The 72,089-nt window shown below is 43.7% G+C and overlaps 3 protein-coding genes across 7 annotated transcripts in view; 1 reads left to right on the top strand and 2 right to left on the bottom strand.

Annotated features, from left to right (window-relative positions):
- Window positions 1-3,218: 3,218 nt before the first annotated feature.
- On the bottom strand, window positions 3,219-17,651 carry LOC139543637 (LIM/homeobox protein Lhx6-like). Of its 2 annotated transcripts, none has more exons than XM_071349921.1 (9): window positions 17,118-17,651; window positions 16,267-16,341; window positions 15,774-15,956; window positions 14,040-14,161; window positions 5,916-6,136; window positions 5,270-5,370; window positions 4,854-4,949; window positions 4,510-4,699; window positions 3,219-4,194 (listed from the first exon to the last, which is right to left on the bottom strand). In XM_071349921.1, the coding sequence occupies exons 1-9, from the start codon at window positions 17,295-17,297 to the stop codon at window positions 4,112-4,114; spliced, it is 1,251 nt and encodes a 416-aa protein (XP_071206022.1). In that variant the 5' UTR covers window positions 17,298-17,651; the 3' UTR covers window positions 3,219-4,111. The 2 variants fall into 2 exon arrangements, with proteins under 2 accessions (XP_071206022.1, XP_071206023.1); XM_071349922.1 differs by having other exon boundaries at window positions 4,525-4,699; window positions 17,118-17,650.
- A 1,610-nt stretch (window positions 17,652-19,261) lies between these two features.
- Window positions 19,262-46,018, bottom strand: LOC139543638 (probable RNA-binding protein 18). 4 transcript variants are annotated; one of them, XM_071349925.1, is made up of 6 exons: window positions 45,949-46,018; window positions 43,898-44,320; window positions 31,242-31,368; window positions 30,410-30,496; window positions 25,492-25,580; window positions 19,262-20,688 (listed from the first exon to the last, which is right to left on the bottom strand). In XM_071349925.1, the coding sequence occupies exons 2-6, from the start codon at window positions 44,311-44,313 to the stop codon at window positions 20,529-20,531; spliced, it is 879 nt and encodes a 292-aa protein (XP_071206026.1). In that variant the 5' UTR covers window positions 44,314-44,320; window positions 45,949-46,018; the 3' UTR covers window positions 19,262-20,528. The 4 variants fall into 4 exon arrangements, with proteins under 4 accessions (XP_071206026.1, XP_071206025.1, XP_071206024.1 ...); XM_071349924.1 differs by lacking the exon at window positions 45,949-46,018 and adding an exon at window positions 45,297-45,543; XM_071349923.1 differs by lacking the exon at window positions 45,949-46,018 and adding an exon at window positions 45,197-45,541.
- A 2,974-nt stretch (window positions 46,019-48,992) lies between these two features.
- LOC139544618 (ribosome-recycling factor, mitochondrial-like) overlaps window positions 48,993-72,089 on the top strand; it is a 27,275-nt gene continuing 4,178 nt past the window's right edge. The window contains exons 1-5 of the mRNA XM_071351942.1: window positions 48,993-49,175; window positions 49,548-49,703; window positions 61,086-61,216; window positions 65,567-65,658; window positions 67,770-67,839. Coding sequence (XP_071208043.1) covers window positions 49,034-49,175; window positions 49,548-49,703; window positions 61,086-61,216; window positions 65,567-65,658; window positions 67,770-67,839 — 591 coding nt within the window. The 5' untranslated portion in view covers window positions 48,993-49,033. The remainder of the gene's footprint in view (window positions 49,176-49,547; window positions 49,704-61,085; window positions 61,217-65,566; window positions 65,659-67,769; window positions 67,840-72,089) is intronic.

Here is a 72,089-nt window from a genome sequence, read left to right on the forward strand (position 1 = left end):
ACAGTGCATGTCAGAGAAAAAACCAAGCCAAGAGGTCGAAGGAATTGTCCGTAGAGCTCCGAGACAGGGTTGTGTTGAGGCACAGATCTGGAGAAAGGTACCAAAACATTTCTGCAGCATTGAAGGTCCCCAAGAACACAGTGGCCTCCATCGTTCATAAATGGAAGAAGTTTGGAACCACCAAGACTCTTCCTAGAGCTGGCCCCCCGGCCAAACAGAGCAATCGGGGGAGAAGGGCCTTGGTCAGGGAGGTGACCAAGAACCCAATGGTCACACTGACAGAGCTCTAGAGTTCCTCTGTGGAGATGGGAGAACCTACCAGAAGGACAACCATCTCTGCAGCACCACCAATCAGGCCTTTATGGTAGGTGACCAGACGGAAGCCACTCCTCAGTAAAAGGCACATGACAGCCCACTTGGAGTTTTCCAAAAGGCACATAAAGACTCTCAGACCATGAGAAACAAGATCCTCTGGTCTGATGAAACCAAGATTGAACACTTTGGTCTGAATCCCAAGCGTCACGTCTGTAGAAAACCTGGCACCATCCCTATGGTGAAGCATGGTGGTGGCAGCATCATGCTGTGGGGAGGTTTTTCAGCGGCAGGGACTGGGAGACTAGTCAGGATCGAGGCAAAGATGAATGGAGCAAAGTACAGAATGATCCTTGATGAAAACTTGCTCCAGAGCGCTCAGGACCTCAGACTGGGGCAAAGGTTTACCTTCCAACAGGACAATGACCCTAAACACACAGCCAAGACAATGCAGGAGTGGCTTCGGAACAAGTCTCCAAATGTCCTTGAGTGGACCAGCCAGAGCCCAGACTTGAAACCTGATCGAACATCTCTGGGGAGATCTGAAAATAGCCGTGCAGCGACGCTCCCCATCCAACCTGACAGAGCTTGAGGATCTGCAGAGAAGAATGGGAGAAACTCTCCAAGTACAGGTGTGCCAAGCTTGTACCGTCTTACCCAAGAAGAATCGAGGCTGTAATCGCTGCAAAAGGTGCTTCAACAAAGTACTGAGTAAAGAATCTGAATACTTATGTAAATGTGATATTTCAGTTTTAATAAATTTGCCAAAAATTATAAGACAGTTTTTGCTTTGTCATGATGGGGTATTGTGTGTAGATTGATGAGGGAAAAAACGATTGAATACATTTTAGAATAAGGCTGTAACGTAACAAAATGTGAAAGAAGTCCTCTGATAACCAGGTGGTGAATCGCATCTCTGCATGTCTGGCAGACATATCAGTGTGGATGACGGATCACCACCTCAAGCTGAACCTCGGCAAGACGGAGCTGCTCTTCCTCCCGGGGAAGGACTGCCCGTTCCATGATCTCGCCATCACGGTTGACAACTCCATTGTGTCCTCCTCCCAGAGTGCTAAGAACCTTGGCGTGATCCTGGACAACACCCTGTCGTTCTCAACTAACATCAAGGCGGTGGCCCGTTCCTGTAGGTTCATGCTCTACAACATCCGCAGAGTACGACCCTGCCTCACACAGGAAGCGGCGCAGGTCCTAATCCAGGCACTTGTCATCTCCCGTCTGGATTACTGCAACTCGCTGTTGGCTGGGCTCCCTGCCTGTGCCATTAAACCCCTACAACTCATCCAGAACGCCGCAGCCCGTCTGGTGTTCAACTTTCCCAAGTTCTCTCACGTCACCCCGCTCCTCCGCTCTCTCCACTGGCTTCCAGTTGAAGCTCGCATCCGCTACAAGACCATGGTGCTTGCCTACGGAGCTGTGAGGGGAACGGCACCTCCGTACCTTCAGGCTCTGATCAGGCCCTACACCCAAACAAGGGCACTGCGTTCATCCACCTCTGGCCTGCTCGCCTCCCTACCTCTGAGGAAGTACAGTTCCCGCTCAGCCCAGTCAAAACTGTTCGCTGCTCTGGCACCCCAATGGTGGAACAAACTCCCTCACGACGCCAGGTCAGCGGAGTCAATCACCACCTTCCGGAGACACCTGAAACCCCACCTCTTTAAGGAATACCTAGGATAGGATAAAGTAATCCTTCTAATCCCCCCCCCTTAAAAGAGTTAGATGCACTATTGTAAAGTGGTTGTTCCACTGGATATCATAAGGTGAATGCACCAATTTGTAAGTCGCTCTGGATAAGAGCGTCTGCTAAATGACTTAAATGTAAATGTAAATGAAGTCGAGGGGTCTGAATACTTTCTGAATGCACTGTATATACAGTAGCATAATACATAGCGAGCATACAGAGATCAGTTATCCAGCCCCTCAGGATCACTTGATACCAACCACTGATTTTCCCAGATCTATTTCTAAATTGGCTCTAAATTGGCTCCAGTGTGTGTGGATTGTGCGTCCTTGCTTGTGGATTGTTTGGGATTAGGGGCTTAAAAGGGCTTCTTCCATCAAATTGTTAGGGTCTAACTGAAATTAATAAAAAATACAAATGTCACATTTTAAAGTCCATTTTATTGCATTTAGTACACAAAACATTTATGTGATGCACAGTCAATCAAATAAACTTTCGATTTCATTTCATTTTTTTAATAAAACAAGACAATTTTGACAATTTCCGGGGGGAAAAAAGTGCTCACAGGCTATTGTCTCAATAAATACGAGAACATTGAGGTCTTGTCTCCCTTAGTCCCTTTGTAAACACAGGATCCTATTCCTCACTGACTCCACTCCACAGCCAAGACACAAAGTTACAGTTTCACACAATCTCCCTCTCCCCAGGCTGACCAGCCACCAATGTCTATATACACATCATATCCCCAGTCCGCTGTACCACATCTCCATTTCACCCCGTAGAAGTGAAGCTCACAGACTAATTGTAGAAGACAGCAACAAAAACACTGACCTGACATGGATCCTGCACAGACATAAATGATAAATTAGTGACAATACACCTGGTTAGAAAAAGGGTAGGTGTTACATGTAATGTGACATGTATCGTCTTTTAGTCCTTCTTTACAAGTGGAGGAAGATTATCGGGTAACACATTTCAGACCTCCCTCTCTCCGTCTCATACTCAAATGTGATTGTTCAACGTTTAACAGAGGTATGTCAATGCCAAAAGCCTCACCAAGGCTGTTACTGTAAATCCTAATTTTACAATTTGGAGCGTCAAATGATTGAAATATCCATATTATAATAATACATTTATATTTATCATAATCTTTGCACATGAGGATATGGTGAAAATTTTAAAATCACCCCCCCCCCCCCCACCCCGAAAAAAATGTAATTCAATATTTTCACCAGTAAAAATGTAAAGTTACACCTTGCCACTATTTTTTTTAAATCATCCTAATAAATTTGAGTTTTTCGTTTTCTCTGTGAATTGTGGTGTTTCACCTCAGCTGCCTGGAAATTAGTCAGAATTCAAAACAACCGTATTAGGGTCGTTCTGTTTGCTTATCACGGATAAGATAAGGCACACAATCTACCCTCATCTGAGGCTTCTATCCTGTACAGAAGGCTGCTGATGACAATGTATTAACGAAGAGCTGATCACCACGTGATCTCAAATAATACCAATACTAACAGCTGTGACTTTAAAAAAAAGAAGTTTGAAGCAGATTCCACAACAAAACTCAGTTATTTCGCATTCCTTCATGGTATCATCATAGAGAGAAAGGAGGGAGGTTTCTTACCTCGGCATCCTCTGTCAAGCCCACAAGTCCAATCCCTTGCCGTTTTTTCCCCCTCATAAGTACATCTTCTGAAATTTGACAGCGCACATGAGGCTGTATTCCCGTTAGCCTGGTCCCGTCACCCCCCATCGGAGGATGGAGAGAGGAGTCCTTTCAGTCCAGCTCTGCACAAGGAGCTCATAGTCTGGTTCAATGTGTCTTGACCTTGAATAAGTCCCAGTGAGCAAAAGGAAGGGCTCACATCCTCCATGACAACAGTCAGACTGGCTGTATAATCATAATCCTGTTCGTGGGAAAAGAGTCGATGAGGCTCTCTCTCTTTCGCTCTCTGTCCGAGTGGTTAAGGGTGAGAGGTCAAGAGTAGAGAGCCTCTCAAATCTTGATCCTCTCCTTAAGTCATCTTGCTGATGGGAGGTCAGGATTCAAGGGTCAGAGGTCGGGGGAGGGGGGGTGGCAGCGGCAGCGTACATTAGTTAGCGGCTGAGGGGTAGCTGGGGCAGCGACATGGCTTGATGGGGGTTCAGGCTCTGTGTTGTTAGAACGGAGAATGGGTGGCCTGGTGGAACAGAAGAGAAGGACACACGTGAAATATTATAACTCAGTTCAGCACAGTATCACGATGGGGGAGCAGTAAAGGAACATACTCAAGCACAGTACAATGTGTTTTATTGTTAGAAAACTTGAACTATTGACACAGCGAAACACAGCCACTACTGAGTAGACAAGGACAAATCCCTCCTCTTTATCGCTCTTCATACCTTTTATCCTTCTTCCTTTATTTTCTCGGAGGAGACGTAAGGATGAAAGTACTGAAAAGAGAGTTGGTGAAGCAGAGTAGAGGGCTTTGTGAGGATGTAGTGAAGAGACTAACCAACATAACACTCACTGTCGATGTATCCGTGCAGGGCCACCATGCGCGCCCTCTCAGGACTGCCAAAGGGGGAGTAATGCAGGTCGTCAGGCAGCGATGGGGGCATCCGGGACTGGGGGTGGCCTTGTGGGGGTCCGCTGTGCTGGGGGGTATGCTTTTTGTGTCTTGCTCTGCAGTTTTGAAACCAAACCTATGAAAATGCAATGTTACCAGCTGTCATATATATATATAGCTATATTCTCATTGTTTTACCACCATGAGTCATGTGACACTTAGCATACACTCCAAAGCAACTTACAACTTATTTACATTATTGCTTAGAGACGGCGTGAACGGCCCCTCACCTGTATGACTCTCCTGCTTAGACCCGTCATGTCCGCCAGCTTCTGCAGGGTCTGTGCATCAGGGTTGTTGTCCTGCGCAAACTGAGCCTGCATCACCTGGGAATTGTACATGAGTTATTAGAACTATATGACCTCATCGTCTCAGCGATTTTGACTGTATATTAGAAAATAGTGTAGTATCAGCGTCCAGAAAATGTAATATCACCACAGAGCTAAACAACAACGAGCCCATTGAAATGAATGAGACACCAAAGCACATCTGACGATGTTGCCAACAACGACCATTAGAAAGTTACTAAGACAGAGAGATCATATTCCCCAGCCTATTTGTAAAATAATTCAAATGTATTATTGACTTGTTATTGGAAATAGACATGAGGAGACAGGGACATGTGGTTCCCTCCTCTGTGACTTACCTGCAGCTGCTCAGCAGTGAAGGAGGTGCGTGCTCTCTTGGCAGGCTTGGGTTGGCTGTCCTGCTCTGACGGCACTGCCCCCTCCAGAGTGATGCCACTGCCTGAGACACCAGGGCACAGAGACAGGGAGAAAGAAAGGGAGGATAGGGAAGAATGAGAGAAAGACAGAAAAAAAGAGAGGGGAAAAAGCTATATTTAGAGTTTTCCCAGTGAGAATTGTTATCACCACAGTTACATCACAGTGTTATACACTCTTATGTTCCAAAAGGGGTTTTCGGGCTGTCCCCATAGGAGAACCCTTTTTGGTTCCAGGTAGAATTATGTTGGGTTCCATGTAGAACCCTCTGTGTAAAGGATTCTACATGGAACACAAAAGGGTTCTATCTGGAACCAAAAAGGGTTCTACAAAGGGTTCTCCTACGGGGACAGCTGAAGAACCCTTTTAGGTTCTAGATAACACTTTTTTTTGTAGTGTAGTGTATCCTATAGTGTTGTGTAGCTGTATACTATATAAAAGTGTTCACATACAGTAGGTTATCATTTGGAAAGCAACTTTAGAGAGCAGGTTCTAGAGAGAACACTGAGATAGGACGTTCTAGACTAGTGAACCCACTCAGAGCAGGTTCTAGAGAGCCCAGTGACTCACCGCTCTCGGCAGCTCGTTTGAGGTTCTCCACCATGGTGTCGTAGTGGATCCTGCAGAGCACCTTCTCCTCCACCAGGCCAAACTCTTCCCCCGTGGACAGCTGCCTCTTGCAGGAGAAGCAGGCGAAGCACGCCAGGTGGTAGGCGTTGCCCCTGGCTCGACGCACCCAGTCGCTGGCGTAGATCTGGCGGCCGCACCGGGCACACTTTGTACCGAACTTACTGTGAGAGAGAGAGAGAGAGAGAGAGAGACAGAGAGAGCGAGAGAGAGCTGTGGCATCAATATTCTGCTATAGAGGAGGACAAAACAACTGAATTTTAAAAAACAGTCTATAACCAGACTTGTTATTATGTCAACTTTATGTACAAAATATGACCGTGTTCAAAGCTGAATTGAACTAGTCAAATCCATTAATTTAAATGGATGCACAGTGTGAAAAGCGCGATTCGGACATTCGTACTGGACCTTTAATAAATCAGGTTTCCCCACCTTCCAATGATTTGCAAATAATTAAATAAATGAAGTCTTCCATATATCAACCTTAAAACTTTTTTTACTTTCAACACTTGTTCCACACTGAACCAAAGCAGCTCTTTTGAGGGCACTAACATTACAGATGTGAAGCAGAGCCTGGCTGATTACATGTTCTGGTCTGATTTTAGGGCGAGAGAGAGAAGAGAGAGAAAGACAGAGAGAATCATGCTGATATATATTTTTTTAATAGATAGCCTACTGTAGATCACTTGAAATAATAAAAATTGTTCTGTCAATATTGCAGAATTTGGTTTTTTCTTGTTCAGTCCATCAGTTTACATTATGAGTTGAATGGAAGTGGAGAATTATTTAATTTCAAACTAATAGGTTCACTGAATTACTTGGCCTCGCTATCCAGGCTCCATTTTTGCCAAAGTAAATGTTCCTACCATCATGATTTTGACATGAAGCATATTTAGCCAATTTGATGTTTTACACCAATATCACAGCTGTTAGCCACGTAAGTATATGCAACGAGGGGCACATATGACAAACTAAAGTCCTATCAATGAAGTACTACATTTAGTTGATCGTTTCTGACTGCCTGACTGTCCTTGTCATAACCTTCATAAAAGAGGCTATTGAGAGATCAGGTGTTAGTTTGTTCGACCTGGACATGTCCAGCCTGTTTAGATCCAGACATTCGGGTTGACCCAGTCAGTGTTTCAGGGGCAGGGCGGGGCCGATGTGGACGGACAGAGAAAGGCTGTACTAATGGTCTGCAGATGGCCCCTAGCCTGACCATCTGTGGGTGTGTCCGCGCTTGCGTTCATGCGTGTATGACAAGGAGAGTCGAGTCAGTCTACTAAGAGGAAACGACCCCCGTCTCCAGAGCTCAGAGATCTCTCACATAAACACAGTGACATAAGCATGGTAACAACCCCAAAGGGCTAGAGATGAGGGGTGAAGGGCCAAGTATAAGGGGCTGGGGGAAGCCAATCACCAATCATAGCCGACCAGGCAGGGAGCAGCAGACTGATTTGGTAGAAGGCAGCATCTCCCCGGCTCAATGCCAGGTGTCCCAAATTGCACCCTATTTCCTACACAGCGGCCCTGTAGGCCCTGGTCAAAAGTAGTGCACTATATAGGCAATAGGGTGCCATTTGGGATATCCCAGTTCCAGAATGACGCCATGAGGTTGAGTCGGAGTTCTTATGTGCTTGGCTTCCACGCTCCACTGACTCTAGTGCTGAAAGAGAAGCACTCTGGGATACGTCCACAAAGAAATGACACAACGACGTACTAAGACAGGTCTGAGACTGACTGTACAGACCTGGCTGGCTGGATGTCTCAGCCTCTTCCCTGGGAAAAGGTACTACGGTACACACACACACACACACAGTACTACGGTATACACACACACGCACAGTCACACACACACACCTCTCCTTCCCCGGCCCGATCACCTAAAATGCTCTGTTCCAGCTACATCCATTTGAGTTCATAGATAGGACTACTGAATGATGAGGGTAAGGACCGGAGGTACAGTATACACGTCATTATGCAAGAATACACACTGCTCACAACAAAAGCCTATTCAAACTTTGTGAAACCATTCCAGAGTTTATTGTGTACTTTAAACCCGACTATCTATGGCGCTCTTTACTGAGAATACCGCGTGTTGATTAATGATGCATTGTGGAGGACAGTTCAGAAAGAATTGTGGTGGAACAGAACTGTAATCTACCATGACAGCTTGTCTGCCTCAGACTCTACGACACAACACAGAAGTGTGTGTGTGTCTGTGTGTTTTTTTTTTGCACGGCATGCACGCATGTGTGTGCATATCATCGTCTTTCTTCATCTTCACTAGCTTTGTAGTTAATTATGCCTTTGTATCAAAAAGCTGGTGTTTATTCTGGGTGTATGCCAATCCCCTATTACCTTTCGGAGGAACATTCTCTCCACAAAGCTTTCCTCCAGCCCTCCTCTCTGCTCCGCTCAGCTCCACATTCATCTACCCACAGCTGAAGAGAAGTATATTCATCCCCAAGATTATTGAGCTTGCACGTATTATTGAAGATGGGCAAATTTCTTATTGAAATGTCCATGTACATTTTCTTCTGCAGATACTATTCTGAAAGCGTTCCAACGTGCATTTCTTTTTTAGTCACCAGTCTGAAATGAAGACCAAAATTACCATTGTATGAGATGTAGGCATATTCTCTTATCCAAACAGGATACTTACCCTATTTCCTACTAGGTAAAAACACCTAATTTCCTCCTAAGTCAGTAAAGGACAGACACATCCTGATGTCCTGAGCCTCAGTGTGTTTGTTTACCTTCCTGACTTCTCCTGTCAGACAATCTGACATCTCAAGAGTCTTTTTCCTTCTACCAGGTCTGGTTTCACTCACGGCATGCTCCTCTCAGTTGCTACGGAGACCTCATCAGTGCCTGGCGGGAAGCAGGCTGGCAGCGGGGCGGGTTGATGAGGACGGCTGGATAGGCTACATACGGCAGCTTCTCGTCCCCCCCCCCAACCTCATACACACACACACGCACACACCTTCCGCCCCCTAGCACCACTGACCGCCCCAACCCCAACGCAGCGGCGAGGACGGCCACTCAGGTTACCGTGTCAGCATCCCAGGGTGCCCCTGATTGGCGGTGCTTTGCAACTTCCTGTGTGGCCTGCGGCTCACGGCAGCTCACGGCTCGCTGTGTTTCTGTTTCGGGGCCTGGCTGACAGAGAGGGTTTAGTTACTACAGCGCCTGCTCTGTCCCATACCCCTCTGCCCCTGCTCTCCACCACCCCCCTTAGGCAGAGTAAACCCACTCTGATTTCCTGCTATTACGCCCCATTACAACAGCTGTCAGTCCAGAGCCAGATGAGAGACTGACACAAATGAGAAATATCTCCTTGTTTTTCTCTCCAGAGCCAGAATGAGGAATGAGTGACGCCCAGCCCTGTCTGGTCCTCAGAACTCCCTCCCTAACCCTTCCTACAGGCCTAGCAAGTCAACTGGTGTTGAAACACCATTGAGGTGGAATGTCAAGCTGCACAGTGGAAAAGGGAGAGAGATTTCAATCCAACCCTCTCTGCAGCAGAGCAATGAATTCAGTTTGACGGTTTTATACACACCTGACCAGTCACTGGTTAAGATCGTTGTAAACAAACGAACTCAGCATATGGGGATGCTTCTGGTCCCAACCACAACAATGCCCCATCATTCATCACTATGGCTTCCATCCATGTCCATTTCACAATACAAAAATCCTCCATGTTTTATTTTAATTGCTGCCCCCACTGGAGGGAATAGAAGTATTTGGGGTTTCAGGGTAAATGGGGACGGGGCCAAGGGAGCCTTATGCTGATATGGGTCACATATAACATTATTATTGTGTAGCAGAATGCACACACAATTTACATGTTGTGAAAAACTTCACCTTAATGACTGACGGCTGGACAAGAGTAAATAACAAAGGTCTTTGTGTGGAAGTAGGCACAGTCAGTTTTACATAAGCAGGTTCCCATGGCAGGCACACACACACACGTGCTCGCACACTGACGCACACACACACAACACACCCGTCGTGGACAGAAAGATCAGGCATTTTCCCTAAGCGCCTTTTGGAACGGGAGGCTCAGAGACATAGTGATCCGTGTGTGTGTGTGTGTGTGTGTGTGTGTGTGTGTGTGTGTGTGTGTGTGTGTGTGTGTGTGTGTGTGTGTGTGTGTGTGTGTGTGTGTGTGTGTGTGTGTGTGTGTGTGTGTGTGTGTGTGTGTGTGTGGTGTATAGTGAATGCACGTGAATGCGTGTGTGCATGCGTGTGTGTTCCTGCGTGTGTCTATGTGTGTGGAGTGTGACATAAATCACATTCAGAAACACGTTGACCCGGACAACACTGGGTGCTGGGCTTGGGGCTTTAATTGCTGGTGATTATAAACCTCAGACCAGTGGCTCTGTATCAGGTTACCATCAGAAAAACACCAGGCAGGCAGACCCAGCTCACAGCTCACTCCTCCTCACAGCTCTGTTCTGTGCTGGTGTTGTTGAACCCTCACAGCAACAGTGCCAGTATGGACCCCATCCCATCCCGCCCCCCACACACATCACACACCCCTAAAGCAGGGTCACTCCCTTCACCTCTCTGACACAACCACACGCACCTGCACACACGCACACACCTCTCTTTCTGCAGGACCTGTTGCCATCCTCTGAGGGATTGGAGTCAGAGCAGGGAGATGCCACCGTGCCCACTGACTATGACTTTGCCTGTGGTGCTAAACTTTTCACACACATGCACGCACAAGCGAGCGCGCACACACAGACGCACACACTCGTGCACGCACGCATATACAGAGATGCCGCTGTGCCCACTGTGACTGTCGGGACAAAACCGTTCTCAGGCTCCCTCTCTAGTGCCAAGCTCCCTCTCAAGCTTGGAACCATTAAAGCCCTTTCACTATGTCCACAATAATACGTTAGACAGTCAATCACATTCTGCCTCTAGTTATGTTCCCAACATGCCACCATAGTCTTGTGGTAGCGTCTCAAATGGCACCCTATTCTCTATAGTGCACTACTTTTGACCAGGGCCCATGTGGCTCTAGTCAGTGCACCATTTAGGGGATTTGGTGCCATTTGGCACATAATATTGCGTCAGGAAAAATATATCTTTATGATGTGGAATTATTCCCGAATGAAATAAATAAAACTAGAAACGACCAGTTTAGAATGTTTGGGGGAATTGTGAAGGAGAAATGCTGGAGGTTCTGTGGGTTGCATTGTGTTCAGTGTTGCACTCCTCTTTCCAACAGCAGATGGGCGTATTTCTTACAATAATGGGATTTTAAAAACGTGGCAACGGTTAAGTTCAAACGCTTTTTTTGTTCAAGTTTTTGAATATCTTTTTGAACACCATAAAACTACACGACCCGCATCTCACGTGAGTGGACACTAGTTATGAAGGCGAAACGCTGGAGGTTCTGCGCGTTGTATTGTGGGGCGTATGGTGGACTCCTCTTTCCTACAACAGATGGTCATACTGTATGGCTTACCATATTAAACTTTACCAAAATGTTTCAATCATCTGGAAAACTTTCCATAAATATAAACCAATATGTACATTTGAATATTTCAACCTATCGGCCAGTAAATTAAATTACAGGCAATATTATTCTGCAATTATCTCCTTTTTAAATATACGTCCTTGCTCAGCTGTAAAGCAATTCCCTCTGCAGTTTATTATGAATGGGACAATATCACAATTCTGAGCCAGAAGATTTCAATATAATTAGTTATTAATGACCAACTCCATGTGATATTCTCAGGATGCATACAGTTTTTTAGTATTTTAACTCAGATGAACATTACCTCTAGCTATTAATAAGACGCTATAGTCAGATAGTGTTTCACATTTATCCTGCATTATGAGAGACCATCTCATGGCTCATTTGAGCTTTGCAATCATAGTAGCTCAGTATTGATCATTTTCTCTTGTAAACATATTACATAAGCATTATATTTAAAAGATATACCACGTTTACACTCCCTGCATGTATCTCTGATGGTGTTCATCTATTACTAAAGTCCAGTAAAACATTCTTGGTTGACATTGACTTCTTTTAGTTCTGTAGTCTAAGCCTTGATGCTGATCTGATAAGTACACTCCACGCCCGCATGCGTGGACACAAGTGCCGATGTTCCGATCTCAATAGATACATTGTGCTTCACAGGGACCGGGTCTCTCTGTTAAGGGCTTTAGATGAAACATCTTGTGAAGCATCACTTCAGATTATTAGCCTAACACAGAAAACAAACCTTCTGAGGCAGCAGCTCCTAAAACACAGTATCGACTTTAAAGGGCCAGTCACTTCACATTGACTGGAAATGGATGCGGAGGAGAGGAGGCCTGGCCAATTGAGAGCTTGCATTCAGGCTCTGTGTTGAGTGCTCTGCAATCATGACACGCTGGAGACGCGCATGCTGCATGAGACTTCACAGTTTAGCTTTAGCCGCGGAGTGTTATTCTTACTCTGCAGTGTGTGTGTGTGTGTGTGTGTGTGTGTGTGTGTGTGTGTGTGTGTGTGTGTGTGTGTGTGTGTGCGTGTGTGTGTGTGTGTGTGTGTGCGTGTGCGTGTGTGTGCGTGCGCGTGTGCGTATGTGCGCGCGTGCGTGCGTATGTATGTAATTACAGGTATTTTAAAATATTGTGTCAAATGTGTTATATGAATGGAGCTGGTAAAATATAAATATATATAAATATAGAATATTATAGAAAATATAACAGCATTGACAGCATTGAAAGCAATTGTGTTTGATGTATATTTTGTGTGTGTTAAATAATGTGGAAAAATATGAAACTATCAAGAAATATAATAGCATTGCATGCAAGCAATGATGAATGGTGTTATTGTGTTATTGTGTTATTGTGTGTAGGAACTGTGGAAGTAGTGTGTAACAACATGCTATATGATAATAGCCCAACAAATTGTAGTCTTGGGGTAGCACTGATTATAATCGTTATCAGTAAGTGTTACTGTGAATATCTTCTCATGTCTACACCTGTTGTGTTCAGCGCATGTCGCAAATACCATTTGATTTTGATTTGATTTCTGTTAGACAATCTCACGAAATCAGTCCAGAGATTAGTCTGGATTTATATTTGGTCATAACTCATACATGTTTTGGTATGTATTAGATTATATGACAATAGAATAGCAGATAGTATACTACAGTATCATACAAGCATTTCGCTACACCCCCCCCCCCCCCCTCCCAATAACACCTGCTAAATGTGTATGCGATTATATAATCAGATTGTCATTATTTGATCTCTCTTTGCTTTTTAAATCAAGAGACAAACTGAGCTGACGATCCATGGACGATGATTTAAAAAGTGTAAACCTGTACAAATTAAGTCGTGTTGTATGTCATAACATCATTATTATTGCTGTGGTATTGGCGTTGTTGTTATCAGGCCTTAGTGGCCTAGGGCTTTTGCAATCGCTTATTGTTTACTATAATTTTTTAAAATATGATTTAATACATTTGTTATTCAAAACTGCAAGGCAAAGAAGCATGGATATTGCGCTTTAAAAAAAAAATTACCAGCCAAGTCAGTTATGAACAAATTATTATTTACAATGACGGCCTGGGAACAGTGTCTTGTTCAGGGGCAGAACGACAGATTTTTACCTTGTCAACTCAGGGATTTGATCTAGCAACCTTGCGGTTACTGGCCCAACGCTCTAACCACTAGGCTACCTGCCGCCACATTGATGTCATCTTCATCATTAAATGCACGTATAATATCCCAGCAATTTATAATTCCTGCAAAACACGCCCCACTGCACGCCCCATAACAAAAGCCTATACCAGCAAAATTGCATTTATTTTATAACACCTCAATATTTAGGCCGACGATGTAGCCTCAACAACGGGATTCATAAAAAGTGGCTACGTGGCTAGAGTTAACTCCTATCCTTATTTTGCTTATATGCTTTTGAATACCTTTTTAAACACCGACACATACAATTATGCGCATGGCCACTATCACGCAAAAGGAGAGGCAGGTTTTCGTATGGCAGGCGGAAGCAAACATCAATAATATTTTGAAAACAAAGTCAAAAACTTACCCTACCTGAAATAATCCATTTTACAGAAGATCTCTTTGTTTTTGATGTAACAGCTGTTGTGTTGACGTAACGACGTCCGGCAGACAGAACACTCCAGACACCTCACGTGCCAGATCAAGTTATTTACCTGCAAAACAAAACAGTGTTAAAAAAAAGAAGATTAAATAAAAGTAATAATAATCATCATCATCGTAATAATAATTATAACAATATGTCTGTATATAGCCTATGTGAAATCAAATTGAATCGGGCAAATTACATTATTTCTCAAATAGTAGCCTAGGCGAAACGATTTAAATTAATGAACATGTCCAATAATAATAACAAAATAAACAACTGTAAAAATAGCATAATTCATGTAGGCTATTATGCACTTTGCAATTGATTTTGTTCCAATAAAAAAAACATCCATGACTTAGTAGATATTTTGGTGGAGCTACAAAGACAGTAGGACTTTTATAATAAATATGTTTCCCTCTATCCGGTAACTTTCAATTTGATTACGCATGTAAAAAATGTATACAACACGTATGGCCATTGGGCAATTTGACTTCAGCTAGACTGTGTATTCACTCATCAATTGTGCATACATACGCAGACCATGCAAAAGGTTTGAATATTGTTTGATTTTATTATTGCCTTTAATGTTACAATTATTCCTAAACCTTACAATTCGTTGAAGAATAATTCAAATGTAATGTAAATGTAATTAATATATCTTATAATTGTTTTGTTCCTCTCGATGTTTTCCCGTGTAGCGTAGGCCCAGCCTACCAAGTAAAGGAAACTAAAGAAATATGAACATTAAGCTAAACACAAATATTATATTATTACTTCGTTCTCCATATAAGAAAATGGGCCATGTGAAAAATAAAGGGGAATGTCCTTGCAGCACTAGGCATATAGATTATTAAACAGAAAATATATATTTAGCGAGCTTTGGTGGAGTGGACAATTGGGTCTGTTTTATGAGTGAACTTCAAATTTCTTCTTTATGATCAGCTAATATTACGGCACAAACCCCATACATCAAATAGCATTATGCTATAGGTTTTCTGAATAGATTTTTTTTTTAATAGAAGCAAAATGTTCAAATCAGTTAAAGATAAATAGCCTACAAAGAATCGATTTCAAAATGAATATAGTTATGCATTTAAAATGAACATGCATCGCTTCCTGATAAAATAGTTTCGACATGTATCGCTTCCATATAAAGACTTAAAAGAAATGGAGCACAGATAGCGGAATAATGATCCACTTAGTTGGGTAACACACACTTCCTGCAACTCTGCAAAACACTCCCAGCCAGTTGTCTTTACTCCGGAGCACGCAAAGCGAGGCTGGGCGTTGTTCTTGATGTGAATTTGAAAGACAGAAAAACCATAACACGATGTATGACCCTGGCCTATCTAGGCTACTGTCCTTTCTTTTGTTTTAGAAAAAAGTATTATGTTCAGAACAATGGAGCTTCAGAAGATCAACACTTTAGCCTACTAAATTATTTCAGGGTTTCATAATTCGGGGTATGATTTCAATTTATATTCCTATTAATATTTAAGGAAGATAATGAAGTCAACGTGGATATAGCTTGGGCTAAATACATCAAACATGTTAGTAAAGTTGTAAAAACAAAAACAAGTCAAAAGGATTTTCCATATCTGTTTTACATTCGCAGAAACATAAATCCTATGCTCGTGCGGTTTTAGCCTTTTCGTGACCAATAACGCGCGCACTCGCACCTTGAGAAGGTATCTGTCCAGGATCTCCAAACCACAGCTCGCGCACACGTTCTTCCCGGTGGACGGCACGGAGGAGGCGGTGGAGATAGGCGAGCAGATATACGGGGTAGAGGGGGGACTCGGGGAGGAGCGCGTGTCCTCCCTCTCCATGTTCGATCGGTGCGATTCTCCGTCCGAGTGAGACTGCACGAGAAACAAGTCAAGAATAAGGACATGGATTAAGCGTTAAGCGCATCTGGACCAAAATATTTGAAATGTTACAGCCTATAGGCTACTTCATGACCTAAGTCATGCTTAGCATAGAAAAGCATATTGAGGCTCGCTATCAGGGTCACCATATATGTTGCATAAATACTTGACAGGCAATAGACAACTAATAGCAATAACATGACATTTTACGCATGGCAATAATTTAAGCTTCAGATGCTATAAAAAATAAACAGCAATGCACACATTGCAAATAATGCATTAAAACGTTTACATAACTTCTCACCATGACGTGTGTGTATTTGGCTTCCACGCAGCGCGAGGCACCCGGTGTACTCTGCGGCGTTTCTGGAGAAATCACCTACAAGACAAGATTCAACGGCAAGTCGAAGTCAACTCGCGGCTAACGTACTATCCATCTCCAGCCATGAAATCCTTGAGAGACATTGCAGCCCTGTAGCTACATAAAGCGTTCAAACAATAACTCCCGATTTGAACCGTTGTGGACTATTTAGGGCCATGCAACAAAAGCTGCCGTTTTAATGAAGCTATTTCAATTTGGATTGATTTTTCTCTGCACTTAACCCATGGCTCTTTAAAGTAATCGTGTTTTCCTCGCAATCCAGGGAACCGAAAAAAAACTACCTGCAATTACAAATAGCTTGAAATGCTCACGATAAGAGGAGACCCGGAGTGTCAATTTCAACTGTCAATCAGAAAAGGCAACGGGCCACCCAAAGAATGGCAAATTTGATTTTTAATGGCACTAATTAAAATCGAATTCTTCTCTGGCGAATTGGCATGTTGAAGAGGGTGGACTGCAAATCACACTTCATAATAGACGCGATTGTCTCTTCATGGCGCGAGGCGCAGCTGATCTTTGTACACAACCAGTGATTCTTATGATATCAATTTAAGACACATAAAAACAGTTGCAGTTAAGAAAGCAACATGATGACAGCAGATAGATGACCAGTAGGATCCTAGTGTAGTCTATACAATGGTATCAACCAATAATATGTGGGTATCTTAGACATGCATGCTAAACCAGAAAGCAATCTTTCATATCCAAATGATTTTTACGCATATATTTTACGCATAGGCTATTATTGTAGGCTATTGTTTTCTTCACATTACCTGTTTTGAGGGAATTCCTTCGGATAAAAACTTATTTCCCTCTGGTAGAGGGGCCAAAACCTCATTTTTCCAATACATGAACGCACTTGGGATTCTGATAGAACGTAAGTCGAGTTCCCTTCCCTTCCCAAGCTCCGAGTTTGAACTGATTTCACTTTCATGCAAAAAAAAGATGAGCATCTATTGTATTCTCCGTGCCATGGATTTGCAGGGTTAATACACGTCTTGTTTTGAACCCACGGCGTGTTCTACTTCTACCCACGATCGATGCAACGGCCTCCCAGCACACATGCGATATAAAACATGAGAAACAGTTATGGTATCTATATGAGGAAGCTCGTGGGTGTTGCGGACGGACGACCAAGTGGAGGTTGCTCTTCAGAACGTCATATTTAGAACACTTAGAAAATGCTTCCTTCCCTTTTTTTCCCCCAGTTAGGGATGGAATTGCTGACTACAGGAAGTAGATGGGTTGGCAGGTTTGCTCGAGATCTGCGAGAACGCGAGACACAACTAGTGAGTGCAGGTTAGGGTACCGTCTCTCCAAGCGCAATTCGTCTGAAGTGAAAGTTTAGTTGCGCTCCAGGATTGGAGGGGGGAGGGTAAACTTGTTGTATTATGGCTGCGAATAGGGTACGGTTCATGGACACCAATTTTCTGACACAGCACCGCTATAATGGAGTTTTGGCACTTGGCAATTTCTGTTATGGGTCATAATAAATAACCTATTTCCAAATTAAAGTAAGTCTGATGTTGGATAATGTGGGTTCAAGTCAATACTTTATGATTTAGGTGTTGAATAGTTCCTTTTAATGTGTGTTTATTATTACATATTTACATGAGCCTATTATTTCTGCATTCCACACACAAACCATCATAGAAAACAAAGTCTCTCTGGAAATGATTTAACTGGCTATCTTTTTTGTTAAGTGATTCTAAAGAAGACAGTCATTAGAAACATAGCACTTCATCGAATCATGTTTTTACCATTTGCATAATTGCAACATAATTATGCACCATAAAGGTTTATTAAGGTTAAATTATTCATGCTATAAATGTATAATTTTGGATTCTTTCACTTAATCGAGACTATAGGCGATAAGATTTTAAACGAGACACACAAAATAAAGGTCGTTTATTTACAGTTACATTTTATTGTTAGGCCTCTAATGTCAATGTATTATTATTATTTGATACCTTGACTATTATAATAGATATTAATATTAGGGATTGTTTCTTATATCCGATTACTGAAGGATTAAAATCTCAACGGAAAAGTTTGATTCTACAAGAGGATCTATTGAAAATTTGACATAAAATAAACATGACATCTCATTCTCACCCCAAATATGGGCTTTCTAGGACCTTGAAGACAATATGCTTGTCTCATTGACTCATGATAATCCTAAAAAACGCATAGGCCTATCTATCACAGCATCAAAAATACCAACTAGCAGTAATTTATTTAATAATGATTGAAACGATGGATAATCAGGTCATCCTATGATTTCCAATATACAGACTACTATCTTGAGACCCGCGCGAGTAACTGGAACTTTGGCAGTAAATATGTCACGCGCGGATCTCCCCTTCAAAATGAGAACCATGTTGAATACTACCAAGAGTTTGTGATTTCCCGGAAGCTGTTTCAATCATATCAGTTTTTAGCTATGTCACTGTAAAAACATGTTCAATTCACAGGAAGATTGCTAAATAAATCATATTGAAAAATGTTGCAAAAGGTCAAATATTCTGAGGTAGGCCTACTCTTTTTCTTACCATTCTGGTTGCAGGCAGAGTAACCATGCACAACTCACGTGGGCATCGATCAGACGCCCACATTTCAGGTGCTTGCAACACATTTAATGGGAGCGGGGTGAAGAAGCTCAATGTGATATCAAGCTAATTTCTTGATTGAAGAACATTCTATTAGCGTATTTTTATTAGTCAGACTATGAGGACTGTTATTTTATAATCCTCATTGAAGATAGAGATATACCGTGCACAACATCGCTGAGGAGTGGTAAATAGATATAGAAATCTCCTGCTCTACTTGAACCAGATTCTTCTAAACATTTGGCAGATCTACAAATTATGGGATACATAAAATAGCCATGTAAAAACTTCAAAAACAACACGTGGACAACAATATAGGGCGGTATATTTACATTGAAATAAAAAAATACAAATATTATTTGTTTTCAAAGACAATTTTATGATTGAACAATGTCATCTACGAGTTGAGTTGCAATGTCGTTTACTGGGTGTCATAGCATAAATAAAAATAGTTATAATTGTCCAAAGTTGCTCAACATTCTCCACTTTTGATGGCCCTCAAATCACTCAAACATAGCCAAATATGTGTTATGAATAAAATACATTTAGCGTAACCTTCTTTGATCACAAGAAACACAGAATGGTGACAACCACTCAGTTTTAAAATACATGATTTTATGCCTTGCCTTCTTTTTTGTTACAGACCAACATGATAATGTTGGTCTGTAGCTAATGATAACAAGTGACTCAGAGCATGTGGGGAACATATTATACTGTATTAGTCCACTACATCAGGTCAAATTGGAATTATGAAGGGTAATAATGTCAAACTCCCAACACTGAACGGCAAAGACAGAAATGAAACATTACAATAACAATGTATTTGAAAAAAATCCAAACAGAAAAACAATAGTAAGATAAATGGAAGGTGTGATATTCTACACATCATACAATACATATAGCCATTGAAAATAGTTTTGGCTGAAGTTGTAGAAAAGTAGATTACAAAAAAAAAGAAAACCTTCCTTGAAAAAAAATTATAATTCCTCTTCCATGTAAGAATACACACAATAGGAAAAAATTTAAATGGCTTGTTGCACCATCTGTCCAAACCTGAAGTCATACAGTTTGGTGGCCTGACTCCCACTATAGCCTGGTCCCAGATCTTTTTGTGCTCTTGCCAACTCCATTGCAGTCATTGTCAATGAGTGACAAGGAGTTGGGATAATAGCACAAACAGATTGGCATCAGGCAACTCCCACAACACTACAGTGTAACAATAATTTAACAATCTGAGCATATTCCATATATACGTTTGCATCATGGTAATGTTAATTAGCACTTCAATTGTCTTGGAATCTGTTAACGTATTACAGGAGACCGCTGTAGAGGAAGTCACTGAGCCAGTCAGGTATTGGTAAGGTTGCAAAATTCCAGTAACTTTGTCAAAATTCCCAACTTTTCCAGAAATCCTGGTTGGACGATTCCAGATGTCCTGCTTATTCCCTTCTGATATTGGGAATCTCCGAACACTGGGAATCTTCAAACAAGGAATTCTGGAAAGCCTGGGAGTTCGGGGAAAGTTAACGGGGAAATTTTGCAAGCCTAGGTGTTGGATGTTCTGTCCCCTGTGTGTCATCTCCTGAACTTGCGGAAGGGTCTGCTGTAAGGCTGTTGGCGTTTCTTCTCCGGAGGCTTGTTGTACATGTAGGCTGAGGGGCCCTGGTACTCCTCGTCTGGGTTCTCCTCCATCATCTGAAGCTTGGCCTCGATCGCACGAATCTTCGCACTCGTACTTTGTATGGGAGGGAGAAGAAGAGAGAGTGAGTGGGTAGGAGAGAGCAAGAGAGGGAGAGAGTGCGACTGCGAGAGAGCTATAGAGTGAGTGACTGAGTGAGTGGGGAAGTAAACAAGGGAGAGCGAGAGGGGGGGGTGTGCAGCAGGAATAAAGAAAGAAAAAAAAGGAAACTCTTCCTTCTCTTCCTCCACACTGACTGGTCTATGGTTGGTGAGTTTGTGTTATTGAAGTTTATGGTAAATGAAATGAAATGCACTTTCCTGAGGACTCTCCCTTCAAGGACAATTTAGCTTTTTTACAAACAAATCTACATTTTTGATGAAAATGGCATGTTATAGAAGGTTCCAGACACTTTGGTTGTGCAATTTTCACTTGTTTTTGAGAAACTTACCCGCACCAAATATGTCCTTTTGAAATGCTCTCAGCAAGGTTCGTACAGACAGTGACAAGTCAAATTCAAGGACTTTTAAGTACTTTTTCAAGCACTAATATTTATTTTCAAGGACCATCAATTTGTAATAGTTCCTATTATGCAATTGTTTCTAGTCACCACCAGATGGCAGTATATTGCCACAACCAGATGAAAAAAAACAACTTACTATTCATCACTACCTCCCTTACAAGTTTTACTCAATATTACATTTCACTACTTATTTATTACATACATACATGAGTGGTAAGTCAGTACTGATGACGTTGACTGATTTCCTTATATGAACTGTAACTCAATATTTTAGTTCAATGTACATGATAACAATATTAAATTGTCTTTATATTTAAATGGTCTTTATATTTCACAAAATCTTAGGTCCCACAGGCTGTCCCAACACAATGACATGAAAGTGAATTCTAACAGTGTAAAAGGCCCCTAGTTGACTCTAAAATGTTGTATTCTAGACCCATTTGAAGAGAAACAAGTGATTCATGTGTTTGATAAGATTAAAGATTCTCTCAGGGGATCCTATTTACATTTTAAAGAACCCCACATGGGTCCGCGACCCCAAGTTTGGGAACCACTGTAATACTAACCTCTCTCCTTACTTGCTTCAATGCTTCCTCTCTCTGTGTATCTCCTTTGCGTCCTTCATTGCAGCCTCCATTCAACGTTAGCTTCTAACTTCATCCTTCTAGCCATAGCTCGCTACCAGATTATCAACAAGAGCACTTGAGCTACATAGCTAGCAAGACATCTGACTGAAATATCAGCGACTATTTACCAGATGTACACTCGTTCTCCGAGTCAGGGAGTTTTTGTTTAGGGGATGTCTGTTGACACAGCCGAGTTTCCCGTAGGACAGAGAGGTGAATGAATATGCTGCTAACAAGGCAAATCCGGGGGAGCAGGCGAACATAACGAGCATACATTAATAATTTGCAATTAGAACGCAGATCAAGAAGGCTTCTGAGCGTTGATCAACGCTGGGAATGCAATTATAAGTGCGTAAACTATAATTAACAAAATAAAAACGTGAGTAAATGCTATTTCACAAATAAAAAGGTGCGTAAATGGCGTTTACGTGCGTTTAGCCTCTACTACATCCCTGGTTGGGTCTGGCAAAACCCCTTCATAAACGTTAATATCCTGCCAGGCAGGATTTAATCTACATTTTAGCTATCGATGTGACGTTTGGTGGTGCCTAATCAGTCAGTTCTGTACCTGCCTGGCTGAGTGGCAGTGTGGGTGGAATATCTGAGTTTGCCTGGCAACCAGAGCGCGAAACACATGAGGAAATAGAACTCTGTAGTCTGCCTGGAAATTTATTTGTAAGACCAATGCATTTTTCATATTAACATATTTGAAGTACTAACTTGAGAAAATTCTTATTTTCAAGGTGTACTTGAATTTCAGAGTGCCAAAATAAGCACCTTGTGTGAACCCTGTCTCAGTACAGTGGTGGTCTTTAGATGTAGACCACATGAAATTGTGTCATTCCGAACTTTGTCCTCAATGTTATATTCCATTTATTTGCGACTCGAGCGATACCTCGCCGTCCATTCGAGCAGAAGGCTACACAGACAATTGAACAGGAGTAACAGCTCGAGTCGCAGAAAATGGAATTCAATGTTGCGGATAAAGTTTGGAATGACAATTTCATGTGTACAACATCTAAAAGACCTGCATGACTATAATGACAGCATTTCTAAAAGTATTTGGGTGTTTTGGAGTATTTGTTCATGTTTTTCAAAACCCACGTACTAGACAACAAGGATGACGAAGTGAATCGCTGGTTGGGGTAAGTTTCTAAAAAATAAGTGAAATCGCAAAAAGAAAGTGTCTGGAACCTTCTATAACATGGCATTTACATCAACAATTGAGATTTTGTTGTAAAATAGCAAAGTTCTCTTTTAAAGTCCATCTTAGACATGGTTGTTTCATCAATAAAATAAAAAGTGTTGCATTTGAGCTCACGAGGGCATTTGTTTTTATAAATGCTACTTTCCACTTTAAAAAAAATGTATAAACCCACCTCAACCACACTCCAGTACTCCTGCACACTGACTACGGTACTGACACTGACCTGTATATACTGGCATTCTCGTGTTTCTTTAACTCGCATCGTAGTTCTTGTGGGGTTTTATTCGTACTTAAATGTTTTATTCTATTTTTCTATTATTATCTACACTATATACACACACACAAAAGTATGTGGACACCCCTCAAATTAGTGAATTCGGCTTTTTCATATATATATATATATTTTTTTTTTAACCTTTATTTAACTAGGCAAGTCAGTTAAGAAGAAATTCTTATTTACAATGACGGCATACCCCGGCCAAACCCTAACGACGCTGGGCCAATTGTGCGTCGCCCTATGGGACTCCCAATCATGACCGGTTGTGATCCAGCCTAGAATCGAACCAGGGTCTGTAGTGACGCCTCTAGCACTGAGATGCAGTGCCGTAGACTGCTGCGCCCGTATTTCAGCCACACCCGTTGAAAACAAAACTAAAATGACAACAGTGGAGAGGCAAACTTGGCTGAGAGGACTGGCAGATGAGTTATAGGGTAATTAGGCTCCCTCAGCAAAGTATCTGACTAAAATAATATATTAGAGAATCTGAGTAATCCACCATTATAGCACTTTAAACATTTTTAGTACAACATGTTTACCAGGTGGCCAGAGCTTACTCATGGGCTAATATTTGCACTGAACATTATGATAGAGACATACATTTTATATTGAAAGCCCCAACAATTAGATACGGTACATTTGGAAAGTATTCAGACCCCTTGACTTTTCCCACATTTTGTTACGTTACAGCCTTATTCTAAAATGGATTAAATAAAAAATGTCCCTCATCAATCTACACACAATACCCCATAATGATAAAGTGAAAACAGTTTATTTTTGCAAATGTATAAAACATTTTATTTTAAAGTGGCCTCCATCATTCTTAAATGGAAGAAGTTTGGAACCACCAAGACACTCACTAGCCGCCTGGCCAAAGTGAGCAATTGGGTGGCCTTGGTCAGGGAGCTGACCAACAACCCGATGGTCACACTGACAGTTTCTGTCAGTGTGGCCAGACGGAAGCCACTCAGTAAAAGGCACATGACAGCCCAGTGTTTGCTAAATGACTCTCAGACCATGAGAAACAAGATTCTTTGGTCTGATGAAACCAAGATTGAACTCTTTGGCCTGAATGCCAAGCGTCATGTCTGGAAGAAACCTGGCATTGCTACGATGAAGCATGGTGGTGGCAGCATCATGCTGTGGGGATGTTTTTTAGCAACAGAGACTGGGAGACTAGTCAGGATTGAGGGAAAGATGAACGGAGCAAAGTACAGAGAGATCCTTGATGAAAACCTGCTCCAGAGTGCTCAGGACCAAGACAACACAGGAGTGGCTTCGGGACAAGTCTCAATGTCCTTGAGTGGCCCAGCCAGAACCCGATCGAACATCTCTGGAGAGACCTGAAAATAGCTTTGCAGCGACGCTCCCCATCCAACCTGACAGAGCTTGAGAGGATCTGCAGAGAAGAATGGGAGACACTCCCCAAATACAGGTGTGCCAAGCTTGTAGCGTCATACACAAGAAGACTCGAGGCTGTAATCGCTGCCAAAGGTGCTTCAACAAAGTACTGAGTAAAGGGTCAGGATACTTATATAAATGTGATATCAAATGTATTAAAAATAAAAAAATAAAAATGTCGAAACCTGTTTTTGCTTTGTCAATATGGGGTATTGTGTGTAGATTGATGAGGGAATATCACCGTATTGTTGGGAAAGAGCTCTCGGTAAGAAATTCACCTTGTGCACGTGGTGATTCAACTTTGAAACTTTCTCTATAAATATTTTCTTAACTCCATTTCTTGAACTGCATTGTTGGTTAAGGGCTTGTAAGTAAGCAGTTCACGGTAAGGTCTACACCGGATGCATTCGGCGCATATGACAAATGAAATTTGATTTGATTTGATCATCACTATCTTGTTTTGATGACGAAGGTGAGGAGCGTCGTGTAAAATACATTGCAGTACATATTTTGCTGGTCTATCGCACGTGCAATTATGGCCGATGGGAAAAACAGTGTCCGTAGTCGGTAGTAACTTCTTTGTTGTTATAATATCGCAAATGGACGTGGCAGTGTCACCATTAAGGATTCCAGCTTTTAAATACATTTAAGTTAGACTTTTAGGTGTTGATCATGAGTTCATGAGTCTAATATACACCCTAATCTGGTATATCATACTGTAATTCATAGGCTTCTAAAATAGTGTAGGGAGGGAGGGGGGAGGGTGAGTGAACTATGAAGGGAGAGTCAGAGAGGGAGGAGGGGCAGAGAGACAGATTGGACCAACCTGAGATTGGTTGGTAAGTCTAGTTCTGCACTGCAGGACGGCTCCAGGCTGGCAGGACCATTCTTATCCCCTCTGAAACCCTCAAACCTCTGAAAGAGAGAGACAAAGAGAGAGAGAGAGACAAAGAGAGAGACAGAGAGAGAGAGAGACAGAGAGAGAGACAGAGAGAGAGAGAGAGACAGAGAGAGAGAGAGAGACAGAGAGAGAGCGACAGAGAGAGAGAGAGAGAGACAGAGAGAGAGAGAGAGACAGAGAGAGAGCGACAGAGAGAGAGAGAGAGCGACAGAGAGAGAGAGAGAGCGACAGAGAGAGAGAGAGAGAGCGACAGAGAGAGAGAGAGCGACAGAGAGAGAGAGAGCGACAGAGAGAGAGAGAGCGACAGAGAGAGAGAGAGCGACAGAGAGAGAGAGCGACAGAGAGAGAGAGCGACAGAGAGAGAGCGACAGAGAGAGACAGAGAGATAGAGACAGAGAGAAACAGATAGAGAGAAAGAGAGAGAGAGAGAAAGAGACAGAGAGAAAGAGAGACAGAGAGAGGGAGAAAGAGAGACAGAGAGAGACACAGAGAGACACAGAGAGAGAGACAGAGAGACAAACAAACAGAGATACAAAAACAAAAGCAAGGAAAAGAACATCTGTGAGACATGTAAGTAAAGTAACATAGGACATGATGAGGTATAAGGAGAGTTTCTAGAGAATGAACTGCAACTTCCTCCCACATGGCTGGCTGCTGAGCAGAACATGAGCTGGTAACCACAGATGGAGCAGAGCTTTGGGGCCAGCTAGCTTACGGTAGGTTGCCTACAGTCGCACCATGGTTGGACCAGGTAACCAGAGCGGAGCCCGTTTAGATTACGGTTGCACCATGGAGGGACCAGGTCACTCCGTTTGTCTGCTGCTGCTTTTGGTCAAATCCCCTCACTGGCATTGTGATGCCCTTTTCTGAGGCATTGTGGGGAAGGTGAACGGCACAGCAATATAACTGTGCATTCATTCCTCTCAAAAACCGCCCCTCAGAACTTCCCCAACGTGAGTGATGCAATGTGAACCTGTAGAGAGAAGAACGAAAAAAACACATCAACATACAAGAAAAAAAGACTCATATTAGACTTACCAGGTCTAGTAATCAGTTAGGATCAATAGGATGCATTTTTAATAAGCGGGTTCAAAAAGCATCGTGTTGCTTTCTGAACCAATATGAATGGATGAATGACATTTTTTGGACATTCGTCAATTAGCCGACGCTCTTATCCTGAGAGACTTACAGTTGGTGCATCCATCTCAAAGGGATGCCTCAGGAGGTCGGCAATGAAGCACTTTATCTACCTCCCCAGAGTCAAGAGTAACTCGTGGCATTTCTATGTCTCCGTGTGCAGTTTGAAGGAAGTTGCTAACTAGCGTTTAGCGCAATTGCTAACTAGCGTCGAGACTGGAAGTCCATGGTAACTGCCAGCGTGCTAGCAGATACCATAGACTTCCAGTCATTGCGCTAACGCTAGTTAGCATTGGCTCGCTGACCTACCTCCAAACTTCCTTTAGACTGGACGCAGAGATAGAAAATGGGTATCCATGAGTTCATCGGACTCTGGGGAAGTAGAGAAAGGGCCTCACTGCCCGAATCCCAAAGCGTCCCTTTAAGATAGCTCGGTGAGACAACCACATATCAGTCATGAAAATGACTATTCCTCAACGCAACATGGAAATAAGTATTACAATGAAAGCAAACAAACGGGCCCCTTGCTTTCTCATGCCAGAGTACTTAACAACCCACTTGTCATAATAGATGCTGAGGTCATACATTTAGGACCATGATTAGGCGTCAAACAATGACCCTCAAATACTCCCTTCCCTCCATTTGACAAGGCGTTCTATAAGAATGTATCCTATACGTTCCGGATAGGCAAGCACCAAGGGTCTATTTACTGCACGCGTGACCCGTATCACATTTCCCTCCTTAGATCAGTGCCTCTTCCCTCCATTATCTCTAAGTTCACAGGTTCAAAAGGTCAGGCTCAGAGGCGAACGACTCTCAACGTTTCGGGGGGGGGGGGGGGAACATCTGTCCAGTGGTTGACGCATGTCTGATGACAAAGCTGGAGATCTCCAGACAGTCGGCCTGTCCATCCCCTCGGTTAAGCCATGGTGAATTTATATTACACAGAACATGGCAAAATCAAACCGCGTGCAAATCAACAGCACGAATCCTTGAATGACGTGACCGTTACTTAAAAATGATATAAAAAATTAAAAAAATGTCATCAAAATGATTGAATCCTATTGGCGTTAATGTCACTCGATACAGAACGGCTCAGTGAGTCAGACACGGGATGTGGAAATGGACTAGACGCACACGCGTGCGGACGGCCCAGTACGTCACTGGGGCCGAGCTCCCAGCCATCCAGGACCTCTAAACCAGTCGGCAGAAGGTCCTAGAAATCATCAAAGACTCCGGCCGCCCAAGTCATAGACTGTTCTCGCCGCTTCCGCACGGCAAGCGGTACCAATGCACCAAGTCTGGAACAAACAGGACCCTAAACAGCTTCTACCCCCAAGTCATAAGACTGCTAAATAGTTAGTTAAATAGTTAACCAATAGCCCGGACTATCTGTGTATTGACCCTTTATCCACTACCTCGTTTGATTCGTCACATGCGCTGCTGTTACTGTTGGTCTAGTCACTTTATCCCTTTCTTAGTGTCCAACAAACTTTCTCTACCCATAACCTTGTTCTGAACACCTCCAAAACAAACGTCATGTGGTTTGGTAAGAAGAATGCCCCTCTTCCCTGGGGTGTTATTACTACCTTTGAGGGTTTAGCGCTTGAGCTAGTCACCTCATCACCTCAGCTTGAGGTAGTCACCTTGAGGTAGTCACCTCATCACCTCAGCTTGAGGTAGTCACCTCATCACCTCAGCTTGAGGTAGTCACCTCATCACCTCAGCTTGAGGTAGTCACCTCATCACCTCAGCTTGAGGTAGTCACCTCATCACCTCAGCTTGAGGTAGTCAACTTGAGGTAGTCACCACATCACCTCAGCTTGAGGTAGTCAACTTGAGGTAGTCACCTCATCACCTCAGCTTGAGGTAGTCAACTTGAGGTAGTCACCTCATCACCTCAGCTTGAGGTAGTCAACTTGAGGTAGTCACCTCATCACCTCAGCTTGAGGTAGTCAACTTGAGGTAGTCACCTCATACAAGTACTTGGGAGTATGGCTAGACGGTACACTGTCCTTCTCTCAGCACATATCCAAGCTGCAGGCTAAAGTTAAATCTAGACTTGGTTTCCTCTATCGTAATCGCTCCTCTTTCACCCCATCTGCCAAACTAACCCTGATTCAGATGACCATCCTACCCATGCTAGATTACGGAGACATCATTTATAGATCAGCAAGTAAGGGTGCTCTCGAGTGGCTAGATGTTCTTTACCATTCGGCCATCAGATTTGCCACCAATGCTCCTTATAGGACATATCACTGCACTCTATACTCCTCTGTAAACTGGTCATCTCTGTATACCCGTCGCAAGACCCACTGGTTGATGCTTATTTATAAAACCCTCTTAGGCCTCATTCCCCCTATCTGAGATATCTACTGCAGCCCTCATCCTCCACATACAACACCCGTTCTGTCAGTCACATTCTGTTCAAGGTCTCCAAAGCACACACGTCCCTGGGTCGCTCGTCTTTTCAGTTCGCTGCAGCTAGCGACTGGAACGAGCTGCAACAAACAGTCAAACTGGACAGTTTTATCTCAATCTCTTCATTCAAAGACTCAATCATGGACACTCTTACTGACAGTTGTGGCTGCTTTGCGTGATGTATTGATGTCTCTACCTTCTTGCCCTTTGTGCTGTTGTCTGTGCCCAATAATGTTTATACCATGTTTTGTGCTGCTACCATGTTGTGTTGTCATGTGTTGTTGCCTTGCTATGCTGTCGTCTTTAGGTCTCTCTTTATGTAATCTCATCGTGATGTGTGTTTTGTCCTATATTTATATGTTATTTATCTTATTTTTTAATCCCAGCCCCCGTCCCCGCAGGAGGTCTTTTGCCTTTTGGTAGGTCGTCATTGTAAATAAGAATTTGTTCTTAACTGACTTGCCTAGTTAAATAAAGGTAAAAATCCCTATATGTATATATCTAGCTCAATTACCTCGTACCCCTGCACATCAACTCTGTACTGGTATCCCATGTATATAGGCAAGTTATCGTCACTCGTTGTGTATTTATCTATTTCTGTCTTTCTGCATTGTTGGGGAGTAAGCATTTCACGGTTATCCTACACCTATGGGTTTACGAAGCATGTGCCAAATAAAATGTGATTTGTTATTCTTGATCTGTCTTATGTGTGGGGAGCATGTCATGAACCTTGAGAGGGGTGGGGGGGGTGGGGGGGGTCTGGAACCAGTTGTCCGCTGCTTGTTATTGTCAAAGGAGGGCTGCACTGTTAACCTTGACCTGAACCTGGTGTCTCATTCCCCTCAGGGGAGAGTGGGGGGACAGGGGGTGTACAGGAGGGGCGGGATTCGGCCCCATACAGGATTTCCTTAGTCCATACGGCAGCTGCCTATTGTTAGGGACAGACCAGGGTTGCTGGAGTCCAAGAGATCTCCCCACTGCCTAGAGGGACTGACTGGAGCACTGTCCTCTCCAGTCCCACACTCCTGCCTTTCTGCTACTGTTCTACACTAGTACCATGTCCATTTGTGGCCTGTACACCATGCTGCCATTTTGTTGTACCCAACAACACTCACACACACACCACTGAGCAGACCACAGGCAAACACACTGCTGCATGCAGGACGCTTAGGTTAAGGCTGGCCTTTTTGCCCTAAGAGAGGGACACACAAGAATCACAGGCCATGCCGTCCGTCTGTGTGTGTGTGTGTGTAAAAGGCGAGAGGTTTAACCGGGTGACATTTACCTTTACCTGTGCGTGTGCCCAGCGCACCACCAGCTTCTTGGACAGGGCCAGCTTCCCATTCAGACAATGGATCGCCCTCTCAGCCTCCTGGAGACGGGAAAAAGGGGTTTGATCCTCATGAAAAAAAACAATTTCACCATGAAAAACGAGGCCAGTATCACTACATTGTAGTCATTTAGCAAACACTTATCAAAGAGCTCTTACACAAATCAATATTATTTATGATAAAGTGATAACTGTATCTGTTATCACTTTATCATGAAGTGATAACAGAGACAGTAACGACTGATGGATGGATCACCCAGTCCGTGGGGCTCTAGTGGCGTGTGTGTTTGCGTGTGTATGAGGCTAATAAATACACACTTCCTCTGAATAACACCCCAGGGACAGCCTCCCATCACACTTGAGACACTCACAGTGAATAAGAGATCTTTATCTCAGCTTTGGTGGAGCCCTGAAGAGCCCTATGAAGTTTGAGACAATATCTTCACGGGGAGAGATGGGAAACGGTTGGCTATACTGTATCTTTTGTCTATGCTGTGTATAGCTTTTGACTTGCCCTAGCTTTTGACTTTTGTGAGTTAATTGCCAATGCACATTTATACAATGCACTTATCTTTACCAATAAGCTGATAACTACTTCATTTGGGAAACATTTACTTACAACGACTGTGAAATGTGGTCGTCTCAACTAGCCGTCTTCAGATGAACGCACTATTAAGTCGCTCTGGATAAGAGCGTCTGCTAAATGACTCAAATGTAAATTCATATGAAGCAGAGACTATCTTTTCTTGGAATTGAAAGATGTGAAATGGCTAGTGGGGTGTCGTACCTCTTTGGTGTGGAAGTTAACAAAGCAGTATCCTCGGGGCTGGCCCTCCAACGGTCCGGACTTGTGGAACAAGAAGTCAAATTGTTTCACCTTCCCAAACTTCTCCAGAAGCTTCACCAGGTGATACCTGTAGAGGAAACACACACACTTATACTGAGACTCACTCCAGCGCGTTTGATCTGCTGTGACAACGTAAAATCAATGTATTTTGTCGTTTATGTATTTGATTTGCTTGGATAAACTCAGTCACGTATTACTTTGAAATAACATTTAGTGGACATGTGTAATCTCCAAACACATTTGATTAATATAAAGACTAAATTGAATTCCAGTAGAATAGGTTGAAACAAATCATTACGAAAATGTCTCTTTCAATACAGGCCGGGTCTTTCAACGCCAGACTTCCACCATCAACTAAGACGACTCATAACATAAATTAGCTAACATTCCTTTGTCACGGACAGTCCAACCTATTCATAAAACATCATATAGCATGACTATATTTGCCTTCCCTGTCACCTGCTCCTGATTAGAATGACCGGTCTCTTACACCTTTTTAGCCGCAGTAAATCTTTCATCCACACAATACAGAGGATACAGCGGCAGGACAATGAGAGAAAAAAAAGAAAAGAGGAAGCCTGAATTCAAGAAAAACATTCGCTACTGTACAGTGCATGGCTGCGTGCGGCTAGCTGCCGTAACTGCCTTGGCCTGTTAGCCTACAATAGTCGTGGGAAATTGAACACGTCCACCTTCCACTCAGAAGGTTATTAGCAGTCGGATTCATTGTCACTAACATCCAGGATCCATTAAAAAATATCTATTAATTGCTTGACCGTCTGACTCTTGAGGTGGTCTCGACTATAGCCTCATTGCCCTGTTAACAAGTGTTAAACTATGAAGAGTCCCTTACAGTAGTACACACTGTACTGGCCCGGCCTTGTACCAATCAATAGATTAATTTGTCATGACCATGGCTAACAGCTGTACCAGTGAATCAGAGGGAACTTGAGGTTATACCTCCCGACACAAGACTCAACATTTTGGCATAAGATTCAAGCCTACACTCATTCCACACACTGTGAAGTTCAAGTAGAAGTGATTACGAGAGATCTCTCACACGTCATCTACCGTATAACCGAGAGAGAAGTTGGGACAACAGTAAAGGAGATATATTTAGTCCACGCTGTAATGGGGGGGGGGCAGTCTGAACAAGAAGCAGCCAATTTCATATTTCCATGTCGACGGTCTGTATTGTTGGGCAGCCTAGCATGCAGTCTGTGCGTAGGAGAGTGCATTCTCTCTGTTGTCCGAGCCAACTATCACTGTCCGTGAACGCCAAAAGCCTATGCTGCATGCTACCATTTCAGGGCGTTATCAGAAAAACATCAACAGTGTAGACTGGGCATGACCAGATGAATAGAAATGCTACCTAGTCATAGAGTCACAATATACAGTACCAGTCAAAAGTTTGGACACACCTACTCATTTAAGGGTTTTTCATTTTTTAATAGGGAAGACATTAAAACTATGAAATAACACATATGGAATCATGTAGTAACCAAAAAAGTGTTAACATCAAAAATATATTTGAGATTCTTCAAGGTAGCCACCCTTGGCCTTGATGACAACTTTGCACCCTCTTGGCATTCTCTCAACCAGCTTCATGAGGTAGTCACCTGGAATGCATTTCAATTAACAGGTGGGCCTTGTTCAAAGTTAATTTGGGGAATTTCTTTCCTTCTTAATGCGCTTGAGCCAATCAGTTGTGTTGTGACAACGTAGGGGAGGTATACAGAAGATAGCCCTATTTGGTAAAAGACCAAGTCCATATTATGGCAAGAACAGCACAAATAAGCAAAGAGAAATGACAGTCAATCATTAAGACATGAAGGTCACAGACAATGCGGAACATTTCAAAAACTTTTAAAAGTTTCTTCACGTGCGGTCGCAAAAACCATCAAGCGCTATGATGAAACTGGCTCTCATGAGGACCGCCACAGGAAAGGAAGACCCGGAGTTACCTCTGCTGCAGAGGACAAGTTCATTGGAGTTACCAGCCTCAGAAATGCAGCCCAAATAAATGCTTCACAGAGTTCAAGTAACAGACACATCTCAACATCAACTGTTCAGAGGAGACTGCGTGAATTAGGCCTTCATGGTCGAATTGCTGCAAAGAAACCACTACTAAAGGACACCAATAATAAGAAGAGACTTGCTTGGGCCAAGAAACATGAGCAATGGACATTAGATTGGTGGAAATCTGTCCTTTGTTTCACAAAGACACAACCGCTGTGTCTTTGTGAGATCCAGAGTAGGTGAACAGATGATCTCCGCATGTGTGGTTCCCACCGTGAAGCATGGAGGAGGTGGTGTGATGGTGTGGGGGTGCTTTGCTGGTGACACTGTCTGATTTATTTAGAATTCAGAGCACACTTAACCAGCATGGCTCCCACAGCATTCTGCAGCGATATGCCATCCCATCTGGTTTGCGCTTAGTGAGACTATCATTTGTTTTTCAACAGAACAATGACCAACACACCTCCAAGCTGTGTAAGGGCTATTTGACCAAGAAGGAGTGTGATGGAGTGCTGCATCAGATGACCTGGCCTCCACAATCACCCGACCTCAACCCAATTGAGATGGTTTGGGATGAGTTGGATCGCAAAGTGAATGGAAAAGCAGCCAACAAGTGCCCAGCATGTGGGAACTCCTTCAAGACTGCTGGAAAAGCATTCCAGGTGAAGCTGGTTGAGAAAATGCCAAGAGTGTGCAAAGCGGTCATCAGGGCAAAGGGTGGCTACTTTGAAGAATCTCTTATATATTTTGATTGGTTTAACACTTTTTTGGTTACTACATGATTCCATATGTGTTTTGCTGTCTTCGCTATTATTCTACAATGAGGAACATATTAAAAAATTAAGAAAAACCCTTGAATGAGTGGGTGTGTCCAAACTTTTGACTGGTACTGTAACTTTTGGCTACATTCATTATCTCTTATGGAATTATAAAACGGGTAGTGGTTGTGTCATAGTCATCACAGGTATGTTGGAAGCATGACATGCAGCTACATTGGCTGACGTTGAATTCCACATAATGCAATAGAGCATCAGGTCAGGCAATAGTCTAGGTCTAACCGGTATTTAGCCACCGTGCTTCTACACCTGCAATGCTTGCTGTTTGGGGTTTTAGGCTGGGTTTCTGTACAGCACTTTGAGATATCAGCTGATGTAAGAAGGGCTATATAAATACATTTGATTTGATATTTATTGATCTCAAGCTTAGGTCAGATACAACACAAAATGTTTCCTATGGAAGACTAATCACTTAGTTTAAAGAAATATCTACATTATTTCACAATGTAAAACAATTAGAATGTGAATGTCCCTTGGTAGCCCATGTTACGTAAATAAATGTAAAAAACATGGGTGAGCCTTTATTTTTTTTCTCCCCGGAGTGACTGCCTGGGAATTGTGTTGTGTACAAGTAGCCTAACAGAGATGCTTGTTGCTTTCATACATTTGTCCAGCAGTTATTTTTAAATCGTGGAAAGGTATGTAGCCCAGGAGCAGGAGTTGTGGGAGTACTAGGGATCCCAGGTTACGTCCCAAATGGCACCCTATTCCCTATATAGTGCACTATTTTGACCAAAGCCCTATGGGGTCTGGTCAAAATTAGTGGACTACATAGGGTATAGGATGTTATTGTGGATACAGCCATGGACTGGATGTATTAATGTCTTTCCTTGGCCTCCCAGGAGCTTTCTCTACAAGCAGAATTTCTCACTTTCCCAGACTCCACCCTCTGCAGGCTGGAATGGAGTGTCTTCCTGCGACCTGCTGCTGGCACAGATTGAGGAATTGATAGTGGGCTGATACACCGGGAAGGACCACGGGAGTGGACGGGACCACGTCTGGCCTGTAACAGACCACAATGCACTTCTCCTGGGGGTTGTAAAACGTGCCGGCCGGCAGGAGGTTGAGGAGGGGAGCTAAGGGTTGGTGAGGGGAGGAGTGATCTCCTTGCTCGAGGGGGTTCTTCTGTGAAAGAATGAACCCGAGCCAAGCTGGACATCTGTTAAATAACCAGGCAGTGAAGCGAACCAGCACCTACAGTTCCTCCATCTATCTGAGGACTGAGTCAGGGAGGAACTGAATGCTCTCTGAATATGGCGACCACTCTCAAATTGGGCACCAGAGAGAGACAGAGAGAAAGTAAGAGACCAAGAGAAAGAGACCGTTTGCCTGGTCCGTTTGCCTGGTCCAACGTCTGACATGACCCAGAGGCCATGTTTTATGGTCTATGATCTCACATGAACATGAGGTAAAGGAGGCAGTCTTCCAAAGCAGGTCTTTCCTGGGAAAGGATAAGTTAAAGAGGGCAGTGAATTCTCCCAGCCAGGTCTTTCCTCCCATCCTTTTCTACCTTTCCTCTTCTACCTCCATGCGTTGGGTGGAGCCGTGTTATAGGGCTGTGATGGTCATGGAATTTTGGATGACGTTTATTGGTCAGACAAAAAACCGCGGTCACCGTAACAACCATTAGAATAGCAACAAAAACAATAATACACAGCCGAGAGCTGCTAAGTGACACGAGCCTACCAGACAAGCTAAACTACTTCTATGCTCGCTTCGAGGCAAATAACACTGAAACATGCACGAGAGCACCAGCTGTTTCGAAAGACTGTGATCACCCTCTCCGCAGCCGATGTGAGTAAGACCTTTAAACAGGTCAACATTCACAAGGCCGCGGGGCCAGACTGTTTTACCAGGACGTGTACGGCGAGCATGCGCTGACCAACTAGCAAGTGTCTTCACTGAAATGTTCAACCTCTCCCTGTCCGAGTCTGTAACACCAACATGTTTTAAGCAGACCACCATAGTGCCTGTGCCCATGAACACTAAGGTAACCTGCCTAAACAACTACTGACCCATAGCACTCACAACTGTAGCCATGAAGTGCTTCGAAAGGCTGGTCATGGCTCACATCAACACCATTATCCCAGAAACCCTAGACCCACTCCAATTTGCATACCACCCAAACAGATCCACAGATGATGCAATCCCTCTTGCACTTCACACTGCCCTTTCCCACTTGAACAAAAGCAACACCTATGTGAGAATGCTGTTCATTGACTACAGCGTTCAACACCATAGTGCCCTCAAAGCTCATCAATAAGCTAAGGACCCTGGGACTAAACACCTCCCTCTGCAACTGGATCCTGGACTTCCTGATGTGATCAAGACAAAGGACATGATTGCGAACTACAGGAAAGAGAGGACCGAGCACTCCCCCATTCTCATCGACGGGGCTGCAGTGGAGCAGGTTGAGAGCTTCAAGTTCCTTGGTGTCCACATCACCAACAAACTAACATGGTCCAAGCTAGAGGTTGACCGATTATGATTTTTCAACGCCGATACCAATTATTGGAGGACCCAAAAAAGCCGGTACCGATTAATCGGCCGATATTTATATATAAAAAAATATATATATATATTTATTTGTATAATGACAATTACAACAATACTGAATGAACAATGAACACTTTTATTTTAACTTAATATAATACATCAATAAAATCAATTTAGTCTCAAATAAATAATGAAACATGTTCAATTTGGTTTAAAAAATGCAAAAACAAAGTGTTGGAGAAGAAAGTAAAAGTGCAATATATGCCATGTAAAAAAGCTTACGTTTAAGTTCCTTGCTAAGAACATGAGAACATATGAAAGCTGGTGGTGCCTTTTAACATGAGTCTTCAAAATTCCCAGGTAAGAAGTTTTAGGTTGTAGTTATTATAGGACTATTTCTCTCTATACCATTTCTATTTCATATACCTTTGACTATTGGATGTTCTAATAGGTACTTTAGTATTGCCAGCTTGAAGCATTGCAAAGAGCTGCTGGCAAAACGCACGAAAGTGCTGTTTGAATGAATGCTTACGAGCCTGCTGGTGCCTACCATCGCTCAGTCAGACTGCTCTATCAAATCATAGACTTAATTATAACATAATAACACACAGAAATACGAGCCTTAGGTCATTAATATGGTCGAATCCGAAAACTATCATCTCGAAAACAAAACATTTATTCTTTCAGTGAAATACGGAACCGTTCCGTATTTTATCCAACGGGTGGCATCCATAAGTCTAAATATTGCTGTTACATTGCACAACCTGCAATCTTATGTCATAATTACGTAAAATTCTGGCAAATTAGTTCGCAACGAGCCAGGCAGCCCAAACTGTTGCATATACCCTGACTCTGCGTGCAATGAACGCAAGAGAAGTGACACTATTTCCCTAGTTTAATATTGCCTGCTAACATGAATTTCTTTTAACTAAATATGCAGGTTTAAAAATATATACTTCTGTGTATTGATTTTAAGAAAGGCATTGATGTTTATGGTTAGGTACATTCGTGCAACGATTGTGCTTTTTTCCGCAAATGCGCGTTGTTAAATCATCCCCCGTTTGGCGAAGTTGGCTGTCTCTGTTAGGAAGAAATAGTCTTCACACAGTTCGCAACGAGCCAGGCGGCCCAAACTGCTGCATATACCCTGACTCTGTTGCACAGAATGCAAGAGAAGTGACACAATTTCCCTAGTTAAAATAAATTCATGTTAGCAGGCAATATTAACTAAATATGCAGGTTTAAAAATATATACTTGTGTATTGATTTTAAGAAAGGCGTTGATGTTTATGGTTAGGTACACATTGGTGCATTTTTTTCGCGAATGCGCTTGTTAAATCACCCGTTTGGCGAAGTAGGCTGTGATTCACTGATAAATTAACAGGCACCACATCGATTATATGCAACGCAGGACAAGCTAGATAAACTAGTAATATTATCAACCATGTGTAGTTAACTAGTGATTATGTTAAGATTGATTGTTTTTTTATAACATACGTTTAATGCTAGCTAGCACCTTACCTTGGCTCCTTGCTGCACTCGCATAACAGGTAGTCAGCCTGCCATGCAGTCTCCTCGTGGAGTGCAATGTAATCGGCCATGATCGGTGTCCAAAAATGCCGATTACCGATTGTTATTGAAACCGGCCATTCTGATTAATCGGTTGACCTCTAGTCCAAGCACACCAAGACAGTCGTGAAGAGGGCACGACGAAACCTATTCCCTCTCAGGAGACTGAAAAGATGTGGCATGGGTCCTCAGATCCTCAAAAGGTTAGCATCACTGCCTGGTATGGCAACTGCTCAGCCTCCGACCGCAAGGCACTACAGAGGGTAGTGTGTACGGCCCAGTACATCACTGGGGCCAAGCTTCCTGCCATCCAGGACCTCTCTACCAGGCGGTGTCAGAAGATTGTTATTTTACTGCTGCTCTTTGATTACTTGTTACTTTTATTTCTTATCCGTATTTCTTTTTAAACTGCATTGTTGGTTAGGGGATCGTAAGTAAGCATTTCACTGTAAGGTCTACACCTGTTGTATTCAGCACATGCGACTAATAAAATGTGATTTTTAAGATGCACATTTTCTCCTCTCCTGACTGCATGTGCTGCTGCAGAGAGGGGACATTGCCTAGGCAGATATTCCCAAACTGGGGTACGCATACCCACGTCGGGGGTACAGCCCAAAAAATGTTCCTTCACATTTTCAAACAGTCCATTTATATTTTCCAATGGGGCTATACATTTGGGTAAGGTTTTTTTCTTGCCTGAGTAGCCTCGTTTCACTGACAATTTTTTTTTTTAACCATCTAGTGTTCAGCGAAATAACAACACAATGTCAAATACAGGTAGCCTAGTGAAATAATTAACATCCAATCACATTAACCGTTACTCTCTCGCGGGAATTCCACTAACGGTCCGTATGTAGCCAAACGTAGCTGCTGCTCATGTTGGTGTCGGTACTGATGGCGCAAAAGTCATGACAGGGAGGCATAGTGGAGTGGTAACGCGTGTGCAAGCAGCTGCTCCCGACGCCACTTGGGTACACTGCAGCATCCACCGAGAGGCTCTTGCTGCCAAGGGAACGCCTGACAGCTTGAAAGACGTTTTGGACACTACAGTGAAATTGGTTAACTTTGTTAAAGCAAGGCCCCTGAACTCTCGTGTATTTTCTGCACTATGCAATGATATGGGCAGCGACCATGTAACGCTTTTACAACATACAGAGGTGCGCTGGTTATCAAGGGGCAAAGTATTGACACGTTCTTTTTTTAAATTGAGAGACGAGCTTAAAGTTCTCTTTACTGACTATAATTTTCACTTGTCTGACCACATGCATGATGACCAGTTTCTCACACGACTGGCCTATCTGGGTGATGTTTTTTCCTCGCTTGAATGATCTGAATCTAGGATTACAGTGACTCTCTGCAACTATATTCAATGTGCGGGACAAAATTGAGGCTATGATTAAGAAGTTGGAGCTCTTCTCTGTCTGCATTAACAAGGACAACCCACAGGTCTTTCCATCATTGTATGATTTTTTTGTGTGCAAATTAACAATGTCAAATGTGATATATAGCGAAGCACCTGAGTGAGTTGGGTACGCAATTACAAACAACGGATTCGTTATCCCTTTCTTGCCCTAACCTCCAGTCCACTTATCGATATCTGAACAAGAGAGCCTCATCGAAATTGCAACAAGCGGTTCTGTGAAAGTTGAATTTAAAATCAGAAGCCACTGCCAGATTTCTGGAATGGGCTGCGCTCAGAGTATCCTGCCTTGGCAAATCGTGCTGTTAAGACACTGATGCCCTTTGCAACCACGTACCTATGTGAGAGTGGATTTTCAGCCCTCACTAGCAAGAAATTAAATACAGGCACAGACTGTGTGTGTAAAATGATTTAAGACTGAGGCTCTCTCCAATACAACCCAACATTGCAGAGTTATGTGCATCCTTTCAAGCACACCCTTCTCATTAACCTGTGGTGCGTTACTCACAATTTGATGAACAAATAAGGTTTTATATGTAAGATGGTTAAATAAAGAGCAAAATTATTGATTATTATTATTAGATTATTATTTGTGCCCTGGTCCTATAAGAGCTCTTTGTCACCTCCCACGAGCCGGGTTGTGACAAAAACTCACACTCATTATGTTTAATAAATATGTTGTATAGTGTGTGTATGGCAGGCTTACAATGATGGCAAAAAACAACATTTGAGAGTGCGCTGACCCTGGTGCTAGAGAGGGTACGCAGCTGGAGGTTGAATGTTTGAAGGGGTACGGGACTATAAAAAGTTTGGGAACCACTGAAACAGAACATTTGTTTGCTACAACACCTTGCTTGTCTCAGCAAGGAGCAACAAAGTCTCATCATGTTGTTAAGTCCATGTTACTGTAGAGTCTGTTACAGCAGAAACGGACTCAACCGCACAAATGCCCAGCCAATTCCTTCTTCGGTCAGCTGTTTTATCCACATTTGTTATTTTAACGGTTATTTTATTTTCATGACGGTCTTCATCCATAATTGTCAGTTACACAGTTATACGGTAACATCTACAAAATAGCTTCCAACACTCTACTCAGCAAACTGGATGCAGTTTATCACAGTGCCATTCGTTTTGTTACTAAAGCACCTTATACGACCCACCACTGCGACCTGTATGCCCTAGTCGGCTGGCCCTCGCTACATGTTCGTCGTCAGACCCACTGGCTCCAGGTCATCTACAAGGCTATGCTAGGTAAAGTGCCGCCTTATCTCAGTTCACTGGTCACGATGGCTACACCCACCCGCAGCACACGCTCCAGCAGGTGTATCTCACTGATCATCCCTAAAGCTAAAACCTCATTTGGACGCCTTTCCTTCCAGTTCTCTGCTGCCTGCGACTGGAACGAATTGCAAAAATCTCTGAAGTTGGAGACTTTTATCTCCCTCAACAACTTTAAAAATCTGCTATCCGAGCAGCTAACCGATCGCTGCAGCTGTACATAGTCCATCTGTAAACTACCCACCCAATTTACCTACCTCACCCCCCATACTGCTTTTATTTATTTACTTTTCTGCTCTTTTGCACACCAGTATCTCTTCTTGCACATGATCATCTGATGATTTATCACTCCAGTGTTAATCTGCTAAATTGTAATTATTCGATTTATTGCCTACCTCATGCCTTTTGCACACATTGTATATAGATTCTCTTTTTTTTCTACCATGTTATTGACTTGTTTATTGTTTACTCCATGTGTAACTCTGTGTTGTCTGTTCACACTGCTATGCTTTATCTTGGCCAGGTCGCAGTTGCAAATGAGAACTTGTTCTCAACTAGCCTACCTGGTTAAATAAAGGTGAAATAAAATTTTTAAAAAAATAAAAAAAATTGTGCCAACTCTAGCCACGTGTGTGTGGTGTGTGTGTGTGTGTGTGTGTGTGTGTGTGTGTGTGTGTGTGTGTGTGTGTGTGTGTGTGTGTGTGTGTGTGTGTGTGTGTGTGTGTGTGTGTGTGTGTGTGGGAGATGTGCCTGGGCAGGCGGGTCGAGCAGGCGGGTTGGGGTGTTGCCTCCTTCGCTAAAGACACACTCTTGAAACACAGTCAGGCTGGTGTTTGTCTAACGACAGCCTGTGCCTGAGACTGGTGCACAACATGTTTCGTAAGGTATCACATCTGCTGCTATAAGAGCTCAGCTGCCTCTTCAAAAACAAATGTGCCAAAGTGTTGATTCTGCTCCCTGAGATATGGGGAAGGTAGCAAAAGCATTCCCAGATGAAATGCAGCCTATATCATTCAAAGAATCATTCACAGAATCCAGACGGTGACCTCGGAATTATGCATTTTTCAACAAGCTAAACTCCGATGATCTCCCAACTTCAGTTGAGCTTTTCTACCACTCTTAGTTTCTCCAAGAGAAGGAAAAAAACGGGGAATTTAGCAATCGCTCAGCATTGTCCCGAGACTGAATTCTTCCAGAGATCTGGAGGGCATGAGATCATGACTGATGATGGTGCTGAGGATCTGACATCATTAAGACCTGTGGATTAATTAGCATGGAAAATAACGAGACAATAAAGGATTCTTGGCTGAGAGAGACAGAAAGAAAACACAGAGAGAGCGTTAGAGGGACGAGAGAAAGAGAGCGCGAGAGGGACGAGAGAAAGAGAGCGCTAGAGGGACGAGAGAAAGAGAGCGCTAGAGGGACGAGAGAAAGAGAGCGCGAGAGGGACGAGAGAAAGAGAGCGCGAGAGGGACGAGAGAAAGAGAGCGCGAGAGGGACGAGAGAAAGAGAGCGCTAGAGGGACGAGAGAAAGAGAGCGCTAGAGGGACGAGAGAAAGAGAGCGCGAGAGGGACGAGAGAAAGAGAGCGCGAGAGGGACGAGAGAAAGAGAGCGCGAGAGGGACGAGAGAAAGAGAGCGCGAGAGGGACGAGAGAAAGAGAGCGCGAGAGGGACGAGAGACAGGGAGAAAGTAGCCTAGTAGCAGTTGTAGAAACCGTGTGGTCGTGTTAAAAGAGTGTACAACGTTTCCCGCCAGGTTTCAGAGTGCAACTGTAGTGCCAGATGCCCTGGGGGAATCTTCCAGTTTGGACTTCTCCTTAGAGAAATGTGTAATCAATGGCTCCTGATGGTGCAGCAAGCAGTGAGTCTAAGACTTTGTCCCAAATGGCCCCCTAGTCCCTATATAATGCAATACTTTTTTACCAGGACCCATCTCCTCTTCAACACCACAATCAATCTCTCTGACAGAGACTACACATTAGCGGAAAAACTAAGAAATTACAGCAGAGATTTTTACCTCACATCTCCATTACTCACTTATTTGATCTCCTGGCTCGCTGTAAAAAGAAAAAGAACAAAGTGACTATAGCTGAATACTGACCCTCACTCAGAAAACAAGAACAGAACTCTCTACAGTGCTGCCTGCCTGCATGTCACTTTACAGAGAGGAGGGCCCTGAAGTAGGTCGTGCTACAACAAACACTTGGAGCACGTGAACTAATTCATCTTACCAATCACCAGCCTGTGGGCATATTTTGTTGTTTTCCTTATACCCTATGTAGTGCACTACTTTTGACCAGAGCCCTATGGGAATAGGGTGCCATTTGGGATGCACTCCAGGTTATTTAAAGGAAAACAGAGGGTAGAGGGGAAGGAAATGCCTGTCTAGACACCAGCCCCAGCAAGCTGTACATTTTCCAGGAGCCCACCAGCCAATCCCAACCTGTGCTGCCCTCCACCCCACTCCTTCTTCTGAAGCAAAAAGAGCAGCCAGCAAGCTACAGGTTGACAGAGTAAACACGCCAGGTGAGTGAGAAATGATGGCAGCCCTTCAGCAGAACAGGTCGCCATGCCCGAGTGCCTCTCTTTCACACGCCCAACGCTGTCTGCTCATTCTCCTGCCCTCACAGACACACGGCTAATCAATCATACGGGCCAGTCACGGCGGTTGCTCCGCTGGGCTGCTGCTGCATTGCCTCCCAGTCAGGGGCGGAGAGAGTAAAAGTTGCCCATAACAATTAGCCTCGTACAACCGGCCTGATCTCGCAAGCTCACATAAATGATTTGTATCTGTGTAGCAGGCTGGTGAGATTAGGCTGGTTGTACGAGGCTACCTTACCACTGGTTCAGGGTTAAATACATGTTTAATCTACCTGATGGTTAAGGCAAGGATTTGAGAGTAAGGTGATCTGATCCTAGAGCTGTGGTTAGGGGCAAATTCTACCTCGAGGTTCATGGACCAAGAGGATTCACTCACTCTGTGATTTTAGGATCGATGTTCCCGATCCACAGGCGATGGCCTTCGTGTGACGAGCTTTCTGAAATGATAGAGGCATTCTCCACGGTCTCCACGGCCAGCTGTGCTGTCGTGGGTTTCTTGCTTTCTGAAATGATAGTGACATCATCGTCTGCCGTCTCCACTGCAGAAGGTGTAGGTTTCTTGCTTTCGGAAACGATAGTGACATCATTGTCTGCCGTCTCCACTGCAGAAGGTGTAGGTTTCTTGCTTTCTGAAACTACGGTGACATCCTGGTCCTCCACGGCTGATGGTGTGGGTTCCTTCCCTTCTGAAATGGTAGGAGGACTCTCCGCTGTCTCTACTGCAGACCGAATAGGTTTCTCGCGTTCTGTAACAATGGGGGAACTCTCCGCCGTCTCCACTGCAGACTCCATGGGTCTCCTGAGAGAGAAAGAGAGAGATAGGCTTTGGGAGTGTGCCCGTCTGCAAAATAATGTGGCCCACAACTTGATTAAATACTGCTAAACCCTTATGAAAATGAAAACATCAAGTAGCCTAGCTAGCTAATCACAGGTCCTATTTTTGTGATCATACATTTCACTGCGTTCACTGTTCAGACAGAAACATTAACTAGCCATCAGACTGTTAAATAGTCACCACTAGCCAGCCTCAGCCCAGTACCCTTCCCTGAACTTTAGTCACTGTTACTAGCCTGCTACCACCTGGTACTCAACCCTGCTGCCCTATGTACATAGTCATTGAACACTGGTCACTTTAATAATGTTTACATACTGAATGCTAGTAACAGCTCATGTTATATAACTGTTGTTGTACACCTTTTCAATTCATATACGTTACTGTCCATAATGTCTATACACACCATGATATGCATCTATATTTATATCCCAGACTATGACATGCATTGCTCGTTCTAATATTTCTGGACTTCTTCTTTTGGGGAATTTGCGTGTATTGTATTGTAGGTATTACTGCACTGTTGGAGCTAGGAACATAAGCATTTCGCTACACCCGCAAAATATGTGTACGCGACCAATACAATTTGATTTAGCTAGCTAGTTTACGTTAACAGCAATCCAGTTAACTATCATTGGCAATGGATCTAGTTAGATGACTAAAGATAAACCACGAGGAAATAAATATATATATATGAATTGTTTGTTTTATGTTTCTGTTCACTTTGCAACATGGATTTGTCAATGCCAAGAGCCCTCGACACGGACGGGTGTCAAGCTTTGCTAACGAAGTAAGCTAGCTATTATGCTAAAACTAAGTGTCTGTATCAAACGTTTAATTTACCTTGTTCGGTAGAAACTTTGTCTGACGGTGAACGGCTCAACGTTAAGGGATTACTATATCAACAAAACGTCAATAGAATTCTATAATTTAGTTAAAATACCTTAGTACACAAAGCTCCGGTGAGCTAGCTACTAGCCGCAAGATAGCAAAAACAAAGGCGCCTTTGAATGACGTCTTACACAATCTCGCCCAAAAAGAGCACACACATTGATGACACCCAAAACATATTATTTGAATTAATATGAGGAATAACGCAAGCGTCGGCTCCAGGTATTGCTGCTTTCAAGACAACTGAGTATTCGTGAAAAGAAAGAGGTCAAATCATGACGTCAGTTTTCTTTTAGTCGGAACTAAGAAACTCTGAAATGTCCGACTTGCTAACTGGTTGTAGTCATACACGTGCCGCGTTCAACGAATCAGCAAGTCGGATATTTCCGAGTTTCCTATGTCCGACTAGCATCAGATGGCCGTTCAAAACGATTTTCCTCAGTCGGAGTTTGTTTTTTTCCCGAGTTCCCAGCTGTCACCCACTAAAGTCGGAAGTCAGGGATTTCTGATTTCCCAGTTATTTTGAACGCCGCATTTTTTCCAACGCTCTTCACAGCCTTGCGCAACAAAAAAAACATTTTACAAGATATAGCTAAGTAGTAACATTAAAATACAACGAAGTTGTGCATGAATACAGTAGTTACAGTGTAAAGATCAAATCCCAAATATACTCTCGTATCGATCCAATATGTCTTTAAGCTTACTCGAATGCATGTCCAACGACCTTCCTTCCATATATGACAGATACATTCCACAAACTTTTTTAACGTTAGCTAGCTAGTAGTAGCTATCATGCTAAGCTAGTTAGCTTTCGTGTCAGCGTGTCACATGCATGATTGATATTGATATGATCGATATGCAGTCAACTATCTAATACCCCTTGACTTATAAAGTCTGGTAAAATGCTACAGTTGAATCTATAATCCTTACTTGCTACATCATGTTTTGGAATAACACATTAATGATATACTGTAACATACCCATTGATTCTTGAAGAATACAATTTATAAATGACTCATGACCTTAGTTCAACTGTCATAACCCATCAGAACCCAAAATATAGGCCTAAGTTTTACTCCAATGTTTGTTAACAAGGTAACTATAAACAAACACTATAGCCTCTGAACATGCTTAAAACTATATATTTAATATCATGGGTGATCAGTCTTTGCATCCATAGCTCTGTCAATGAATTTAGCTTTTTAGCGAAACATGGTCGGAGGAGACGCTTTGTAATTGTTTCAATTAAGAATTGTAGCTTTTTAACAACATAGGCCAGCAATATTCAGTGATGTCGTACAATGTGGGCATGCCAGCTGAACTCGCAGTTTATGAAGAAATATCAAACAGAGATACAGTATCCCACTGAACACCTGTGCTACAGTTTTTCTGCTTCACTTCACGTGTAAAGACAGCCATCATCCCTCCTCTATCGCTTCCAGTGGACTCAGACACACTACCAATTGTTACATATACCCTAGAGGTAACACAAAAGAGTCATGCTTTTCGTTTTTGATCTTCCTATAGCCTTACCACCAGGCACCAGCCGTGTCTTTCAGTGAGCCTGCCTGCTGCTGGCTTTACAAGGGACTGATAAAATCAGCCAACCTGGGTTTATTTAGAGAAGAAAGCACTTGTATGGTCTCTGCCTTCTGTCCCAGATATTATTGATACAGTAGAGAGCTGCTGACTGTAACAACACAGAGGTTGTAGGGGAGACTGTGGGCTGTTCTGGATTTTTTGTTCATTCTTTTTACCTTTATTTAACAAGAAAAGTCAGTTAAGAACAAAATACGTATTTACAATGACTGCCTACACCGGCCAATCCCGGATGATGCTGGGCCAATTGTGCACTGCCCTATGGTACTTCCAATCACGGCCGGTTGTAATACAGCCTGGATTCTTACTAGGGCGTCTGTAGTGATACCTCTAGCACGGAGATGCAGTGCCTTAGACTGCTGCGCCACTCGGGAGTCCTAACATACAGCAGCAACATACAGTCTGTAGATAGACATAAGTATCACCCTGCCTGCCTAGATCCCCCTGCCGTCTTGTGATGTACACTCAGTGGCCAGTCTATTAGGTAAACCCATCTAGTACTGGGTCAGGCCCCCTGTAGCCATGAAGGGATGCACCTGGTCAGCAACAATGTTCTGATATGCTGTGGCATTCAAACGTTGATCAATTCTATAAAGGGACCTATCATGTGCCAGGAAAACATTCTCCACACCGTTACCCCACCGCCACCAGCCTGTACCGTTGACACCAGGCAGGATGGGGCCATGGATTCATGCTGCTTATGCCAAATCCTGTCTCTGCCATCAGCATGACGCAACAGGAACCAGGATTCGTCAGACCAGGCAATGTTTTTCCACTCCTCAAATGTTCAGTGTTGGTAATCGCGTACCCACTGGAGCCACTTCTTCTTGTTTTTAGCTGATCAGAGTCGAACCCGGTGTGGTCATCTGCTGCAAAAGCCAATCTATGACAAGGACCGACGAGTTGTGCGTTCCGAGATGCCGTTCTGCACGCTCCTGTGGTACTGTACCGTTATTTGCCTGTTTGTGGCCCACCTGTTAGCTTGCACAATTCTTGCCATTCTTCATCGACCTCTCTCATCAGCTACCTGTTTTCGCCCACAGGACTGCCGCTGACTGGATGTTTTTTGTTTGTCGCACCATTCTCGGTAAAACCTAGACACTTGTGCGTAAAAAGCCAAGGAGTCCAACCGTTTCTGAGATACTGGAACCGGCTCGCCTGGCACCAACGATCATACCATGCTCAAAGCCGCTTAGGTCACTGGTTTTGCCCATTCTAACGTTCAATTGAACAGTAACTGAATGCCTCGATGCCTGTCTGCCTGCTTTATATAGCAAGCCAAGAGCGAACCATTTTCGTGTACTAATAAACTGGCCACTGAGTGTATATCAGTATCCCATCTCTCTATACACATACAGCAAGGTGGTATTATGACTAGGAGCCAAGCCTGAAGCTTCACACTTCACACGTGCCAAATGGCACCTTATTCCCTATATAGTGTACTACCTTTGAACAGGGCTGATAGAGCTTTGGTCAAAAGTAGTGTACTTTGTGGGGAATAGGGTGCCATTTAATTGGCACATAAACATACTGTTGAGGCGATTTACGAGGATGACGTTGACATTGTCTATCCGCCTGGTGTGATAGTATATCGTAGTGCCCCATTTCTCTTAATGGTGTGTAAGGAGTGTGAATTCATCACACACAATAGAGGATGTCATCCAGGGTATGACACATGGCTGGTTGTCAGTTGTCAAAGATGATCTTATTTGAAAATATATTGCTCCATTATCTTTTCTACATACTTTATATCTGGGTTTAGTTGTTTAAGTTTACACTGCAAACTTTTAATCACACACATTTTCAACATTTAAAAAAAAATATTTATATGATTAAGCAGCAGCTGTGTGCTTAACACTTGAGGCAGCAACATACAGTATGTAGATAGACATAAATATCGCCCCCTGCTGGCTATTATTACAGCTTGCCATCCATGGCACTGTAATATCACTACACTAATATGAAAGGAAAATTAGATAGATAGATGTTGGTATTTTATTTCAGTACTTTAGTATTTTTATTTTGCGTTATTATGCTTGTGTGTTATCATTAAGATCAGACTGTAATAATATCTGCATAAGTCTCAAGAATGTTTTTGTTACGCTTCTCTGTATCTCTGTCATTTGTGTGTCTGTGTGTGACAGCGATGGCATTGAGTCAGCTGGGCCTACTGTGGCCGGCGTTGTGCCGATGCCTGGTCCCTTTGTTGAAGTCTTCCTGTCAGCTGGTGGTCAGCTCCAGAGTCCCACTGCTGCTCCCAAATACATGTCATCAAAACATCGCCCCACTGCCGCCACCTGCGTTCGCCTGTATGCCACCAAGATGAGTAAAGGTGAGTGGAGGGCCGGTTGCCTCTCAACTGCTTTGTACCTATTTGATTTTGTCTTGTGTTGCCCTCAAAACACCCTCAAAGGTTCAGGAAATATAGGGGTAGGAATCACGACTCCATCCATCCATCTCTATTCTGCTTGTGTACTGAAGTGGTGGACGGAACGTTCAAGAGCTTTTTTAGTCTTTTTGAGAAGGTTGAAGAAAACCCCACTTCACTGTGTTTTCTCATTTTGCTTTTATTTGTAATAACTCTGATTGACTAGACTAGACTACCAGCATGCAGGTCTCCTTCCTCTCCTCCATCCTCCTTCTGTTCTTCCCCCTTTGAAGTCTCTCTTGTAGTGAAGGCCGCTGCTTTTCTTTTTTCCCTCAGCGAAGGCAGCGAAGGGCCAGGCAGCCAAAGTGAACATCAACTCCTCGCTGGCGGAGGATATCATCAGTCTGGAGGAAGTGAAGGAGGAGATGGCCGCCGTCCTCACCGCCCTGAAAGAGGACTTCAGCCGCAACCTGAGCATCAAAACCTCTCCAGGTACATAGGGGCCATAGACTAAGGTAGGGGCTCGCACTCTCGGTCACTCCCTGATTCAATGGAAAGGGATAGTCTCTCATGACGACTGTTGAGGAGCTGGCCACTGCACTCAGTTCTGGGTGCTGAGATTATAGAGAGGATACTTTTCAGTTCTATTTTAATGTATGTGTATACCAGCCGCCGATTGTTCAGAAAGGGATGCAGAGCCCTGCACGCCTGAAGTTTGAGCTGTGTCCATCTTTGTAAGCATAACAAGTCCACTGTTGGTTCTCATTTAATGATTGGTCAAAAGATGAGGAAAAGTGCATCTCCATGTTTTTACTTTCTCCCTGAGGGGTGAGAGTGAACCCTGCCCTTTACCTTGACCCCTGTTGACCTTGACATCCAGGTCACAGCCTTTCCCCTCCCCTGTTCCCCCTCTCCCCTTGGGGCAGTTCAACCCTGAGAGGGGGGCTAAAGGGGAGGGCCCGAAGGGGAGGAAGCTCATCCCCACCCCCCTCATCCCTCCCTATCTTCCTTACCCTCTCCCTCCATTCCCCCCTCCTTACCCTCTCCCCTTCCTCTCACGCTCTCCCTCCGTCACCCTGTGCCCCTCTGTCCAGATGCACAGTAATCCATGGAAGCTGCAGGATTTAGAGCTGACAGGGAATCTTGACTGGAGAGATGCTGGAATGGGGGAAATCATGAGATAATTTTGTTCTTGTGTGTGCTTGATAATAGTCTCATCTGGGTCTCGTTATGTGGTGTGTTTGTTGTAAAGGGGAGAGGAAAGTCACCTTAGCTGAAGGAAGGCCTGTTGTAGAGGGCGGATTAATGTGGTGAACCGTCGTCTGGGTAGGACTGAATCGGTCATGGAATTAAGAATGACCGTAATTGGCTAGCCAAATGACCGATCTCCGTAATAACCGTTAGAATAGCATATATATATATTTAAATAAACATACAGTACCAGTCAAAAGTAATTGGCTAGCCAATTACGGTCCTTCTTCAGGTTTTTCAGGTTTTTCGAAATGTTTGCTAATTCTGCTAATTTCGTGAATGACTGTAATGTTTGCTAATTTTGCTAATTTCGTAACTGAAGAATGACCGTAATTGGCTATCCAAATGACCGATCTCCGTAATAACCGTTAGAATAGCATATATATATATATATATATATATATATATATATATATATATATATATATATATATATATATATTTAAATAAACATACAGTACCAGTCAAAAGTTTGGACACACCTACTCATATATTTCAGTATATTTCCATTTTTTTTGGTTTGTGAAATTAGCAAACATTTCTAAAAACCTGTTTTCGCTTTGTCATTATGGGGTATTGTGTGAAGATTGATGAGGGGGGAAATAATTGTATAAATTTTAAAATGAGGCTGTAACGTAATACAATGTGGAAAAGGTGAAGGGGTCTGAAAACTTTCAGAATGCACTGTATATATACAGTACCAATCAAAAGTTTGGACACACCTACTCATTCCAGGGTTTTTCTTTATTTTTACAATTTTCTACATTGTATAATAATAGTAAATACATCATAACTATGAAATAACACATATGGAATCATGTAGTAACCAAAAAAGTGTTAAACAAATCAAAAATATATTTTAGATTCTTCGAAGTAGCCACCCTTTGCCTTGATGACAGGTTTGCACACTCTTGGAATTCTCTCAACCAGCTTCATGAGGTTGTTTTCTTATTGAACCTTTATTGAACTAGGCAAGTCAGTCAATGACGGCCTACCGGGGAACGGTGGGTTAACTGCCTTGTTCAGGGGCAGAACAACAGATTTTTACCTTGTCAGCTCAGGGATTCGATCCAGCAACCTTTTGGCAACCTTGCGGTTACTGGCCCACCGCTCTAACCACTAGGCTACCTGCTCCCCGGCAGTTTCAGTTACCTAGGATGCATTTCAATTAACAGGTGTGCCTTCTTCAAAGTGAAATAGTGGAATTTCTTTCCTTCTTAATGCGTTTGAGCCAATCAATTGTGTTGTGACAAGGTAGGGGTGGTATACAGAAGATAGCCCTATTTGGTAAAATACCTAGTCCATATTATGGCAGGAACAGCTCAAATAAGCAAGGAGAAACGACTGTCCATCATTACTTTAAGACATGAAGATCAGTCAATGCAGAACATTTCAAGAACTTTGAAAGTTTCTCCAAGTGCAGTCGCAAAAACCATCAAGCGCTATGATGAAACTGGCCCTCATGAGGACTGCCACAGGAAAGGAAGACCCAAAGTTACCTTGGCTGCAGAGGGTAAGTTCATTAGAGTTACCATCCTCAGAAATTGCATCCCAAATAAATGCTTCACAGAGTTCAAGTAACAGACACATCTCAACATCAACTGTTCAGAGGAGACTGCGTGAATCAGGCCTTCATGGTCGAATTTCTGCAAAGAAACCATTACTAAAGGTCACCAATAAGAAGAAGAGACTTGCTTAGGCCAAGAAACACGAGCAATGGACATTAGACCGGTGGATATCTGTCCTTTGGTCTGATGAGTCCAAATTTGAGATTTTTGGTTCCAACCATGTCTTTGTGTGACGCAGAGTAAATCAAATCAAATAACATTTTATTAGTCACATGCACTGAATACAACAGCTGTAGACCTTAGAGTGAAATGCTTACTAACGAGCCCCTAATCAACAATGCAGTTAAAAAAATATATGGATAAGAATAAGAAATAAAAGTAACAAGCAATTAAAGAGCAGCAGTGAAATAACAATAGCGAGACTATATACAGGGGGGTACCGATACAGAGTCAATGTGCAGGGGCACTGGTTATTTGAGGTAATATGTACATGTAGGTAGAGTTATTAAAGTGACTATGCATAGATGGTAACAACAGAGAGTAGCAGTGGTGTAAAAGAGGGGGGGGGGGGCAATGCAAATAGTCTGGGTAGCCATTTGATTAGATGTTCAGGAGTCTTATGGCTTGGGGGTAGAAGCTGTTTAGAAGCCTCTTGGACCTATACTTGGCACTCCGGTAACGCTTGCCATGCGGTAGCAGAGAGAACAGTCTATGACTAAGGTGGCTGGAGTCTTTAACACATTTTAGGGCCGTTCTGACACCGCCTGGTATAGAGGTCCTGGATGGCAGGAAGCTTGGCCCTAGTGATGTACTAGGCCGTTCGCACTACCCTCTGTAGTGCCTTGCGGTCGGAGGCTGAGCAGTTGCCATACCAGGCAGTGATGCAACCAGTCAGGATGCTCTCGATGGTCCAGCTGTAGAACCTTTTGAGGATCTGAGGACCCATGCCAAATATTTTCAGTCTTTTGAGGGGGAATAGGTTTCGTCGTGCCCTCTTCACGACTGTCTTGGTGTGCTTGCACCATGTTAGTTTGTTGGTGATGTGGACACCAAGGAACTTGAAGCTCTCAACCTGCTCCACTGCATCCTTGTTAATTAGAATGGGGGCGTGCTCGGTCCTCTTTTTCCTGTAGTGCACAGTCATGTCCTTTGTCTTGATCACGTTGAGGGAGAGGTTGTTGTTCTGGCACCACACGGCCAGGTCTCTGACCTCCTCCCTATAGGCTATCTCGTCGTTGTTGGTGATCAGGCCTACCACTGTTGTGTCATTGGCAAACTTAATGATGGTGTTGGAGTCGTACCTGGCCGTGCAGTCATGGGTGAACAGGGAATACAGGAAGGGACTGAGCACACACCCCTGATGGGCCACTGTGTTGAGGATCAACGTGGCAGATGTGTTGTTACCTACCCTTACCACCTGGGGGCGGCCTGTCAGGAGGTCCAGGATCCAGTTGCAGAGGGAGGTGTTTAGTCCCAGGGTCCTTAGCTTATTGATGAGCTTTGAGGGCACTATGGTTTTGAATGCTGAGCTGTAGTCAATGAATAGCATTCTCACGTAGGTGTTCCTTTTGTCCAAGTGGGAAAGGGCAGTGTGGAGTGCAATAGAGATTGCATCATCTCTGGATCTGTTGGGGCGGTATGCAAATTGGAGTGGGTCTAGGGTTTCTGTGATAATGGTGTTGATGTGAGCCATGACCAGCCTTTCAAAGCACTTCATGGCTACAGACGTGAGTGCTTTGGATCGGTAGTCATTTAGGCAGGTTACCTTAGTGTTCATGGGCACAGGTACTATGGTGGTCTGCTTAAAACATGTTGGTATTACAAGACTCGGACAGGGAGAGGTTGAAAATCTCAGTGAAGACACTTGTTAGTTGGTCAGCGCATGCTCACAGTACACGTCCTGGTAATCCGTCTGGCCCCGCGGCCTTGTGAATGTTGACCTGTTTAAAGGTCTTACTCACATCGGCTGCGGAGAGCGTGATCACACAGTCTTCCAGGAACAGCTGGTGCTCTCATGCATGCTTCAGTGTTATTTGCCTTGAAGTGAGAATAGAAGTAGTTTAGCTCATATGGTAGGCTTGTGTCACTGGGCAGCTCTCGGCTGTGCTTCTCTTTGTAGTCTGTAATGGTTTGCAAGCCATGCCACATACGAGGAGCATCAGAGCCGGTGTAGTACGATTCGATCTTAGTTCTGTATTGGCGCTTTGCCTGTTTGATGGTTCGTCGGAGGGCATAGCGGGATTTCTTATAAGCTTCTGGGTTAGAGTCCCGCTCCTTGGGGACCCGCCAGCTAACCCTAACCCTAACCCTCCTTGGTATAACCAGCCAGCTCTATGTTGATAGTGTCGTCGTTCAGCCACGACTCCGTGAAGTACAAGATATTACAGTTTTGAATGTCCTGTTGGTAGTTTAATCTTCCGCGTAGGTCATCTATTTTATTCTCCAAAGATTGCATGTTTGCTAGCAGAATGGAAGGAAGTGGAGATTTATTAGATCGCCTACGAATTCTCAGAAGGCAGCCCCTCCTCTAATCCCTTTTTCTCTGCCTCCTCTTCACGCAAATCACGGGGATCTGAGCCTGTTCCCGAGAAAGCAGTATATCATTCGCGTCGGGCTCGTCAGACTTGCTAAAGGAAAAAAAGGATTCTGCCAGTCTGCGGTGAGGAATCGCAGTCCTGATGTCCAGAAGTTATTTTCGGTCATAAGAGACGGTAGCAGCAACATTATGTACAATATAAGTGAAAAAATAAGTTATAAACTACGCAAATAAACTAACAAAAAAACACAATCGGTTGGGCACACGGAAAAGCGCCATTGTTCACTCAGTAGGTGAATGGATGATCTCTGCATGTGAGGTGCCCCCTGTGCATGAAGGAGGAGGTGTGATGGTGTGGGGGTGCTTAGATAGTGACACTGTCTGTGATTTATTTAGAATTTAAGGCACACTTAACCAGCATGACTACCATAGCATTCTGCAGCGATACGCCATCCCATCTGGTTTGGCTTAGTGGGACTATAATTAGTTTTTCAACAGGACAATGACCAACACACCTCCAAGCTGTGTAAGGGCTATTTGACCAAGAAGGAGAGTGATGGAGTGCTGCATCAGATGACCTGGCCTCCACAATCATCCGACCTCAACCCAATTGAGATGATTTGGGATGAGTTGGATAGCAGAGTGAAGGAAAAGCAGCCAACAAGTGCTCAGCATATGTGGGAACTCCTTCAAGACTGTTGGAAAAGCATTCTATGTGAAGCTGCTTGAGAGAATACCAAGAGTGTGCAAAACTGTCATCAAGGCAAAGGGTGGCTACTTTGAAGTATCTAAAATCTCAAATATATTTTGATTTGTTTAACACTTTTTTGGTTACTACATGATTCCATGTGTGTTATTTCTTAGTTTTGATGTCTTCACTATTATTCTATCATTTAGAAAATAGTAAAAATAAGAAAAACCCTTGAATGAGTAGCTGTCTTTTGACTGTAACTGTATATATACAGTGCATTCTGAAAGTATTCAGACCCCTTCACTTTTTTCACATTGTGTTACGTTACAGTCGTATTCTAAAATTGATAAAATGACTTTCCCCCTCATCAATCTACACGCATAATGACAAAGCGAAAACAGGTTTTTAGAAATTTTTGCTAATTTCACACACAAAAAAAAATGAAATATACTGAAATATATTTACATAAGTATTCAGACCCTTTGCAATGAGACTCAAAATTGAGCTCAGGTGCATCCAGTTTTCATTGATCATCCTTGAGATGTTTCTACAACTTGATTGTAGGAAAGGCACACACCTGTTTATATAAGGTCCCACAGTTGACAGTGCATGTCAGAGCCAAGAGGTCGAAGGAATTGTCTGTAGAGCTCCGAGACAGGATTGTGTCGAGGCACAGATCTGGGGAAGGGTACCAAAACATTTCTGCAGCATTGAAGGTCCCCAAGAACACAGTGGCCTCCATCATTCTTAAATGGAAGAAGTTTGCAACCACCAAATCTCTTCCTAGAGCTGGCCGCCCGGCCAAACTGAGCAACCGGGGGAGAAGGGAGATGACTAAGAACCCGATGGTCACTCTGACAGAGCTCCAGAGTTCCACTGTGGAGATGGGAGAACCTTCCAGAAGGACAACCATCTCTGCAGCACTCCACCAATCAGGCCTTTATGGTAGAGTGACCAGACGGAAGCCACTCCTCAGTAAAAGGCACATGACAGCCCGCTTGGAGTTTGCCAAAAGGCACCTAAAGACTATCAGACCATGATGATTCTCTGGTCTGATGAAACCAAGATTGAACTCTTTTGCCTGAATGCCAAACGTCACATCTGGAGGAAATCTGGCACCATCCCTACGGTGAAGCATGGTGGTGGCAGCATCATGCTGTGGGGATGTTTTTCAGCACCAGGGACTGGGAGACTAGTCAGGATCGAGGGAAAGATGAACGGAGCAAAGTACAGAGAGATCATTGAACCTGCTCCAGAGCGCTCAGGACCTCAGACTGGGGTGAAGTTTCTTCTTCCAACAGGACAACGACCCTTCAGGACAAGTCTCTGAATGTCCTTGAGAAACTCCCCAAATACAGGTGTGCCAAGTTGTAGCGTCATACCCAAAAAGACTCGAGGCTGTAATATCTGCCAAATGTGCTTCAACAAAGTACTGAGTAGAAGGTCTGAATACTTATGTAAATGTGATGATTCTAAAAACCTGTTTTTGCTTTGTCATTATGGGGTATTGTGTGTAGAATGATGAGTGGGGAAAAAGCAATTTAAACAATTTTAGAATAAGCCTCTAACGTAACAAAATGTGGGAAAAAAATCATGGGGTCTGAATATTTTCTGAATGCACTGTATATACAGTATATATATAAAAAATGTTGGACACATTTTCTCCTTTCATCCGGTCCTGACTGCATGTTCTGCCATAGAAATATAATGAATACAATGGGCGTCCCCATTCAAGTCAATGATGGCATAATGGGTGGACTGGCGGCCATTACGAGTGTACCCATAGTCCCAGTCGGTATTAAATAGAATGTTGCGGTCCCATCCGCCTGTGGGGAATCAACCCATGGTTACCTTGGTTACCCCATTGGCTCACAGCAAAAACTTGATCATTTTCAAACGCAATTTTCTTGTTGTCTGCTTGTTTTAGTCAATTACAAAACTACATTCCAGAAAAGTACATGTGTAAAGAATAGTTTTCTACTTTTCTTTTTGTTTGTCCAGGCGAAACAGTCTGTGAATAGTTGGTAGCTCACTTCTAAATTCTCAAACTACCGTAAACTTAAATTAATCGCAGTCTCAAATAGCCGCCTGTCTCTAATAGCCAGGCATCGGCACACATTTTCAGCAAATAAATGCCTGTTTCAAATAAACGCCAGGTCTAAATTCATTGTTTACAAGTGACCTTCATTGAGTACCATCCAGCTTGTGCAAAAAATGATGGATTTGTATTGTAATGTTTATACTGGTCACAATAAACAGTCTGGTAGTCTTTACAACATTTTATTGAGCAAAAGCTGTGCGCATTAAGGAAATAGACGCCTGGCTCAAATAGAAGCCTGTCTCTAAAAAACAACGTTTGTGTTCTCCAATTGAAGCAAAATAAGTGCCCGGGCAATTCATTTGAGTTTTGCGGTAAATGCTTAGCTACTGCAATTCCAACCCAAAAAACGTCTTAGCTTTGTTTTACGCTAGCTAACAGCTAAATGTTTCTTTTTGACTTAAATTGTAATTCTATTTCCGAGGCTCCACGTGGTGTCATGTAAAATATGAATGTTTTTTCCAACAACCAATGAGCAAATCCGCCGTAAAGCCAGCTGCATATTGAACGTTGAGATGTCTGAAAGGCCAGTCTCTTTGACAATGACAAGGAGTGGAATGTTAGCTAAAGAGACTGGTACTCAGACTACTTCCATTCTATTCATCGTTTGATATAACACTTTGCTTATTTCAGCAAGGGGCAACAAAGTTTCATCACATTATTAATGGTCCTTGTTATTGCAGAAACGGACTCAACCGAACAACTCCCCGGCCGTCCCGTCTTCAGTCAGCTGTTAGTTCTCAAAAAATAAAACCGCACGCGCGCGCACACACACACACACACACACACACACACACACACACACACACACACACACACACACACACACACACACACACACACACACACACGCACACACACACACACACGCACACACACACACACACACACACACACACACACACACACACACAGGGGACTCTGCCACTCTGTCAGTTCCTCTGCTAGAAGAAGACTAACCTCTCTTTTCCATGGGAACGCTGGGCTAACGTCAGGCTATCCAGTCCTCGCTGGACAGCTCTGTGTATACTGGCTCAGATTAATACACTGTGAAAGGAGAGCCATTTATATAACAGATCAGGAGCCCAGTCACCCAGAGATGGGTTAGCATAGGCTTCCATAGTTCAAAACGATTAGTTCATGTCATGTCATCCTCATGTTCCCAAGACGCCCTCCAGTCTAGGGCACCCACCCACTAAACATCACCAGTATAAAGTCACACAAGAACCAACTCAAAGTCTGCTTTCTGATAGGACTTTATCATGAGGAAGCCAGGGTCGTGTTCAGTTCTAGGGAGAAAACGTTTTGAAACGGGGGGGGTTAGCTACTACCTGAATATTTTCCTATGATAATACATTTTTGTATTCCGATGCAAAATGTTTTTCTACGGTGTGCCCTACTGAACACGACCCAGAATATGTACGTTTAGTTTTTTGAGAAGCCTATATTGTTGACTACTTGTCTGCCTTTCGCCATTGTGGGTCAGCTGCCTGTGCCCTGACCAGGAAGAGCCCATTTGGCTAATGGCTTCCCGGTCGATCCACATCCCTCCTCATGCCGTTTAGGAAATGCCTGTGTGCCCTCTGGAAGTGTAAGCAGATGTGCAGAGCAGGCAGTCAGGCACACGTCCATAGAGGCCCAGGTAGTTTCTCTCGTCCACCTGCCGGCTCTAGCAATTAGCCTGGGGAAGAGGCAAGGGCCCAGGTAGCACAGGCTGGCTCTTAGTTAGGCTGACACTGAGTATAAAATCAAGTTTATTTAAAGTACTGCGTATTATCACACATTCCTATTACTTTCAGGTAATACATACAGGCACTGAGTACTTGCCTTGGGTTGAAATAAGGAACCAGAGTCACAGACATGGCTTACAGGAAGTCTTTCCTACCAGACAACATCTCAGACAAGACCAGCTCTTACTGTCGTGGCACGCACTCACTGTTCCCAATAGCTGGGTCCCTCTCCTTGCCCCGTCCTGGGATCGAACCAGGGACCCTCTGAACATGTCAATAACTGCCTCCCACGAAGCATTGTTACCTATCGTGCCACAAAAGCCGCGGCCCTTGTGGAGCAAAGGAAACGACTACTTAAAGGTCTCAGAGTGAGTGACATAACGATTAAACTGCTACTAGCGCACACCTCTAAGTAGCGAGCGATTTCACACCGGTTGCACTCAGTTACAGTTACGGTTTGGTCGTTGGTGTTGAATGCGTCCAAATCTGTTAAGGACCTGTCTTTGGACCCGTAGTATAAGTACCCAGACTGGCGGTTGTCCCTCTCCTATACAAAACAAGTGGTAGAATAATCTAGAGCCCACCCCACCTCCCCACCATAGAGTTGGTGATGTAAGGCAGAGGACAGAGAGGGAGGAAACAGCGGCGTCTGAGGTAAACCAGATGAGGAAAGGAGACTCATGTTGGAGAGTAACTCTGGTTCTGCAGTCTGCCGTGTTAGTGGGGGAGAGGGAGGAGATGATGGTTAGGGGGGGGGGGGGTCTCAGAAACCTCCTGCACCCCATCAAAACCAAACCAAATCAAAGTGTATTGGTCACGTACACAGATTTGCAGATGTTATCGCAGGTGCAGCGAAATGCTTGAGTTTCAAGCTCCAACAGTGCAGTAATGCCTGGCAGTAAAAGAAAAATGATCCTGAAAATATCAGAACAAGCAATGTCAGAGACGGAATATAAATATATATACATATAATGTATGGACAGTATATGAATACAAAATACATGTACTGCAGTAGTTATATAGGATGAGCTATGTCTAGAATAGAGGATATACAGTGAGTGTACAAAACATTAGGATTACTTTCCTAATATTGAGTTGCACCCCCTTTTGCCCTCAGAACTGCCTCAATTTGTCGGGGCATGGACTCTTCAAGGTGTCGAAAGCATTCCACAGGGATGCTGGCCCATGTTGACTCCAATGCTTCCCACAGTTGTGTCAAGTTTGCTGAATGTCCTTTGGGTGGTGGACAATTCTTGATTGTTGAGCGTGAAAAACCCAGCAGCGTTACAGTTCTTGACACAAACTGGTGCGCCTGGCACCTACTACCACACCCTGTTCAAAGACACTTAAATATTTTGTCTTGCCCATTCACCCTCTGAATGGCACACATACACAATCCATGTCTCAGTTGTCTCAAGGCTTAAAATCATTATTTAACCCGTCTCCTCTCCTTCATCCACACTGATTGAAGTGGATTCATAAAGGGATCACAGCTTTCACCTGGATTCTCCTGGTCAGTCTGTGTCATGGAAAGAGCCGGTGTTCCTAATGTTTTGTGCACTCAGTGTACATATAAAGTGGGTGAAACAGTTTATAAACATTATTAAAGTGACCAGTGTTCAATGAGTGTGTACATAAGGTAGCAGTCTCTAAGGTTCAGGGTAGAGTACCGGGTGGTAGCCGGCTAGTAACAGTGACTAAAGTTCAGGGCAGGGTATTGGGTGGAGATAGAAGCTGTTTCTCAGTTCTTCACCCCAACCATAAGCCTCAGCTTACACTTTGCCAATTGAATTGTGGGGAGGTTGGTTTGGATCGAGTACTCAAGGCTGTTTTTGGTGATGAGGGTTTAGGCGGGCCTAGATAATGCTTATATTGGTCATATGCTTGGGCATGTCTTGTATTATTTGCTGGTGACATCCAATTTCCCCTCTGGGAAATCAATTAAGTTTATCATTGAGGTATATTCAATTCATGTTTTATTCTGGTCCTTTGTTTTTCAGGAGCTCTGGATCATATCGTGGTGTACATGACAGATGGCAAATTCCCCCTGAACCAGTTGGGTCAGATCTCCATGAAACCCGCTCAGCTCATCGTGGTCAACATGACTGGCTTCCCACACACTGCTGGCTGGGTGGGTTAGGGTTCTGCTCTGCATGAACCACACTGGGCTGATGGCAACGCACTGTGAAATGAACACGTCTCTCTCTCTCTCTCTCTCGCTCTCTCTCACTCGTTCTCTCTCTCTCTCTATTTCTCTCTTTCTCTTTCACCATCTGAAACCTGAGTCTGGCTCTCTCTCCAGCCTTGTGTTCAGCCGTAGTGATCGATGGTTCTGGGAAGCCCTTTGATCTAGAGCGATTGAAACAAAGGCCAATATTTTGTGGTCAGCTGTCATCAGCAGGAAGTGACCGTGCTGTACCCTCTGCGAAGGAGGAGGACTAACTGCTCCAAGTGATGCTCTCTCACATACACACATTTCATGTTCACATACAACGCACGCAGGCACGGACACACACGCGCGCACGCACACGCACCACCCTCGCTATTTCCCTGTCTTCATTCGTCTCTTTTCCTTTCCCTGTGTTGTTTCTTTCTCTCTCTCTCTCCCCCTTCTCTTCTCTCCCTCCTTCATCCTATGTTGTTATGAATGAGGGTTGTCCCCGTCTGATGCTGGGATCAGTTTTAAAGGGAGATGGATGTTTTTTGGCTTTGACTCAGATTCATTTAGTAGTGAAGCACAGTTCTGCTTCATCTTGAGGAGCTCAGCCCGGGAACTCAGCAGCACTCAGCCACAATAGGTGTACAACAGTGGAGGCTACTGAGGGGAGAACGGCTCATAATAATGGCTGGAATGGAGTTAATGGAATGGTATCAAAAACATGTTTTACATATTTTTTTCTCCCATTCCATTCATTGTACTCCATTCCAGCCATTACTATGAGCCGTCCTCCCCTCAGCAGCCTCCACTCGTGTACAATGTTCCTGAGGGATCACACCTTTCGGATATGCCTCATTATGTGTGCTTCATTTGGGAACACTGTCACGCCCTGACCTTAGAGAGCCTTTTTATGTCTCTATTTGGTTTGGTCAGGGTGTGATTTGGGGTGGGCATTCTATGCTTTGTTTTCTATGTTTCTTTATTTCTATGTTTTGGCCAGGTATGGTTCTCAATCAGGGACAGCTGTCTATCGTTGTCTCTGATTGGGAATCATACTTAGGTAGCCCTTTTTTCCCTCCTTTCAGTGTGGGTAGTTATCTTTGTTAGTGGCACTTAGCCCTGTAAGCGTCACGGTTGTTTTCTTCGTTTGTTGTTTTGTTGGCGTCATTATCTAAAATAAAAGGAATATGTACGCTCACCACGCTGCACTTTGGTCTTCTTCCAGCATCGGGCGTGACAAACACACATAGATAAGCATATTGTGCACATATCGCGCATATATGATACGCATGTCACCATTATCATTGAATCAGTTCAATAGGAAATTCACCATATCACATTATGTTGCACACATATCACCATATCTGAGCGAGAAAGTTCAGACAGAAACGCCAAACGATATATATTCAAATGGGCCGAAAAACCCACTGGTACCATCACACATGTACAAACTTTACTGCTGCAACATCACAATTCCTTCAGACCAAATGTTAAAAGGGTGCAAATGTGTGATGTGAAAGCAGGGGTATCAATTTCTTCTTTTCTTTTTTCTCCCATCCACTTTCTGGTCTAAACCACTGGGGAAAGAATTGGCAGCAAGATTAAAGGATTTATTTGTATGTATTATTTCACAAGGCCTATTGCCTTGCATGTTAAATTCATTTTTTTAAATTTTTTTTAAACAGCCTCTCCTAATCTCTGGTTCCTGTCTTTAACTCCAGAATGATAGATCCAACCCATACCTATGTTTGATTGTTCTCAGCATTGAATTCATCATTATTTCCCCACAGCTCCAGCAGTTACGGAAATCTGGGGGAATGCTGTGCTCTGTTCTGGGTAGCTCCGTAAACACCAGGCGTGTTCTGGTTAATATGTTAAAAATAGTGGGATAACGCTGAGGTTTCTGATTAAACACAGCCACAGCCCAGCCGAAAGGAACGAACAGAGCTAAAGAAACACCTTGTTAATGATGTGGAGGATACCACACACACACATTAAGACATATACACACACAGCCTTTTTCCTCCCCTTCCCTTCTTCCCCAAAAATCCAAGTGGTTTAATTCATGCTGCCATTGCCACTGCACAACAGGCACTGGGGGTTTGCAGTAACACTGTACTGCAGTTAATGCAGTACTGGACCTTGTAATGAATGACTGGAAAACAATGGCCTCTCGTTAGGAACGTGGGTAATGGATGTGAATAATTATAATCCTATTTGCTTTGGGTGCTGTACAGTCACCTCTGTGTTGGCTTAGCAGGGCTGTTAGACTGTTAGGTAATGGGAGGTTAGGGGGCTGCTGGTGGGCGGGTGCGAGGGGATGGAAGGGGATTTCTATCTGGTGCTGGGATCTATCTGGTAATGTTGTGATGGGCAATGGTATAAAGTACTTAAGTAAAAATACTTTAAAGTACTACTTAAGTAGTTTTTGGGGGTATCTGTACTTTACTATTTATATTTTTGACAACTTTTACTTTTACTTCACTACATTCCTAAAGAAAATAATATACGTTTTACTCCATACAATTTACCTGACACCCAAAAGTACTTGTTACATTTTGAATGCTTAGCAGGACAGGAGAATTGTCCAATTCGCACACTTATAAAGAGAACATCCCTAGTCATCCCTACTGCCTCTAATCTGGCAGACTCACTAAACACAAATGCTTCGTTTGTAAATTATGTCTGAGTTTTGAAGAGTGCCCTTTGTTATCTGTCAAATTAAAAAACATGAAAATGGTGCCATCTGGTATGCTCAATAAAAGGAATTTGAAATTATTTATACTTTTACTTTGATACTTAAGTATATTTTAGCAATGACATTTACTTTTGATACTTCAGTATATTTAAAACAAAATACTCTTATACTTTTACTCAAGTAGTATTTTACTGGGTGACTTTCACTTTTAATACTCAAGTAGTATTTTACTGGGTGACTTTCACTTTTAATACTCAAGTAGTATTTTACTGGGTGACTTTCACTTTTAATACTCAAGTAGTATTTTACTGGGTGACTTTCACTTTTAATACTCAAGTAGTATTTTACTGGGTGACTTTCACTTTTACTTGAGTCCCTTAAGTATGACAATTGCGTACTGTTTCCACCACTGGTGATGGGTACCTGACGGTTGAACAATAGTGTGTTCAGTCTTAGCATGTTGTCCCCACACGGCCTGTTTTGAATATGTGTCTGAACAGGCTCCATATCATAGAATTAAATAGAACACATACTGGAGTCTCCACAGGCCTCAGTCTGTCCCGTCTCTGCCTCTCTCTCTCAGGCACCTCTCCCACAACTCGCAGACACAGACAAATCACATATCCAGATTACAGCATTTTCTTTAATTGCCTTTTGGAGTCCAACCACCATTAGAGTTCTAATATGTTACACAGACATATCCTCTAGTCTAATGCATTGTGGGTATCTGGCCAAGCCAGGACTCCCCCAGTTATTCACAAACACGCACACACACACACACACACACATGCACACGCACACACACACAGACACACACAGCCACCCTGCTCCGTCCCACTCCTCCCATTCCGTAGAGGTTACCAGAGGTCATTGCCCTGCACTGCAACCCCTCAGCCCGTTCCCAGAGGACTCGGTTCTGACAGCGCCCCGCGGCACTTCCACACCGCATGTGCTTCTCCTGCCACGGCCAGGGCTGAACCCCCCCCCCCCCCCCCCCCCCCCCCCCCCCCCACACACACACACACACAGACACACACAGACACACACTCCAGAGCTGCTCTGTGGGGAGATGCTACACAGTTCACCCAGCTCGCCATGTATCAAAGCCAACCTGACCAGGGACAGCCAAGGTCTGCTTCCTGGTGCTCCTATGGGCAGGAGAAAGGCCAGGGCAGTCTAAGGGTGGGGGCCTGGGGTGGATTGATAGGGGCGGGGTGGGTGTCTTGAGGGTGGGTGCATTATATTGAATTAGATTCGATTTATTGTTGCCCAAGAAATACATATTTTTTTCACAGACTCGTACATTGGATAGGGGCTGGGACTGGTGAATGGATAGGGGCTGGGACTGGTGAATGGATAGGGGCTGGGACTGGTGAATGGATAGGGGCTGGGACTGGTGAATGGATAGGGGCTGGGACTGGTGAATGGATAGGGGCTGGGACTGGTGAATGGATAGGGGCTGGGACTGGTGAATGGATAGGGGCTGGGACTGGTGAATGGATAGGGGCTGGGACCTGGCTGGGTGGTTGGATGTCTGTCTGCAGGTAGTGTAGCTCCAGCCCCAGTCCAAGCCCCAGCTGGAAGTTATTAGGTCTAGGTCTAATGTGTGTTTGATGTGTCCTCAGGCCATGGCTGCTGCCACCCGCGCCCTGCGTGAGAGCAGCATGAAACTCAACCCTGAGGTGGACAGAACCATCATCAGGGTGCCTATTCCCAAGTAAGTGAGCCAGTCCTTTCTCTCTCTCTCTCTCTCTCTCTCTCTCTCTCTCTCTCTCTCTCTCTCTCTCTCTCTCTCTCTCTCTCTCTCTCTCTCTCTCTCTCTCTCTCTCTCTCTCTCTCTCTCTCTCTCTCTCTCTCTCTCTCTCTCTCTCTTCAATTCCAATTGAATAGGCTTTATTGACATGGGAAACACATGTTTACATTGCCAAAGAAAGTGAAATAAACAGTAAAATATATTTTTTACAGTAAACATTACACTCACAAAATAATTTAAAATGTTATGTGCAAATAGTTAAAGTACAAAAGGGAAAATAAATAAACATAAATATGGGTTGTATTTACAGTGGTGTTTGGTCTTCACTGGTTGCCCTTTTCTTGTGGCAACAGGTCACAAATATTGCTGCTGTGATGACACACTCTGGTATTTCACCCAATAGATGTGGGAGTTTATCAAAATTGGGTTTTGTGGGTCTGTGTAATCTGAGTGAAATATGTGTCTCTAATATGGTCATACATTTGGCAGGAGGTTAGGAAGTGCAGCTCAGTTTCCACCTCATTTTGTGGGCAGTGTGCACATAGCCTGTCTTCTCTTGAGAGCCAGGTCCGCCTAAGGCTATGCTCACTGTCTGTACATAGTAACCTTTTATTTAACTAGGCAAGCCAGTTAAGAACAAATTCTTATTTTCAATGACGGTTAACTGCCTTGTTCAGCGGCATAACGAAATATTTTTACCTTGTCAGCTCGGGGATTCGATCTAGCAACCTTTTGGTTACTGACCCAACGCTCTAACCACTAGGCAAGGCTTTAATTTTGGGTCAGTCACAGTGTTCAGCTATTCTGCCACTGTGCACTCTCTGTTTAGGGCCGAATAGCATTCTAGTTTGCTCTGTTATTTTGTAAATTCTTTCCAATGTGTCATGTAATTATCTTTTGTTTTTTCTCATGATTTGTTTGGGTCTAATTGTGTTGCTGTCCTGTGGGGTCTGTTTGTGGGGTCTCTCTCTCTCGCGCTCTGTCACTCTCTCCTCTCACTCTCGCTCTTTCACTCTCCTCTCACTCTCTTTATCTCTCTCTATTCTCTTTCTCCCCCTCTATCTCTCTCTCTCTCTTCTCTCTCACTCTCAATATTCACCATCTTTCCTCACTTTCCTCATTCTACCATTTCTCCCCGTCCATCTTTCTGCATTTCCTCCTCTCATACTTTGCCCCCTTATTTTATTAATTCTCCTGTCAGTCCCTTACCTGACCTACCGTCTCCTTTTAAAATGCCACATTAGAGAAATGCGCGAACATGTCTGTGTGTTTCTAGGTGATTCTGACATATTCGTTTAACTCATTCGCCGACTGTAGCAGTTAGAAAACACCAACCTTGGTCAAAAGTCCTCTGTCCAGCTCAGCTCCCTGCCAAATCCAATAACTTGAGTGTGTCCCAAATGGCACCCTATTCCCTACGGGCCCTGGTCAAAAGCGGTGCACTATATAGCGAATAGGGTGCCATTTAGAACGCAAGGACCTTTGACGTGCTGCCGTCACTCGCTAAACCACAAAATATGTGTGATTATTAAGTAAGCGGAGCCCCAGCAACAGCAGGTGCTTGTCTGGCAGCGCGGGATAGTGGGACGGACGGACGCCTTCTTCCTCTTCAATCAGTGTCGGCACGCAACCCACATTTGCATTTCCAAAGAGAGCGAGCGGCTTGATTTGGCCCAGACTCAGTAATTACGCATTATTGTTTGCAGTAAATAGACTCCACTTTTGGATTGTTTGCAAATAGTCCCAGGCAAAAATGCCAATTAAGGAAAATAAACCGTTATCACCAGGCAGCAAAGCAAACCAAAAACAAAGTTGTTGACTGCACTGCGACCTTGAAAACTATTTTTCAAGTGGCACAGAAACAAAAGGTATTTGTTTTTTGGAATTAAATGAGTTGGGCATTAATGGAGATAGAGGAGGAAAATCTGCATAACTCATTGCAGGCCTTTTAAACCGTGTGTGTGTGTGTTGCCCCTTGTGTGTGTGTGTGTGTGTGTGTGTGTGTGTGTGTGTGTGTGTGTGTGTGTGTGTGTGTGTGTGTGTACATACGCACGTTTGTCCATCCGTCCCTACAGGGTGACGCGTGAGCACATGGAGAACCGGGTTAAGCAGTTCAGTAACAAGTCCAGGGAGTCTCTGAGGAGGGTGAGACCGTGTCAGAGGACACCATCCAATTGGTGGAGAAACAAGTACTGAGACAGGGATTCCTGTCCAGTCAGAGGACAGAATTACAATCAGTAGTTACAAAGGTTCAGATTAATCCTTTCTATAATTTCACAGTATTTGTATAATAATACCAATAGTAGTAGTTGTCTAGTAAGCATTTTCTCTCCTCTTCTCCACTCTCTCAGGTCGGGCAAAATGGCAAACGGCTTTTGCAGCGGATATAGACAAGCAGCTGGCCACCAAAACCAAGGGTGACATTACTAAAATTACCACACCTCTATTTTTGATACAATCATGTTTGCAATGGTTCCTCCTGCAAATATGACTGAACACGATACTGAACACGATACTGAACACGATACTGAACACGATACTGAACACGATACGAATCATCAACAAAAGCCAAACGTGTATGTTTAATGATGGAGAATTGAGGGAGAGCACATACTGTACTGTACTGTTGGTTCGGTTGGTGCTACCTCTAGGGTTGTTTGTGTGTTCCACTCATGCGTAAACAGAAGTTGGCATTGCACGACAGTGGCTGCTGGGTTTCTCTGTCGTTCTCGTCTTAAAACAAACACAGAGGGGGAGAAATGGACTTTTAATGGCATCTGGGAGCCTCCTAATCAAACTGAGGCCACAGAGAGCTGTGTTTATGTAAAAAGCACCACACTCACTGTAAACTGTGTGAATTTCCTGGCCTGAGACACCGAGACAGTCTCCCAGAGGACAGGCAGAATAGAGATATTAACGTGGTGCCAACAGCCAACATTTGTTTCAGGTTCAGCGTTAAAGGGATAGTTCAGTGATTTTACATATTTAGATAATTATTTCTTTACCTTGAAAAGCAGTCTATGGACAAGGCAATCCACAGTTTGGTTTTGTTAAACTAGCCACTGCAAACAAATGCTGATATTTCAAGGTAAGGAAACAAATATCAAGGAAAGGAAACATATCGAAATATCTAAATTGCTCAACTTTCCCTTTAACTCCGAACTCACTGATTCGTTCTGTCAGTTTGTCGAGGAGTAATCCTACAGCTACCAAATGTAAACACAAGAAAGTGGGCACCCACCAGTATTTCTGGACACCCTTTTAATCGAAACACTGCTTTGTACATCAACTCTGTCATGTGTTTTCTTCTTCTCTTGCCTTTCATGTGAGTGGGATGTTAGATCTCCTTCGTTAGTTAGAGTGATAATCGTCTACATTCTTCCTGTGTACTAAGCCAGAATTATACCGCACCACACCTCTATGGTCTTTCATCCATTAGGGGTAGTCTATAATACGGTGGTATGCTTGGCCCTACCCTGATACGCACGCACGCACGCACGCACGCGCACACACACACACACACACACACACACACACACACACACACACACACACACACCCTGAGACACTACACACACACACCCTGAGACACACACACACACACACACACACACACACACACACACACACACACACACACACACACACACACACACACACACACACACACACACACCCTGAGACGTTAGTTTGGTCTTTAATGGGCAAAACAGACGAGGGTCATTGGATAAACAACGGTTTAGAGGAGGAGAGCCCAGACAGGAGGGAAATGGCATTGATTCTGGGTCCACATGTCAGCAATTTGGGGGCATTGTGTATCTTGGCCCAAAGCAGAGGCTCATGATCGATGGAGGAGTGAAAATCTCAAATCCCTGGCACCGAACGCAGCCCTGGAAATTGCTTTCAGCTGATAGCTTCATTTCAGTTGACGTTTATCAACTGAATTACTGGTCCTCCGCTCGCAGCACTGTTTACTGCTGCTGCCACGGAATGGAGAGGGCCGTCGGGGAACGGTGAGGAGAGAGGAAATGTTTTTTTGTTGTTGTGCCTTTTGTCTAAATTAACACTCACTATTAGAATTGATAGTGTTAGACTAGTGTACCCCCCTTAGATAAACCAGCGGCTGGTTGAGAGGATAAAGTAAGAGGAGAGGTAACTGCAGTCAGTCCTTGTAGACAGAGATACTGTATGTTACAGTTCCTCCCTGGTTATCTGAGCAAGAGTAAGGAAGTCTCTCTCTCTCTCTCCCAGGGGGCTCGCCTTCCTACTTTACTTTGCGTGCAGATTATGCATGATTTAATTATTCATTTCTGGAGTCTTGTGACTATGGTGTAACATTGATATGCCGGATAGATTTGGTGAGAGTAAGAGAGTACTTCATTGGAGCCTGGCGGAGGGGTTGTGCAGGCATGAAGCAGGCTATCATACCTCCCTGCCAGTACTGCTCTGATTACACACCCAACACCCAGCCCATGTTCAGAACGGTGGTTATGAGTGTTCAAGAGAGAGAGAGAGAGTGAGATGTAGAGAGCCGTGAAGCACTTCAGTGGCCTCAGAATTGGCAACCCGTACGCCCATCGCGTCTTCGCCATGTGAAGTGTGCGAGCCACCTGACGATCTCATCAAGAATCCAATCAGCGAGGATGTAGAAAATGCACTTCTGGTGTGATGGGAAAGACTTGCAGACAGGTAGTTTGTGCCATAGGGGCATATTCGCTGCATATGTAAATCAGACTGGAAATTAACTCAGATTTGATGTTCAGAAAGCTGTTAGGAGGGAGGGGGAAAAATTGGAGGGTGGGCAGAGAGAGACCCTTGTCTCATGAGCTAGGCAGAGATAGAAAAGAATAGGCTCTGCACAGTTGCTGATCCATTATTCATATTTGGTGGCATTGTTTGAAATACAATTAAGTCGGTTCTCAGATAAGAACGATTGCCCTTGCGGGCCTACTTTGGTAGGCTACAATCTTGATGGCCTGCTATGCATATGGTTCAGGACTAATGGGATATCATGTGAGGTCTAGGAATGTGTGAATTTGGGGTCATATGGTCAAATACGCATTTAGGATGAATGATATGCATTAATGCAGAGGTTTTGATCCTGTAAGATGCTGTGCTGTAAGCATGGGTCTAATGTAGGCCCTTTAAAAGCCATTCGAACATCTCAAGAATAGGTCTATTATAGTGGGGAAATTGTGGTTGCATATTTGAAACACCATTAGCAGGAGGTGGAGGATCTTAATCCTCAGGTAACTAATACTGGGGAGAGAAATTGCTTCCTTCCTTTCCTCTTGTCTAACATCTGACTGAATTGACCTGGCCTGTGAGCCATTTCAGCGTCACGGGCGGAACGTGCACTCGTTTGGGGGGTGGGGTCATACCCCTGGGTGGGTCAGTGCACGCCTCGCCACGGGCCCGGCTGCCCGTGCGCCTGTCTCTCGAGTAGAGCGTTGCTTTAGTCTGAAGTGGTTAAAATGTCATTCCAAATCGCCTGGACGCCGTGATTACCGGCACAGGAGGAATTATATATTTAGCTTTATGTTCGCTGCGATTTCCTCCCCCCGTCTTGATCTTAAGTGACTGGTACCCTCGACGGTTCCTATCTCTGAGGAGTTGAACTCGTCCCCTGGGAACACTGTAATCAAGGGCCTCGGAGCGGAGTGGCAAAGAGGAGAGAGAGGAAATGGGATGGTGGTGGTGGGGGGGAGGAGGGTGTGATGGGGCCGGGGTATCATAAATGACACAGTGTTCTGTGTTCCTATTTTAATCTGCATATGACTCATAACCCCCTACTACAAGTATAGACTGTAATACATTCATAAGTAGATGGCTGTGCCTATATTTGAAAGTATGTGAAGGTGCTCATGTAAGTCCCCCACTCTCAGAAACGTATATAGCCTACAAAGCTTATACCTTACCCATATGAAGGCTTCGCCAGTTGAGGAAAGCAAAACAAAGCGATTGCCTGCATCCTCGTTGTTCACGGGGCTCAAGCGTAATGGAGTTGGACTGCCGCAAGACCTATTGTTGCGTTGAGCATCTCTATAATCCTCATCTTCTTCGACCGTGTAAATTACCTTGAGAAAGACCTGTGTCCCTTTACTGTATGAACTCATCAGACTTGCAAGGCATGTCATGGCTGTTGGCGCTCTCAACGTGTCAACATGATCAATGGTGCAAGAGCCTGTGTTGTGATTTGAGATTGTACTTGCCGTTTTTCCGGACTGTGTTGCCATTTTTAACACCGACTTGCAAACAGGTGATACCTGTTAATTACAACAGTAACTTGTACTGATAGGTACTTTTAAACTAGAACGGTCCACTGGGTACGATGCTCATGTCAGTGTCTATGTTTCTTACTTTTGTTGGTGACTCTGGAGGTCACAAGCTTGAAC

Source organism: Salvelinus alpinus, chromosome 18, assembly GCF_045679555.1.
Source record: "Salvelinus alpinus chromosome 18, SLU_Salpinus.1, whole genome shotgun sequence".
Lineage (NCBI taxonomy): Eukaryota > Metazoa > Chordata > Actinopteri > Salmoniformes > Salmonidae > Salvelinus > Salvelinus alpinus.

Excerpts from the sequence above, each read along its gene's own strand:
- LOC139543637 (XM_071349921.1), bottom strand. The coding sequence starts at position 17,297 with ATGCTCATCTTTTTTTTGCATGAAAGTGAAATCAGTTCAAACTCGGAG. Across the intron at positions 14,162-15,773 it reads TGGACAGATACCTTCTCAAG|GTAAATAACTTGATCTGGCA; the intron begins GTGCGAGTGCGC and ends TTTGTTTTGCAG. Across the intron at positions 4,700-4,853 it reads TAAGCAGGAGAGTCATACAG|GTTTGGTTTCAAAACTGCAG; the intron begins GTGAGGGGCCGT and ends GCATTTTCATAG.
- LOC139543638 (XM_071349925.1), bottom strand. The coding sequence starts at position 44,313 with ATGGAGTCTGCAGTGGAGACGGCGGAGAGTTCCCCCATTGTTACAGAA. Across the intron at positions 31,369-43,897 it reads ATCGATCCTAAAATCACAGA|GTATCACCTGGTGAAGCTTC; the intron begins GTGAGTGAATCC and ends TTTCCTCTACAG. Across the intron at positions 20,689-25,491 it reads GACTTACCAACCAATCTCAG|TACGAGTGCGAAGATTCGTG; the intron begins GTTGGTCCAATC and ends TCCCATACAAAG.